Below are 60,948 nucleotides of genomic sequence, written 5' to 3'. Positions count from 1 at the left end.
CAGGCATGTGCCCTGACCTGGAATCAAATCATGACCTCCTGGTTCATAGGTCAACCACTGAGCCATGTCAGCTGGGCTCTAAATCATTCTTGTGTCCAACCCTGTGGGCCTCCTTAATGTAGATCTGCTCCATCCTGCAACTGCTGCTGATCTCCTGACCACTCTCCTGATTAAATTATTTCCTAGAAGTTGTAAAGAAAGACCTCAGCTATCCCTTCCATACACCATCCTAAGGCAAAGCATTCTCTACTGGTTGGTTCCCCTAAATAAAGCCAAGGCAGAAGGGCCCCCAAGAGAACAGCTCCAATAAATGTAGGGGCTCTGCACCAAGCAGACTGACCTCTCATTTCCTAATTGGTTATCAGCTGTTTCTGGGCTTGCTGAGTGGCCCTAGTGACCCTAAGCAGGGAAAAGAGCATTGGTGAGGAATAACAGGATGTTATGGGCAGATGAACAAGAGTGAGATGCCGTTTTCCAAAGGAATGGAAAACTGTACTCAGTTTTGGCCACCGGCCTAGGGTTGAGGTCATGAAATTGGGAATTGCAGGTAGAGGATGATTCTCCCAAGGATTGATCTTTGCCTAGAGTTGCTTGGAATTGAGGAGGCTCTGTATACCCACACTGAGCTGACAGACATAAAGCTTGGTAATGACTCTCAGCAAGGGTCACCTCACCAGCACTAAGACAAACAAAGAGGATACCAAACTCCCCAGGGAGCACAGTAACAGAGCAGGGAAGAGAGAAGGGTAGGTGAAAGAGAAGACCATCCTTACACTGCACACACATACATGCAAGCACATGCACGAACACACATGCTTGCTCCCTCCAAGCTATGAGAACAATGGAAGCCTGCATAGCGGTAGAGGGAAAACATTAAGAATATGAGAATGAGATTTGATATGGACAGGACCAAATCTTAAGTTAAACAACACAGCTGCAAAGTCATGGAATCAGGACTGAGATGTCATGAAGGGAGCCCCCTATTCAGGAAAAAGGAGAATTTAATATAGCATCGGGAGTGTCAATTAGTGGAAACTGAAAACGATTCCATGTTTATACTTCAAGGACTGAATAACAAGGCCTTTCAAAAGGAAATCCCTTCCCATGTTTGTGCCTCCTCTTCTACCACCACCTCTTCTCCATCTGCACCCCTCACCCTTGACTCTCCCACAAGTCTTTGTACCTTCTGGAATGTGCAGTGCTCCCTCAGGTTTCCATGACTTGGCTCATGCTATTCTCTCTGCCTAGGATAACTTCTCTCTCTCTGTTGCTAAACTTCTACGTGTACTTCAAAACCAAACTCGAGCACCTCTTCCATCTTAATTGCTCCCTCTCTGTGTTCCCATAAGCCCTGGAATATAAACTCTCAAAGCACCTTCTATGTCTCCTAGCACTAATCACAGTGGAATTGTATGTTGATTTGATGAAAAGGAGATAGGAACTGGGAAGATGAAAAGAGGGATGAACATGAGATTTTTCACATCTTATTATGACTGATAGATTTTTGAACCATGAATGCATTTCCTCTTTGAAGAAAATTAAAAATGTAATGCAATAAAAGAATTGTTCTCACTACTGTGCAGAGTACTACCCACAATAAAAAGTAATGAATTGTTGATACACAAAACAAATGGATTAGTCTCAAAACATAACGCGCATAAAAGAAGCCAGTCAGAAGGGCAGATGTACTGGATGGTTCCATTTGTATGAAGTTCTAGAGTGGGCAATATAAATGGTAACAGAAATGTATCAGTGGTTTTCTGGAATAGGAGGTGGGAAAGGACATTGGCATGTGAGAACTTCTTGGGATATTAAAATTTTTTTTATATTTCTTGATTATAACATGGTTACATGGGTGTAGACATGTGTCAAGACTCATTGAACTGTACACTTAAAATGTGTGCATTTTATTGAATGCAACTTATCCTATATAATAAAAGCCTAATATGCAAATCGACCAAATGGCAGAACAACAATGACTGGTCGCTATGACGTGCACTGACCACCAGGGGGCAGATGCTCAACGTAAGAGCTTCCCCCAGCCCACAGGCCCCAGGCCAGCCAAAGTGGGTGCCAGTGGGGGGCCCCGATTGCCCCACCAGTCGCCCCACAGAGGGAGGCGACTGGTGGTGGCGGCTGGGGGCAGGGCCGGCAAGTGGGTGGCACCAGGCCAGCCAAGGTGGGTGCCAGTGGGGGCACCCCAATCACCCCGCATATTGCCCCACAGATTGACCCTGATTGCCAGCCAGGTCTAGGGACCCTACCTGTACACGAATTTTGTGCACTGGGCCTCTAGTACCTTAATAAGTTGACTGAAGAACAATGTAGGCAAGAGAAAATCAAAAGTTTCTGGAGCCTGGAGTTTCAGAACCCATGTGTTGTATTTGCAGACTGAATTGAGCTGGCCTTGCCTGATATGAGTAGAGAACAGCAAACCCAGGGTGAAGGCTCAGCAGGCTGGGCAGTGGAAGTTCCCGTTGGAGAGGTGCATCGCAGCCAAGTTGTGGTGGCCTTCACTGCTAGGCGGGGTGTTTAGGTTTCAGCCTGCAGACAATGAGGAATGAACGGAGGGTGTCAGCTAGAGCCAGGTGTGGTGGGGAGGCTCCTTTGGCTCTCAGCAGTACTTGGAAGAGGAAGAAGCTGGAAATGAGAGCACCATTTTCGCTACTCTCAGGCCAAAATTAAACCACAACCTCTCCCCATCTCAAGTTGCTGAAATTTGGGCTGCCCCAAAGCCTTGACCCCTCCCTGCTCTCATTCCCAGCTGGCTCAGTTCCCCATCTGGCCCCTGGGTTTATAAGCACCTCAGCCTCTGCTGTCACCTTCAGTAAGAGAGGCTCCTACAAAGAGACTCTGACCAACCTCTGCCCAGGAAGAAGCTGAGGACAAGATGATGACCAGACCATACTGTGTGGTAGTGGCCCTACTGCTGCTAGCAGAGGTCTCCAGGCTTGGAGAAGGAGCTTCTAATCCTGGGTTTGTGGTCAGGATCACCAGAAAAGGCCTGGAATATGGTAAGTGGGTTTGATCATTCCTCTGGTGCTCACTGTTGCTCATCAAAGTGATGTAACCAGGATTTTTGAAATCTCAGGTTGTGCCCTGCCCGGCTTAGAAACCTTGGCTATGTCACCCTCTGGACTTCAGTTTCCTCATCTTGAATTATCAAAGGTTAAGGGTAGGACTAGATCAGCATTTTTTTCCTGGGTGGTCTGTGGAGCCCCCACATAGCATTGCTGAGACACAATTCTGGAGATTCACCCAAGATTGACTGATGTTGGGCCTAGGAATCTGCATTGTTGACATGTGGTCCAATCAATGGTGAAAAACCCTAAGGTTTGGCCAAACTGTGGAAAATGATTCCTCAAACGTCCTATTGTATTCCATCATTGCTTCCACGATCTGGTTGAATGAGTAAATAACAATGATTGCCATTTACCTAACACTTTGAGTTAATGATCTAATTTAATTCTCAGGCTCAGGTTGATATTATTATTATTATTATATGTGGGGAAACTGAGGTTCATGGAATTTAAGGGACTTTCTTGGGAATATACCAACAGTAAGTGGCAAATCTTGCATTAAATCCCAGTCCTTTTGTGATTCCAAAACCTAGCCACTCAACCATTATGCTTGGTACCTCCCACTGAAGGAGCTAACTCCCTCTATTTGCCCCCAGCCCGCCAATATGGAATGGCCACCCTGAAGAAGGAACTGTCCACCATCAACGTGCCTGATTTATCAGGAAGCTTCCAAGTCGGTTGGGTGGGAAGTGTGAGATACGAGTTTAAGAGGTGAGGTCTCCATTCTTTACCACAGGGGCAATGGAGGAGGAAAAATAGGGGCATAAGGTCAAGGGGAAGGGAGATAAACATGGGATCATCACTTGAACTAGAGGCAGAAGGACCATAGACAGCTCTTATTGGGCATCTGGAAAGTGCTGTGTTTCCTGAATCTTCAGGATGGGAGAGAAACCCTTTGAAATCTTTCACTAGCGCGGCAGGGACTGGCCCTGGATTTCCTCTCTACCAGGAATCCCTGGCACTCTCCTGATTGCCCAGATTAGGAACCTGCTTGAGACATACCATCCATCCCTCCAAAGCCTGGTGGAGGTCTGTAAGCAAGGACTTAGAGTCTTTCTGGAACCTATTCACATTTTATTTGCATACCATCTCTTGAAGACAGCATCCACACATATCCCCAGTGAGGAATAAAGCAGGGGGCCTCCTGGTCCCTGGTGAACAAGTTTTGATTCCTCATCTCTCTCCCCAAAAGACTTAACTGACCTTATTCTCCCTCCAACTTTCACATATTCAGTATTAGAGTCCTCACTTCTCTCTCTCTCTCTCTCTCTCTCTCTCTCTCTCTCTCTCAATGTGTTTTTATTGATCTCAGAGAGGAAGGGAGGGGGAAGGAGAGACAGAAACATCAATGATGAGAGAAAATCATTGATTGGCTGCCTCCTGCATGGGAGGGGGAGCGGGGAGGTGAGGGTGCGGTGGGATGGGGACCAAGCCCAAAACCCTGGGGTGTGCCCTGACCAGGAATTGAACCGTGGCCTCCTTGTTCATAGGTCAACCACTGAGCCATGCCATCTGGGCTCCTTTCTCTTTTTTTCATCCACTCTTTAGTTGCATGGATTTTTCTTCCTCAGCCTCCTCAGTGTCCAGAGTCAGCCCTTGGGGATACTGATAGAAAAGGCTCCTCTTGGAATCCTTCCTGGAGACAATTTCCTGAATACAGTGGGCAAAGGAGAGCTATTTGAAATTTGCACACACACACACACACACACACACACACACACACACGTCCAGGCCATGCCATTTAGAGGTCAATGCCCCTTCCCTATCCCTAAACCACCTCTTACATCTGGTTTCCACAGTAGGTTACTATGGTCTGTTAACACATCCAGATCTGCCACCAGTTATGAGCTTTTCGAGGGCAGGGACTGAGTTTTGAATCTCTGTGGCCTCTGTGCCTACAGCCACGTCAAACAGAGCAGGATCTCAATGAATGTTCCATGAGGGAACTCCTAAGTATCGATCTGGCAACAGTCATAAACTCCAGTGGCCACAGGGGAGTGGGTAATGTAGATGAGTATTCCAGGCAGAGTGACTATATGCAGTGGGGATCAGCGGGAAAGAGGGAAGGAACTTCAATGGAGGGAATTTAATAGAAGAGCTGAAAAGCCAAATAGGGAATGATGAAGCAACTCAGAAATTAGCAACAACAAAAAGTTATTAAACCCAGAGCAGGCAAGACAAAAAGAGGGAAGGTATCAACAGAACACAGTAGCTAGGGCTTCAAAGTAGGAGTTAAGAGCTTGTCAGAAGCCAATCCTAACTAGAAGTCAGTTGCAAAGGATCCTGGGAAATGTAGTTTTCAGAGGTCAGTCACATCCACTGTAAGTCAGAGCAAGAGAAAGAGAATGAACCTGAGAGCAAATAGGCAAATTATAAGTACAATGTTTGTCTGGAGGGCATCTGCCCCATTTAAAGGGGGCAGCTGCTATGCACTGTAGTTAATTGATGCTGTAAGGAAATAAGAACATTGCCTTTTAACTTTTTCTTTTCTTTAATTGATTTGAGAGAGAGGAAGAATGAGGAAGAGAGAGGGAGGCAGAGGGAGAGAGAAAGATGGAGAGAAACAGCAATGTGTGAGAGAAGCATCTATCTATTGCCTCCCACAGGCACCTCAACCGGGGATTGAATACACAACCCGGGTATGTGCCCTGACCAGGAATTGAAACCACAACCCTTCAGTGCACAGAACAATGCTCCAAAGGAGCTGCACTGGCCAGGGCTTTTGACTTTTTTCAAGAGAAACTAGAATTTTAGTTTAGTTTTGTTTTTCTTCATATGTTTACGAGGAAATGTCCTCATTTTAAAATGTTGGCAACTGATTCAAATTGTTAAGAACACTATAGGAAAAGCATAGCTGCAGCATATTGATCATATGTTTGGCCCACAGATCGCCAGGGCGTGATCTCAGACCTAAATTGTGAGCCCTTATTTGTATTTAAAGTGTGGGGAGCAGAGAGAGGAAGCTGCCTCCTGGAGACAGGACACATAATGCCAAGCCAGCTCACAGGTCCTCGCAGTGGTGACGGCCCAGTGAGCACGACAGAAGTTAAAGGGGAGGAGCCGCTATTGGAGGTGGTGTCACACACAAAGGAAGGTCTTTGGTCTCGAGGGAAATCTTCCTGGAGGAGGGAAAGCCCATGCAGACCTTGCAGGATGTGGATGCAATGGTTTGGTTGTCCTCTGTGGTTTAAGTCAATAACAGAAAGAGAGTGTGAGAGGCTGGAGAGGATTCTGGGGGTTCATTCAGAGGACGGATGTGGCCCTAGTTTTCCTGGATTTAATAGTCTGCCTTCCTTCCCTAGCCTGAGAATCCGTAGCTTCCAAATCCGAAACTCCGATCTGAGCCTACTCCCAGGGAGGGGTGTCAGAACCTCCCTGTCCAATAACTATGTGTCTATCAGAGGGAACTGGAAGGTGGAAAAGGCTTTCATGTAAGTAGTACTTGGGTTAGAATGTCTCTCAGCTCTGGGCAAGGGTTCTACTCTGGACTTCCATTTCTGGATTCTTAAACGTCCAAACTATAAAGGGCCCAGATCTGATTACCTCTAAGCCTCAGTTTCATTATCTGTAAAATAGGGTTAATTATAACCCAACCCAGATGCATTTGTGGATTAAATAAGATAGCAGATGTCAGTGTGCCTGGCGCATAGCAAATACTCAGTAAACACTGGCTGTCTTAGTTAATGGTAAGAAGTGGCTGTCAAAATAATATATATGGATCCACTTGAAAATAGAGCCGGAGCTGCCATGCCAGAGGAACTGCCTTGCATGTCTTATGTCTCAAACCTTTGGAATATTAAAACAGGGCAAAATAACCTTTGCACCGAGCCTAAAACAATCTTGTGCCCCAAAGAACTGTTTGCAAAGATAACAAGACAGTAAATGTATGACTACTGGACTGATGACTCCTGGAGTTAAAATTAAAAACAGCATTTAAATTAATATCACTATGTTATATCTTCAGTAATAGAAATGCCTTCCTTCTATCAAATCATTGTTCCCCTTCCCTTTCTCATAAATACCCATTGCCTTTGTCTCCTGATTGAAACATTACTTGGGCTTCTGCCTTACCAATGCTTCTTGAGTAGCTATTGTTATTGACCTCAAATAAATGCTTGTTGCCTCTCGCCTTGAAAGGCCTTTTGATTTTTAGGTCACCAGGGCTCTGGCAGGATGCGCAGCTGGTTAACGGGGAGCTAAGAGATAAGCCTGGGTCTGCATTCTTCTGGTGCCTCTTTCTGGAGGTGACTGATTATTCACTATTTGGTTCCCATTTCTCTGAACCAGCACCCTACAGGGTACTTTTGATCTGAGTGTGGATGGTGTTTCCATCTCGATTTATCTGAACTTGGGCAAGGACGGGTCTGGACGACCCACTGCCTCTGTGGCCCACTGCAGCAACTCCATTGGCCACGTCAGCATTCACATTTCTGGAAACCTAAGGTAAGTCACCCCATACACTTGCTGGAAGTTGTCAGAACTGCCTCAGCATCCAGCTTGCCCACAGGATGTCCCTGATGGAGCAGAAGAGCAAGATTTAAGATTCATCAAAATCAGAGGTAAGGCCAAAACCGGTTTGGCTCAGTGGATAGAGCATCAGCCTGCGGACTGAAAGGTCCCAGGTTCAATTCCGGTCAAGGGCATGTACCTTGGTTGAGGGCACATCCCCAGTAGGAGGTGTGCAGGAGGCAGCTGATGGATGTTTCTCTCTCATCGATATTTCTAACTCTCTCTCTCCCTTCCTCTTTGTAAAAAATCAATTAAAAAAAATCAGAGGTCAGCCCTGGCTAGTGTGCTCAGTGGTTAGAGCATCAGCCCACGGACTGAAGGGTCGTGGGTTCGATTCCCAGTCCCTGTCAGGGCACATGCGAGAGGCGACCAGTTGATGTGTTTCTCTCACATCAATGTTTCTCTCTCTCTCTCCCTTCCACTCTCTCTTTCTAAAGATCAATGGGAAAAATATCCTTGGGTGAGGATTAAAAAACAAAAGATCAGAGGTCAGTGAACTGTAGTCTGTGGGCCCAATCCAGCAGGCCACCTGTGTTTGTAGATGAAGTTTCATTGGAACAGAGCCACGCTCATTTGTTTGCCTTTGTTCTGCCTGCTTTAGCACTACGTTAGCAGAGTTGAGTAGTTGCCACAGAGACCATGCAGCATGCCATGCCAAAAATATTTACTATCTGGCCCTTTAAGAAAGTTTGCTCACCTCTTGGCAAGACTGCCTTTAGTAGGTTACCATTTGAATTTGCTTAAAAAATCCAGCATCTCAAAGCTATGTGCCTGGAGCACATGCTCAGTGAATATCGAATGAATGATGGTGACTGTCTCCCACTCTGTTTTGGTTGCACTGCATCACTCAGACCCTGGCAGGAAACAGAGGGCAACTCAAAAGGCTTAGCTGACAAGAATCTAATGAAGAGAATATTCACTGGAGACTAGCAGCAGCAGGGAGCTATTACCCCCTAGGGTTGAAGGTGAGAGGGAGGGAAGGGTGTTTCCAGAGCCTGGAAAGATCTGGAACCTTGCAGAAGAGCTCTGGGACAGCAGGCAGAGGGACCTAGTGTAAACATCCCAACTCCTCTCTCTTTCCTCCCTGTGTCCGCCTTTGGCCTAAACAACTAGAAGCCAGAGAGCAAGAAGGCTTGAGAGATGAATCTGTACATCAGCCCCCAGGATGCTACCTGCAGAACCCCAGGAAGCACTTGTGTCTGATGTTACCATATCAACTTACAATGCACATACATTCCTAATACATACCACTAATCATTCAATCAGCAAGCATCGAACCATCAAGAAAACTTTATGGGAGAAAATTTTTTACTGGAAGTAATTCCACTAACGCAGTTCACTTATTTCCCACAACCTCTCACCCTCACCCCCAGGAGAGAACAATGTGAGAAGCTCTGTTCGGGGCCATGATTCTCACAGAGTGGTGTCTGTGGTTGGGAGGGGCTCTCGGTGGGCAGCTTTACCCGAAGTGGGTTAGACTCACAGCCTGAGCACCATGAGGTTATTCAGCAATGTCCCTCAACACCTACCTGCGTAGGTAGAAGGGGCTCAGTGCACGTTTGCCAAATGAAGGAACGAGTGAACAACTAAGGGGCCAGATAAGTTGTGTGGTGGACTTTGCAGGGTACAAAGAATAGGTCTTACTCTCCTTATCATACCTTTAAAAATGTAAATGCGTCTGAGTTCATTTGCATAGTTCAAAATTCAAAAAGTGCAAAGGGTACAGAATGAAACCAACCAACTCTCTTTACCAGGGCAACCAATATTAAGTGTCTAATGTCTCATTCCTGAGAGTCTATGCCTGAACACGTAGATATTTTACCACTTTATGTTAACACATTTGGTAGCATGCTATAGAGAGTGCTATATCCCTAGCTCGCCTTACTTCACTATGTCTTTGTAAGCTCTTCCACACCTGAACATAAGAGCTTCCTTTTCAAAGTACTCCATTATATGAAGACACTAAAATGTAATAATTAGTCCTCTATTGATAGACTTCTCTTTTTAGTGTAAGGGGTTTTCTTCCAGTCTTTCGCTACTATACTACAAACAATGCTGCAAAGGATAACCTTGTGCATAATATCATTTGGCATCTGGACAAATAAGTTATAGGATAAATTTTTAAATGGTATGTGCATTTTGTCTTTTTAATATATACTAACAAATTGCCCTTGCCATAGTTTGCTAGTTAGTGGCTATTTCCCCCCATCACCGTCAACACAGCCTATTATCAAAGATTTAGCTTTTTGCCCATCTGAGAGGTGGGAGTATGTCAGTATCCAAGGGTCACCCTCCCTTGGATTAAATTCACTTGGCTGTGATCTTCTTGGGATAACATGGGGAAGGTCACATCTATGGGTAGCCCTCTTGTTGGAAATCTCAGTTCATCATAAAGTGGATCCTGACCCTCTTTCCTCTTTTCTTCAGCTGGCTCCTGAACCTCTTCCATGAAAGAATTGAAAACGAGTTAAAAGATATCTTGAAACAAGAGGTAAAGAAAGAATAAGTAGATTTTTCCATTAAAAATCATTGATAGGTGCATATTTGATATTTGGAAACAGTCTTGTCTTTTAAGTAGGTTATCATTTGAATTTACTTTAAAAAAAACCTTAACTCATTTGTGGTGCAAAGGCAAACCTCAAGGCTTTCCCCAGAGTGAATGATCACATATCTAAATTGGCATTTGAAACAGACAGTGTTTGATATCTAGTTGTAGATAATATTAGAGAGATATGGAGAAGTGGCTTTGGATCCCTGCCTCACACCATTCACAAAAATCAATTCCCAATGGTCTAAGGATTTAAATGCCAAAACAAATCTAAAACTTTTTAGAGGATAAACCTAGGATATCTATCTCATCTTGAGGACAGGAAAATGTTTCTTAAATAAGACTACCCACTCCAAAAAAAGGCATCATATTGAGAACCCTCAGTATTTCTCACCTCTGGAAAAGGCCTTGGCCTTGGAGGCAAAGAGGTACCTCTTACATTTACCCTTGTGTATATTTGGACAAATCAACACACATCCTGGAGCATCAGAGATGGAGTAGGAATAGCTGGAATTAGGAAATCACAAGACTAAGGGCTTCTGGGATCTCCCAAGCTGTAATTCATAGCTTACAGAGGAGTAAATTGGCCTACTGAGGACTACAATTCTGGAGCAGACCCTCCATCTGGCTTTACTTTGAAGCCCTCTGGTGGCCATAGTTAGTACTGCCTACAGACCAGGCACCATGCTCCTTGACAGATTCGCTGATGATAGAAACCCCATTAGGAAAAGGAGGCAAAGGGGCTGGAGAATGGGGTGGTGTAGCCTCTAATTCAAGAGTTGCCTCTTGTACCTAGAAGCTCTTCTACTTTGTCCCTCTGCTTTCTAATATAAGCATTTATGTACTGCATTGCTGGCCACTCAGCTGCCAGAAAACCATGAGAGTGGTAGACCCTAGGGCAGTGCTGACTTGACCACCATCCACTTGTAACAGGGTTCCAGGAACTAAAATTGGGCCCATCTGTCTGCGAGGCCAGCCCAAGTGGGACAGTGACCAGGTGTTGATGGGGGTAGTGGTCTCTTCTCCCTTTTCACCATACTCTCTTCCTCCCCTCACATATCTACCTACAAGGTGGGGATATAACACACGGTTCCTAGAGTGGAGGGGGCGGGAGGAGGGAGAAGGAAGGACTCGCCTGACTTTCTCACCCACTTTCTCGGCAGATCTGCAAAATCGTCAGGACATCAACATCCTCACACCTGGAGCCCTATCTCCGGACTCTGCCAGGTTAGGAGCCCCCTCACTTCTCGGGTGCCATCAGATGCCATGGCACCCAGTACCCCTGGAACCACCACCCCCTCAAGAGCCCTGGGAGAATTTTCCCCATTAGGCATCTCTCCATCTTACAGAGTTAGATATGGGATGACCACCTCTTGGGGGGTCTGTTCTCCAGGGGTGGGGGAGTAAGGTGACTAAGGGTGGTGACTCACAAACCTGCTGGGAGCACAAGGTGGACAGAAAATTAGAATATATGGGAGGATCATGTGTTTGCTTTTACAAAACAGGGGTGCTCTGACCTCCCTGTGCAGGGCTGGGACCCTCCTAGCCCTGACCCTCTGGCTGACACAGGTACCTTCTACAATCACACATCAGGTCAGGTCTCCCTCTCTTCTAGAAATCTATCAAAGACTTCTCCGACTCTCAGAATAATGGGCCAGCTGTGGGGGACAAGGCCTTGCATGGTCTGGCCCAGTCCACCACAGCACTGTCTCCAGCTTTACCTTGCTCCCCTCCCCAACTCAGCCAGCCACTTTGGTCCCTATTCATCCCGCTGCTGTATGGTGCTCCATAACACTGCGAGATCTCTGCACATATCATTCCCTCTGCCAGTGCCTTCCTCCACATTTACCCCCCTTCACCCAGTAAACACCTGCTGTTCCTTCAGATCTCAGCCAAAGCAACACCTCCTCTGGGAAGTTTTCCCTGACTCCCCGTGCAAGTCACTTTACCCCCAATTTAACTCCTGTTATATGGCTGGAATCATCCTATGGACTTCTACCTAACATCTAACATACTAGCAATTGAACATTTATTTCCTTGACTATTTGATTATTTCCTCCTCTGAACTTAGGCTCAGTAAATACTAAATTAATGAATTAATCAATAAATGAATGAATGAAGTACTCTCTCTGTGACTGAAGATACATGGATATGCCCCAGCCCATTTCCATTCATCAAAGGCTACAGTCCATGTGAAAGGAGCTCCCAGTATAGAATTTGCACAATTGTGTTTAGCCACTGTTCATAATGCTGCCTCTTTCCCACTCCATAGTCGCCTTGATGATTGACCAGGTTGCTGGCATTGACTACAGTTTAGTAGGAGCTCCCCAGGTGACCTCCCAAGGCCTGGACACGCCCTTCAAGGTAAGGGGTTGTGGGTAAAGGGTCTTGGAGCTGAGAACTGGCAGGAAATCAGCTGTACCTTTCAGTGTCAGCTCCTACCCTCCCTCTCCAGTCCACCTGCCTGTCACTCCACATCCTTGACCAGGGCCCACAGTGGGCAGATGTGATACTCAGCACTGCAGAGCAAAACCTAAAACAAGGTTTCTGAACCAACGTGGTGAATCTGTCTGTAGTCCAGAGAGAGCTGAGCTTGAATCCTGGCTCTATCACTTATGTGGTGGGGAACCTTGTAAGAATTAACCTCTCTATTAAATTGGAATAATAATAGTCTTCCCCATAAAGTTGCCATAGGAATTAAGTGAGATGTGTATAAAGTGCTTAGCAAGTGCCTGGCACCTAACACATATAGGGTAGCATTGTTATTACTATCTGCCCACGCCTATCGTAGACTGAAGAATGGCTCTCTAAAATGTCCATGTCCTGGAACAGAGTGCGGAATCTTGGAGGAAAGGCAGGGGAGGGTGGGTGGGTGGGAGGTAATCAACAAAAGACCATATATGCATATATGCATAACCCATGGACACAGACAATAGGATGGTGAAGGCCTGGGGTGTGGGGCAGGGGCAGGCTGGAGGGGGCCAATGGGCATGTCCTATACCTTGAAATCTGTAAATGCTACCTTACAGCCCTAGCCAGTTTGGCTCAGTGGATAGAGCATTGGCCTGAAGACCGAAGGGTCCCAGGTTCGATTCTGGTCAAGGGCACGTACCTCAGTTGCAGGCTCCTCCCTGGCCTGGGCTCTGGTCAGGGCACATGCAGAAGGCAACCAATCAATCTGTCTCTCTCACATTGATGTTTCTCTCTGTCTTTCTCTCTCTTCCACTCTCTCTAAAATCAATGGAAAAATATCTTTGGGTGAGCATTAAAAAAAAAAAAATGTTCCCTTACCTGGCAGAAGGGATTGTGTAGGTGTGATTAAATTAAGGGTGTTGATGACAAGATTATCCTGGCCTGTTGTAATCACTGGGATCCTTATAGAAGGGAGGTAGTAGATAAGGACAGAAGGCAATGTGACAATGAAAGTGAGAGTTGGAGTGAAGCAAGAGGTGATGCGATGGAGGGACCACAGCCCAAGGAATGCAGGTGGACTCTGGAAGGTAGAAAAGACAAGGAAGCAGATTCGCCCTTGAAGCCTCTAGAAGGAGCCCAGCCATAACATCTTGAGCTTAGGCTTCTGACCTCCAGAAATGCAAGGGAATAAATTTGTGCTGATGTAAGCTACTAAGATTAAGGTAATTTATTACAGCAGCCACAGGAAACTAGGACACCCCCTCTTCATAGTGGTCTCTTCCACAACTCCCCTGTAGCTGCCCTGGAGTGCCACGCCCTCCAATTTCATTTATTTAACTAACATGTATGTGCTTCTTACTGTCCCAGATACTGTTCAATATTAACTGCTTTAAATTTCATATTACCTCCATGAAGTAAAAACTTTTAGCATCATCCCCATTTTGTGATGAAGTTGAGGCACAGGCAGTTAGTGACTTGCCTAAAGTTGCAGAGCCAGTAAGTGGCAGACCAGGACTCAAACCCATACTGTTAAGCTCCAGAGTCCATGCTTTTCACCACCGCTGGGCCTCCTGTCCTGTGTCCTGAGCCCAAGTGAACACAGGACGTACCTCCCCACCAAAAGAGGGATTTCAGGCAGCTGTCAGAACCTAGATGTTGTGGGGCCAGAGGGAATCTTTCAGGACCCCTGACCCCACATTCTGGAGAGAAACTGCCCCCCTCCCCCAGCCACCTCCCAGGCACAGGAGGCCTCCCCCAGGCAGGCTTTGGATGTCTCTGCCTGACAGCCTCTCTGGAAGGAACCCTGGGTGACTGATATGTCCTTCTGTCTCCAGGGTGAATTCTTTAGCCGAAGCCAGCGCTCCCCAGTTTCCTTCGATGCTCCTCCCATTAGGCTGCCCCAGGAGCATGACCGTATGGCCTACTTTGCAGTTTCCCAATATGTCTTCAACACGGCCAGCCGGGTTTACCACCAGGCTGGGCACATGAACTTCACCATCCGAAATGAGGACGTGAGTAGGGGATGGAGGAGGCTGGGGGTCCAGGAGAGAGCACCAAGTGGGACTATAGACCCTCTCTGGATGTCCTAGGAAGCTAGGGGAAGAATGTGGAATTTGGAGCCTGCCCAACATGAGTGCCAAGCCAGGCTGTGCCTCAGTTTCCCTGTCTGTGCACATGGACTCCCAGGGGTTCTATGAGAGATTGTAAAGAGCTTGTGTCTGTCGCACAATACATGCTAGCTATTATTGGCAGGGATTTACAAAAATAAGACAGACTCTGGTGTGTCAGAACAGGTTCTCCGAGCAGTAGATGCCCAGATAGCATTAGACTTATAAGAGTCTTATTAGGGAAACGCCTGTGAGGGATCAAAGAGAGAAGGAGGAGGAGGTGGGAGAGCCCTCAGACTGCGATGTGATGTGGTACTCACACCTTGAACAGAGAGGGAAGGCAGCAGGGTCGACATGCTACTGCATAGCTCTGGAAAGTCGCAGCCAAGCTGGTGGGAGTGCAAGAGCAAAGCTTGCTGATTGGAGGAGGATCACACACATCATCAGAGTGTGAGGAGTGGGCTCCAGGCCAAAATCCTACCTGTGCTCTTTCACATCTGACCCCGATTACACAGGCCAGACCAGACCTGGGGCAGGGCCAGTGCTTGTCAGTCTCTAGAAGGAGCTCAAGCCCTGCCCCACTCCCACCCAAGACTGGCATATCAGCATTCCTACTCCAGACACTTCCGTTCAGAGGTCTCCTTATGGATGGGGGAGGAGGGGACACGTCAGCCAAGACACTGTTCATGTGCCTCCAATGAGACCCCTTCCCGGAGGTCTCGAAGACAGTTTTCTTCAGTCTCAGTACTTTCCTACTTCACCTCCTCCCTGTCTCCTCCACCTCTGCCCCCTGAGTCCACAGAACAGCAGGGGCCTTTTGTTCAGGGATCCCTTGGCAATAAGATGATCCCCTAGCCCAGCTGCATCGGTACATCTGACCCTCGAAGATGCCATGCCACAGGGGAAAATGGACAATGGGGGTGGGGGAGTGCCCTTTCCTGTTGGTCTCTTGCTTATACTACCACTTCGAATCCTGGCAGTGATCTGACAAAATTCTCCAGCTCTACCACTCCAGTCATGCTCCGCAAGGGCTGGGAGCTGCCTGGCAGAGCATGCCTCAGGTGTGAATGCTTTGGGGCCTGATTGTGAGGCAGTGGCAGCCAGCTCCCCTCCTCTCTGCTGACCCCCTTGAAGGTAGTTCTGAGCAGCACAGCTCCAGAGCCTATGCAGTGATAAGTGCCACAGGAGCTGTCCATGTAAAGAGTGGGGATCTTGAGGGAGGAGAGATGAAGGAAGGTTGGCTAAGAACAGGTGTAGGCAGGGTTCCCCATAACAAGCTGAAAGATCAGCAAGTCATGAGGTGGGTAGAGAAAGATGAGAGGTGGTGAGAAACAGATTTTGGGGGAAGCTATATCTGGAAGCTCACTAAATCCAGATTGTGGTGGTGATCAGTCCTCATTGGCCGTTTAGGGGATCATCCTGAAAAATAATAAATAACAATAACAGACATTTATTAAGTACTATTTAGTACGTTCCAGGTACTGCACTTCATGCTTTCTCTGCATACTATCTCATTTAATCCTTGCACAGCCTGTACAGCAAGTGTCATTATTATCACCCCATTTTACAGATACAGAACCTAACCGTGTTTCTCAGCAATCACTCAGCTAAAGAATGGTGGAACCCAAGCTGTCTGGCCTCTGAGGCCACACCCTTTACCACCATGATATCCTGCTTCTTAAGCAACTTCCTGCTTCTTCTGCTGCAGAGTCCTCTGGACTTTCCAATTCACTTGCACACCAAATCACTAGGGGCTGTGATTCCTCAGGTAAGACCGCTGCCTACTCATCATAGAGGACAAGGCAAGCCCCTTGACCTAGGCCAAAGTGGAGTTTGTATTTGAGCTATGCATAGACTTTCTCCAAACAGCTTACCTATTAGAACACTGGGTAAAGATAAAAATTGTTCATTTCTTTTGTATAAAATTCCCATCATTCTGATTCCTTATGGCATAAATATGGAGGATCTGGATTCAGACTGCCTGTGTTTTAATCCTGAGTCTGCTATTTTCTATCTTTGGAACTCACTCTTGTTGGGTCTTAGTTTCCTCATTTGTCAAAGAGGGACAGCAATAGTACCTGCCCCACTGAATTGTATCAATGGGAGACAACAGCACTCAACCATTACAATGTACAGAATCCTTCCAAGGCACAAATGGGGCATGTTGAGCAGGCTAATAATTGATATTTGCTTGATGTTTATGTAGAGCATAGCTGAAAGGAGGCAGGAGCAGAGTAAAGAAGAGCACTCAGCCTTCCCTCTCTTGAATCAGGCAATTCAGCTCAGCCCCAAACTTGCACACTAGTTAAAACAAGTTGGCCAGCATAGAAGGAAGTATAGTGACAATCATTCTTTTTTTTTAAAAAAAATATGTTCATTGATTTCAGAGAGGAAGGGAGAGGGAGAGAGAGAGATAGAAACATCAATGATAAGAGAGAATCATTGATCAGCTGCCTCCTGCATGCCCCACACTGGAGATCGAGTTCATGACCCGGGCATGTGCCCTGGCCAGGAATTGAACCGTGATCTCTTAGTCCATAAGTTGAGAGTCAACTACTGAGCCACAACAGCTAGGCAACCATCTATTATTATTGGAACATGCCCATTGGGGTGTCTCACCCATCTCACACTCTTTATCAGAGTGCCCTTTCCAACCACAATAGCCATCTATTGAAAAGGAGTTCTGGAAAATACAAGTTTCTCCATCCTGTGATATTTCCACTGCTGATATCAGGCCATTAGAGATTGAACCAGAGTCCCTCCATTTGTGTTCTGCTCTCTCTTGAGTCTCTGCCCTCTTTCTACAGCTGGCCAGGTTGTACCCCAATACAGAGCTAGAACTTGAGATATCACCTGAATCAGCTCCATTCTTGATGTTCACCCCTGAAAATGTTACCTTCATGCCAGTGATGAACATCCAGGCATTTGCCCTGCTGCCCAATTCTTCTAACCGCAAGCCACTCTTCCAACTCAGGGCGGTAAGTCTGATTCTGGCTGGGGCAGCAAAGGGTTATGTTTGCCATGGGTGTAAGCCCCTCCCTCAGCTGAAAGACTAGGAGACTGCACAGCTGATAGATGCTAGAGGCTATTTATTTCCACTGGAGGTATAAGTGGGCCTTGCAATTCTGATCTGAATGGCCAGGCTTCCCAAGGGCATCTATATCTATATATATAATAGCTTAAGTGACCGTTATGGTGGAACAACCAGAACGACCAGTTGCTATGATATGCACTAATCACCAGGAGACAGACACTCAATGCAGGAGCTGGCCCCTGGTGGTCAGTGCATGCCTACAGGGGGAGTGCTGCTCAGCCAGAAGCTGGGCTCACGGCTGGCAAGCGCAGTGGTGGTGGTGGGAGCCTCCCCCACCTCCGTAGCAGTGCTAAGGAGCTGCAAGCTGAGCAGTAAGGAGTGAGGGATCCTGGATTGCGAGAGGGATGTCCAACTGCCAGCTTAGGCCCGATCCCCAGGAATCGGGCCTAAGCCGGCAGTCAGACATCCCCTGAGGGGTACTGGACTGCAAGAGGGTGCAGGCCGGGATGAGGGACACCTCCCCACCCGAGTGCATGAATTTTGTGCACTGGGCCTCTAGTAGTTAATATTATCAGAGTTTCAAGAAACTTTAAAAGTCATTCACTCCAGCTGAGTTGAAAATTTTAGCTTTCTCGCTGCTGTTGGTTATAAAAAAAATTGTTTAAAGCATAACCCTATTTAAATTGTTATAAATGAAAGTCATCAAATTATCTTTTTAAAGAAGATATAAAATTTAAAGAACTCTTAAAATAGCAATACTCTTGCTATTGATTTATAGACTCAACATAACCCCTATCAAAATCCCAGCTGGCATTTTTGCCAGATAACATGCTGATTCCAAAATTCATATGTAAATTCAAGGGGCCCAGAATAGCCAAAACAATCTTGAAAAAGAAAAATAAAGTTGCATAACTCATACTTTCCTATTTCAAAATGTGCCATAAAGCTATATTAATCAAGATAGTATGGTACTGGTGCAAGGATAGATATAAATATCAATAGAATAGAATTAAGAATCCAGAATTAATTCCCCATATTTATAGTCTATTGATTTTCAACAAGGGAACAAACACAATTAAATGTGGAAGAACAAACTTGCAGGAAAGGGTGCTGGGGCAACTGTACATCCACATGCAAAAGAATGAAGTCAGACCATCATAATAAAAAATGAACTCCAAAGGATCATAGACCTAACTGTGAGAGCTGAAACTATAAAACTCTCAGAAAAAAAATATAGCAATAAATTTTCATGACCTTGGGTTAGGCGGAGCCTTCTCAGATCAACTCAAAAGCACAAGCAACAAAATAAAAAATAGGTAAATTGGAGTTCATCAGAATTAAAAGCTTGTAGTTCAAAGGACACCGCCATTCTAGAAAGTGAAAAGACAGCCCACGTAAACAGAGAAAACATTTGCAAATCTTATATCTGACAAGGGCTCAGGACCTGACAAGTGCTCAGATATTCTCTGAACTTCCCTTGATAGTCTGCTCCAAAGTCATGCTTATAGGGGCAGACAGTCTCCCAATTTGAATACTCTGAGTCTAGTTTGGGCTTATTCCTCATTTTTTTTCTCTCTCTTTTTTGTGAGTATGTGTGTGTGTGTGTTAATCCTCACCTGAGGATATTTTTTCCCCACAGCTTTTCAAAGAGAGTTAGGGAGAGAGAGAGAGAGAGAGAGAGAAAGAGAGAGACTCACACACCGACTGGTTGCTTTCCACACATGCACTGACCAGGGGCAGTGAGCAAACCCACCATCTAGGTACATGCCCTTGACTGGGATTCAAACCCAAGACCCTTGGATTCAAGGGGCAACACTCTAACCATGGAGCCACACCAGACAGTGCTTATTCGCCCCCTTCTTGATGCTTCCATCAAGATTGAAACCTCAGCCCTAGCCGGTTTGGCTCAGTAGATAGAGCATCAGCCTGTGGACTGAAGGGTCCCAGGTTTGAGTCCAGCCAAGGGCACGTACCTTGGTTGCAGGCTCAACCCCCAGCAGCATGCGGGAAACAATCAGTTGATGTGTTTTTCTCATGTCGATGTTTCTCCCCTCCTATTCACGCTCTACAAAAAAAATCAATGGACACATGTCCTCGGGTGAGGATTAACGCAAAAACACACACAAATGAATGTCTCTTTCTATCTCTCCCCCACCTCAAATAAACAAATAAAATAATAATAATAATTTTTTTAAAAGATGGAAACCTCAGAAATCTTAGCTCACCTTTCTTAAAGTTAGCTGTGGAGCCACCAACATCCTGCATCCTCAGTTCATAATCCTTGAGTAGCTGCCTTTTCCTCCTAAGTCCCACATCTGGCCGTGGTTTCTATTTCCAGAGATTTGTCTTCTGGACTGGGAGCCAACACAATGCCTACATAGCCTGAGAATCTGGGTGGTGTCCTTTTGCTTTCAGAGAACTAACATCTCCGCCACTGTCAGTGTGAGCTCCGGCAGGGTCCTTGGCTCATTGACCCCAGGAAGGTAAGAGGCCATGGGTGTGGGTGTGAGCAGAGGGTGTGGAATGGGTGGTCAGAGCATCAAGACTGGTTCACTGATAGGGCTGGAGCTACCCCTTGGGAACAGGAGTCTCCACTGGGGCTGTCTCATTCTCTAATCTGGCCCCTCTGAAAAATGCACATTGGCAATGCCTCAGGGGAAAAGCCAGAAGCCGAGAAAAGCTGTCAGGTACCAGAGGTCACCTTCAGGTTCCCCATCACTATGGGCTCCTCACTTCCCCTCATAGGCATCAGTGAAGGAGCTGAAACTTCTGCAAAGAGAGTACTTAGGAACAATAGTCCAGTTGGAGAGGGTGGGGCTTGGAGCTGTATTTGCAAGGACTTTACATACAAAATTGAGAAAAACTGTCAATATTACACACCAGAAAGTGCAGATTTTGGATGGAGGATTAAAGGTGCCCCAAGCCACTGCTTACTGCTCCATTGTTCAGGTACCCAATCAATAGGCAAGTATTTATTTAATCATGGAGTTCAGGTTTTGGACAGCAGAAACTATACTGCCCCCCAGTGGTTGGCACTGGCCCTGGTGGTACTCTCTGTCCAGAGCTCTCACCTGTGCCCCATGTCTTAGCTGCTCTGGCTGCTGCTCCCTGCTGAGGTACAGGTGCAATGGATTCATCAGAACAAATTCCTGGCCTCAGGTTTAGGTGTCTGTTGGTTGATAGAATGCCAACCCCATTCAAATGAACATCTCCGTAAGAGGTCTTTAAAAAGAAAAGCTAGTCCAGCCAGTGTGGCTCAATTGGTAGAGTGTTCCATGCACAAGTAGGTTGCAGGTTGGATTCCCCATCAGGGCACATGCCCGGGTTGAGGGCTTGATCCCCAGTAAGGGGTATGCAGGAGGCAGCCAATCAATGTTTCTCTCATCAATGTTTTTCCCTTTCTCTGAAATCAATTAAAAATATCATTTTTTAAAAAAGAGAAATAAGTTAATGGTGAGCTTTTAGAGGTCCCTGAATTTGAGTGTATGCATAGACCTGGCTTGGGGGGTCTCTGCAGTATCAGGGAGGCCAGCCAAGAGCTTAGTCTGAGGAGATAGCAAAGTGAGCAGAGGATCTCACCCAATAATTTACTCTGGAATTATTAAAATTACTCTGCCTCATGAGCAGAAAGCAGAGATCTGTTGAGGGTAATTAGAATTCCTGAACAAGGGAACCAGGTCAGCAGCCAAAGGGAGCAATGGGGAAATTGGTGTTCAGCTTTTATAGTGACAGCAATCCAGGTGCTGAGTCCTTCTGCCTTCCTTAACTCCAGTGGCTGCCAGCTGCCTGCCATTACCATTTGTGGTGCCTCTCTTTTCTGTTTTTTTTTTTTTTTTTTTAAATATATATATATTTTAATTGAACTCCAGAGAAAGGGGGAGAAAGAAACATCAATGTGAGAGCAAAATATCGATTGGCTGCCTCCTGTATGTGCCCCACAAAAATCGAGCTGGCAACCTTTCAGTGCATGGGACAATGCCCAACCAACTGAGCCACACCAGCCAGGGCCTCTTTTCCATTTTTATTGTCTATTCCCATATTATACAAATAATCCATGCTCATGGCAAGATAAAAAAAGAGAATTAAAAAAGTTTAAACAAAAATCACTCATAATCTTGCTCCATAGAGACTATTACTCTTAATAGTTTCATGTTTCATTCCAGTCTTTTTTTATACATTTATATATAACTGGAAACATACAGTGCATTATTTTTTATACTCCACTTTCTCCAGTTAATATTTATGTCATCATAATTTCTTCCAAGTTATCAAAAGTGCTCAGATAACACTATTTTTTTAATGCCACTTCTTAAATCACAGTGCATGCTTAAAGCCTTAAATTGCAGAGGAACTGTTGGGTGCCCAGCTCTGAAATGCCCTTGCCCATAGGGACTGCACACCCCACAGCATAAGTGTGAAAAAGTATTAGCCAAGGCCTGGAGTGACCATGCTTCTCTCTTCTCCACACAGTAAGCTGAAATTGGAGCTGAAACACTCCAACATCGATTTCTTCAATGTGAGTTGTTTTCTCTTCAGTATTTCTTGACTGTCTTGTCCAAGCAGGGCATCATGGGGTTCAAGAAGTAACAAGGTCCCAGAAGAAGACGCACTGCAGTCTTGCTGGAAATGAGACACCTCATCTGAAAGTTAACCAGACGAGAGAGGCATTGCCTGAGGGCTCAAGGGGCGACAGGACAGGGACATTGAGAGTATGATGTTTTAAGGGAGATAGATCTACGCTCTTAGATCAGCTCTGCCATTTCCTAGCTGTGTGACCTTAGCAAATCACTCACCCTTTCTAAGCCTCAGTTTCCCTGACTATAAAATGGGAATAATAGCATTTACCTCAAATGGGGGCTGTAATATAAAATGGGGCAATGAATTCAGTAAGACACTTTGACAAAATGTCTCACATAATAAGCTCTCAACATATGTTCATTATTTTAATAATGGTGGCCCAGGCACACAATCCCTGATGGGTTTCAAAATTGAGACTTTTTGAGATAATATGGGGCATGCACCACATTATATAACAATTCCAGCAGGATCTGGGGCAGCACTCTATAATCAAACACATTACTATTTCTGCCACCAAATTTTAAAATATTCACACAAAGTAGATAGCCCTATGACTGCTGTGGTCATTTTGCTTTAAAATGAGCTTGCATACAGTTATGAAGAATGAAGTTCAGAGATTTTGGAGTTTGGGGGGACTGCGAACAGGGAGTTGTTTATCTGTGGTAGTGATAGGACAGTCAACCTTTATTTTGTAAATGGAATGACATGTCGATGTGTCCAGAGGTGGGGACAGATGTTCTTTTTTTGGACTCATTTGATCCTTTTGCTCCGGCCCCTCCTGTTCCAGGTGGGGTTGCTGGAATCCATCTTCAATTACTATGCATCCTACATCATATTTCCCTCTCTCAATGGTAAGAATAGCTGCTACTGACTGTCACGTGTGAAGGCTGAATTCTACCCTTTCTGTAGCATTTATGGTTCATTCATTTAAGACATTGAGCCTGTATTCTGTGCTGGCTGGGGTACTATCCCTCAGAGGTCATACTTTCTGGGGAAGGCATACGTGTAAGTTGATAAATGCCACAACAGGAGGAAGCACTGGGGGCTGCAGGAGCTAGGAGGAGGCACTAAACATGACTTAGAGGTCACCCCAGGAGGTGAGGGCTAAGTTGAGTCCAAAGCACAAGGAGTTAGACCCAAGAAGAGGAAGCATTCCAGGTAGCACATGGAGAATACCTGGAGTTGACACCCATGGGTCCTGAGCCAGGTTAGGACTGTGGTCCTTGGGGATGAGTCCCTGGATAGAAACTGCACGGCCCAGCCCTGGCCATTTTGGGTGATGATTGAGGAAAGGCTCTTGAAGGGATAGAAGCCCAGGAGGCTGTAGACTTCTAGAGGCTACATTTCCCAAGTATTTGCCTGTGTGTACCCACTCCCCTATCCCCCCCTCCCCGAAAAAACACACAGCCCTGAATCCAATAGTCTCCATTTCAGTGGCCCACTCTCATTGGTCAGCTGCAAATGCAATGTCTGTGTCTCCACACCTCCCAGTGTTTTCTGTCCAGCCCACTCTCTGCTGTTTATCTCCCAGCAAAGCTTGAGAAGGGCTTCCCACTACCTCTGCCCAGGGACACCTACCTCAACAGCTTGGAGCTCCAAATCCACAAGGTCAGTGAGAAGTGGGGCCTGGTGGGGAGCCCTAAGAACGCCTGGGAGGGCTGCTTTCGGGTTGATGGATATTAAGGGGAGTCCTTAACTCCCACTTACATCCTAGACCTAATTTTCATAGAAAAAAAAAGTTTTGAATTTTGGTGTATAAATGGCCGGTTTTGATGATCTGAAATCTGGGCATCATGTACAATAGCTCAGTTCTCAATAATTCAGGTCCAACGGTAATTGAACATCTACAATGTGCAAGGTCCTTAGCCATGTATGGCAGAATGTGCAAAGGCGTCAGGTTAGATGCAATACTTTGGGGTTGGGGAGAGGCCACCTGAAGAAGCCCTGGATGTCCTTGGTGGAGTGAGTCCCCACTGGGCCACTGACCAGCCCTCCTACCCACAGCAGCAAGGGATGGTCCTGGAGAAAAACTGACCATGCCTTCTAGTGGTAGGAATGTATCAGGGCAGGGGACAGGGACAATCACAGTACAATTGGATATAAATCCAGAAGTACTAGTTTGCAATGTCTTCACCGTTCATGGTCTTTTTAAAAAGATGTATTGATCATATTTTTTACTCTAAGGTAATCCAGGACTACATTCTCAGAAATTATGTGAGGGGAGTAAACTCAAGCAACACCTGAGTATACATTATTCTCCTGGGAGAAAACATTTTGGAGGAGAGTGGTTATGGATGTCTTCCAGAAACCAGAAGCTTAGGATATGCAAATAATTTATTGGGGGCCAACAGCTGATAAGGACAGTTTTATTTTTATTTTAAAAAATATTTTTATTGATTTCAGAGACAGGGAAGGAGATAGAAACATCAATGATGAGAGAAAATAATTGATCAGCTGCCTCCTGCATGCCCCACACTGGGGCTCGAGCCTGCAACCTGGGCATGTGCCCATGACCAGAATCGAACCCGGGACCCTTCAGTCCACAGGCTGATGCTCTATCCACTGAGCCAAACCAGCTAGGACAAGGACAATTTTATAAAGACCTCCTTTTTTAAAAGCCTAAGGTCTTGGTTTCTGCACTGACTGGGTTTTTGATAACTTGCTGCTCCCTATGAAAGTTTCCCTTCCAGAAAGCTCCTATGCAACTCAGATAATGGCTTTTCTTGTCTGCCCTTTTGCCTTCTCTCCAGAACTTCTTGTTTGTAGGGGCCAACATTGACTAGATTGAAGACTGAGGAGCACCTGTGGCTGGAGGAGTGGACACACCACAGCTGGACTCGCCCTGCCTGCCCTGTGGAGTCCCAGTGGCTGTGACCATTCCGTTTCCTCTCCCATGAGTGTCCCTGTCCCCATGGGCACCAATCACCAGAGAGCCTATGGCACCTGAGGACTGCCTTCCCCAGCTCCCTCCTCCTCCTCCCCATGCCTAAATGTTCTTTACAGCTGTCCTCAGCTTTACTCTGGGGAGCTAAGCCCCATCTCCTTACCTGTCTGGTGCTAAAATAAACCTTGGTGAAGAAAAAGAAGCATGAGCTGTGTCCAGTCACCACGCAGCCCAAAGCATCCTACCCAAGGTTAACATGTGGAACACCTTAGTTGTACCTGTCATATGATGTCATGGTTAAGGGAGCAAGTGTCAGACACAGTGAGCTCAAAGCCTTGCTTTTGCTACTCCCGTGGTGTGTATTTATTGAGATGGGACAAACAAAAGGTGAGGGAATTTACAAGACCTACATTATAAGAAGTATTGAAAGGAGTTCTACCTGAAACAAAAAGACCATCCTATCTAATAAAAGAGTAATATGCAAAGTGACTGTCACTCCAACACACAGGATGGCCGCCCCCATGTGGTCAAAGATGGCTGCCAGAAGATGGCCTACAGGGGAGGGCAGTTGTGGGCGATCAGGCCAGCAGGGGAGAGCAGTTGGGGGTGCCCAGGCCTGCAAGGGAGGGCATTGGGGGTGATCAGGCCAGCAGAGGAGGGCAGTTAGGGGTGACTGGGCTGGCAGGGGAGGGCAGTTGGGGGGAAACCAGGCCTGTAGGGGAGGGCAGTTGGGGGGGGACCAGGCCTGCAGGGGAGAGCAGTTAGGGGTGACCGGGCTGGCCGGGGAGGGCAGTTGGGGGCGACCAGGCCAGCAAGGGAGGGCATTGGGGGTGATCAGGCCAGCAGGGGAGGGCAGTTAGGGGTGACTGGGCTGGCAGGGGAGGGCAGTTGGGGGAAAACCAGGCCTGCAGGGGAGGGCAGTTGGGGGGGGGGGGACCAGGCCTGCAGGGGAGGGCAGTTGGGGGCGACCAGGCCAGCAGGGGAGGGCAGTTAGGGGTGACCAGGCCTGCAGGGGAGGACGGTTAGGGGTGACCATGCCAGTGAGGGAGGGAAGTTAGGGGCAATTGGGCCGGCAGGGGAGCAGTTAGGTGTCGATCAGGCTGTCAGGGAGTGGTTAGGGCAAGGGTCCTCAAACTTTTTAAACAGGGGGCCAGTTCACTGTCCCTCAGACTGTTGGAGGGCCGGACTATAGTTTAAAAAAAAAACTATGAACGAATTCCTATGCGCACTGCAGGCCCGGGATGAGTCGGCTGCTAAGCAGGACAGGCAGCGGCACCCGGCGGGCCGCATGTGGCCCGCGGGCCGTAGTTTGAGGACCCCTGGGTTAGGGGGTGATCAGGCTGGCAGGCAGAAGTGGATAGGGGCAATCAGGGAGGCAGGCAGGCGAGCAGTTGGGATCCAGCAGTCCTGGATTGTGAGAGGGATGCCCGAGATTGGAGAGGGTGCAGGCTGGGCTGAGGGACACACCCCCCCATGCACGAATTTTGTGCACCGGGCCTCTAGTGTATATAAAAGTGAGCAACATGACAAACATACTTATCAGTGATTCCCTTGAAGGCACAAACTGTCTTTATTCACCATCACACCATTTCTAACATGGTCTCTGGCTCATTAATTGCTTTTTTAAAATGAACTTTCAATCTGTCAATCTCTCCATACTCCTGGCTCTCGAGTCTGCTCTGGAACCTCCCACCAGCTGCTGCACCAGGCCTCTAGTACCCTGCAATTCCCAGGCGGTGACTGTACCTCCTCAACATTCCGCCTGGTTCCTGGGTCCCCTTTGGTTGTAATGCTCTCCTGCTTCGTAGGAATATGACCTGGTATCTGACGGGACATGCCTGTCATAGCAGCAGACATTACCAACCAGTCGCAACTTTTAAGTGGACCCAGATTCCTTCTCTTGGCATCTTTTCAGGCAGCTACAACCAGTGACTAAAATGGGTCAAAGGATAGTCCTTGGGTAGGTCTTTTTGGTTATCCTCACCTGAGGATAATTTTTCCATTATTTTTAGAGTGGAGGGGGTAGGTAGAGTAGAAACACCAATGTGAGACACAATGATTGGTTGCCTCCCACACGTGACTGGAACAGGGCCAGGGATAGAACCTGCAATCCAGGTATATGCCCTTGACTGGGAATCAGACCCTTAACCCTTTGGTGCGTGGGCCTATACTCTAACCCAGCCATGGGCAAACTACAGCCTGCGGGCTGGATCCGGCTATTCTATCCGGTTCTCTTGCTCTCCCCTCCGCTCCTTTACTTTGAATTTATATTAGTTCACACAAACACTCCATCCATGTTTTTGTTCCGGCCCTCCGGTCCAGTTTAAGAACCCATTGTGGCCCTTGAGTCAAAAAGTTTGCCCACCCCTGCTCTAACCACTGAGTAACACAGGCCCAGCCAGGGCCTTGGGTAGGTGTTAAAGAGAAGGGGAAGGCAGAAAAAGCAGGTTGGGGACAGAGTGGAACATGTCAGCCATGAAGAATGCCTGCCCCTGCAGTAGAGGCCATCAAGGTGCCAAACTCAGGCAGGCTAGACAGCCTGAATTCTGCCTCAGCCCAGCCAATGTGGTTTCCATTTCAAATGCAGAAAGTGGACAATTAACTCAAGCCTTTCATCATGGCCTTTGGGACATCCTCATGTACAGAACCCTCCATCTGTAAAAGGGATTAAAAAATTCATGCATGCACATCCTTACATTGTGGCAGTTTTTGATTTTAAACCAAAAATCTCCAAAAAGCCCAACCCCAAGGACACCAGGGTCCAACAGCAGCTGCTCCACCTTCACACAGTGACCTGTCCTCTCAAGTTGACACCATGTATTTTACACCCCAGATAAGTCGACTAACTCGTCCCAGTTTGCCTGAGACCTACCTGGTTTTAACAATTCAAGTCCCTCTAAATCCCAGGCAAACTTGGACAGTTGGTCACACAGCAGGCCATTTTTTATGAGCCAAGCCCCAGAACTCCTAGACACCCCACTTTCTCTGACATCAGCTTCTGTCTCTCTAGTCTACTCTGTCACCAGCCACCCTTCCAAAGCCTTGGCCTGACTGCTCCTCAACACCTCAACTGTCATGGGTCCTAAATCTGAACCAACTACCATCCTTTGTTCACCTCCTAGTCCTAATTGAACACTTTAAACAACCCCCGTGCCAAGCCTCAGGAGAGTGAGAACACTCCAGGACTGAAAACGAGATCTAGGCCCTAACCGGTTTGGCTCAGTGGATAGAGTGTCAGCCTGCAGACTGAAAGGTTCCAGGTTCGATTCCGGTCAAGGGCATGTACCTTGGTTGCGGGCACATCCCCAGTAGGAGTGCAGGAGGCAGCTGATTGATGTTTCTCTCCCATCAATATTTCTAACTCTCTATCCCTCTCCCTTCCTCTCTGTAAAAAAATCAATAAAATATATATTAAAAAAAAAGAAAAGAAAAAGAAAATGAGATCTGGCCCGTGACCCACTTTCCCCAGGCCCAGTCTTGCTGGCACATGGCTTGATGCTGATTTAAAAGGCAGACAAAGCACATTGGTAAGGTTTATTAAATGGGTGGTGGAGGAAAGTGATGAGCAGCTACAAATTCAAGAGAAAAATTCTTGGTTACTAAAGTCATTCGGGCATGGGCGAGGGACACGGGCTGGCCCTCTAAGGGTGCTGCTGTCAAAACGCAGAGCTGGTTGAAGTGGACCCCAAGCTTCCCTCTGTGCAGAGTGAAGTTGCCCGTGATGTTCTGAGCTGGCAGGGGGGAGAGCTGTGGTGAGGCTTCATGTGGGGACCTCCCTCTCAATTCTCTGCCCCTCTGGTCTCCACAAACACCACCAACAGAATCTAAAAGAAAGGAAAGGTGAGTCCAGTGGTTTGGAGCTCGCATCTGCATAAAGACACAACAGCTTACCCTCTAGCTTTTGGTTCCCAGCCCTTGGCATTAACTCACTTTGGTGAGAAATACCAGGAAACACAGCTCCCAAATCATCCTGAGGGTCACCGATTCATGGCCTTGGGACTTTCTTCAACAGTCTCTGATCTAAGGTTGGCCTAGGACAGGAAGCATACAAGCATTTAGTCTCCAGTGCCCTCTTCTCCCCAAGCGACATCACCAAGAGGGTCCCGATCAACCAGGCCCAAGCTCCCAGTTAATGCACACCAAACGAGGTATCACCCGAATGGAAAGGGCAATAAAGGAAACCATCTTAAAAGCCCACTTTTTATAGGAAATGATTTTCTCTCAACTGGTTCATGATCAGGACAACTGACCCAGATAAGAGTAACCCTCAAGAGGACAGCTCAGCCCTCACTGTCAGGGGCTCTGACACATCGTATTGTCATTATTTATCTGCCTAGCCCAGTGGTCGGCAAACCACGGCTCGCGAGCCACATGCGGCTCTTTGGCCCTTTGAGTGTGGCTCTTTCACAAAATACCATGTGCAGGCGCGCACGTACAATGCGATTGAAACTTCGTGGCCAACGCACAGAAGTTGGTTTTCCGCCTGGGCAAGTCTATTTTGAAGAAGTGGGGGTGTCGGTCGGTCGGGCAACGGGAGACGCGGCGCAGGTGGGCCACGGGATACGCAGCGTGGGGGAGGCGCATGTGATTCATGCACGAGTTGAGTGAGCGAGCCAGTCAGTCAGCAGTCTCATTGTGTAGTGGTTAGTGCTAGTCGTGTCCGCAAAACGCGTGCGGGTGACAAAAGTACCTACTTGAAGCATAAAGTTACCTGTATTTTTCCACCCAGCTGCAAATCCCTACAGGTATTTTTGTCATCAATTTAAGAATTGTAATTATTTTTTGTTGGTGGCTTTATTATTATAAAATGAAACTTTTTTTTAGGTATCCTGTTTGACATGGCTACAAAGAAGAAGCAAAGAAAAACGGAAGACGAAAACAGTGAATTTAAAGTTGAATGGACCGAGACTTTAGCATTTATTCAAAACTTAAATGGCCTTCCGACCTGTCTTAATTGTCAGGAAAAATTGGCGCATAACAAGAAATCAAATTTGGAGAGACACTTTACAACTAAACACGTGTCATTTAGTACTAAATATCCTGTCAGTGATGCAAGGAAGAAAGCAGTTGAGGAACTTCAGAAGAGTCAAGAAAAATCAAGTTCTGTATTTAATTACTGGATGCAATCTTCCAACAATGTTAATATTGCAAGTTTTGTGGTTAGTCAAGAGATTGCTAAGAGAGGAAAACCATATACAGACGGTGAATACATAAAAAGTTGTTTTATAAATGCATCCAAGAGCTATTTCAGGATTTTAAGAACAAAGCAAATATTCTAAAAAAAATTAAAGAGTTACCATTGTCTGCTAAAACAGTGAAAGATCGAACAGTCAAAATGTCTTCGAATATAACCGACCAGCAAGTCAAAGTTCTTAAATTGGTTTCAGCTTTATCAATAGCAGTTGACGAGTCAGCTCAAGTTTCACTTTTTGTACGATTTATTTCATCTACAGGTCCTAAAGAAGAACTTTTAGGATTATTGCCACTCAAAGGTCAAACACATGGAGAGGATATAGCAAGTGCTATAATTGAGTGCATTGAAAAACATCATATTCCACTTGACAAAACTGTCTCAATTTCAACAGACAGGGCAAAAAGTATGACCGGCCAAAGAAATGGGTTTGTTGCTATTTTGAAAGAAAAAATTAATCACGAGATACTTACTATTGCATCATTCATCAAGAAGCACTTTGTGCGCAGACATTTCCAGAAGAAATTTGCAAAGTTATGGAATTGGTGATTAACATTATCAACTCCATTATAGCTAAAGCTCTTAATCATTGCCAATTTAAAGAATTTTTAGTTGAAATGGAGAGTACACAGATCTTCTGCTGCATAACAAGGTACGTTGGTTATCAAGAGGAAACATTTTGCTTCCTTAAGAGAAATTAAAGCATTTCTCCTTGAGAAGGGTGTTCACTATCCAGAACTAACGAACGATCGGTGGATCCAAAAATTTTATTTCATGATAGACGTTATGTCTCATCTAAATCAGCTTAATCATAAACTACAGGGGAAAGGAAACACAATTTTTTCAATGTTAGAAGAAGTTATTTCATTCGAAAACAAATAATCTCTTTTTGCTCAAGATTTTGAAAGAGAAACTTTGATTCACTTTCCAAGCCTGTTGAAACATCGCCAAGAAAATAATTCTGATATTGACATTTGCTATTTCAAAACAACACTTTTAAATATGAGGGAAGCTTTTCTCAACAGGTTTCAGGAATTCAGAAACAGCAAAGCGACGTTAGCATTTGTTAAAAAACCTCTTAATGCTACTGTAACAAAATTAAATTTTTCTCCCTTTAATATTGACATTGGCAACTTTGAAATGCAATTGCTGGATTTAAAAAACAAAGAATTGTGGAGCTTGAAATTTGAACATCTTTGTGCTGATATAGAAATATTAAAGAAAAACAAATGTGAACTTAGTTCACAGCACAAGTGGTCTGCTTTGAAAGACCTGGAGAAGGAAGTTATGTTGATTTTTAACACCTGGAATAGTATTCCTGACTCATATAATCAACTGAAAAAACTAGCGTTTGCTGATCTTTCCTTATTCAGGTCTATATATTTATGCGAAAAATCATTTTCAAGCATGAACCTTATCAAGAGTAAATTGAGAAGTCGTCTTATTGATGAGAACCTGGAATCGTGCCTAAAATTAAAAACAACATACAAACTTGACTTACCCAAACTTTCCAAGGAGATGCAAGGCCATTGTTCACATTAGTGTTTGTCAGCCATTGTCATGATTTAATTTTATGGATATTGTAAGGTAAATTGTAAGGAATTTAATTTTATCAATAAATAATATCGTTATTAAGTATGATATCAAGTTTTATTCAACGTACCTATAGTTTAACTAAGACTTAAAACTTTAAGTAAAGTTTATTAAGTTAATTTTAGGGAAACGTTGTGGAGTGAAGGATGTAGTGTTGAGGATTGAGAAAGGTATGTTGAGATGGTTTGGACATATAGAGAGGATGAACGAAAGGAGATAGACGAAACAAGTATACAAGACGAGTATGGATGGGAGAGTTGGAAGGGGTCGACCTCAGCGAACGTACCTCAATCAGATTGAGGACGTTTTTAGCAGAGGCCAGCTTAGGAGTACCCTAATTAAGTTAATAAGAGTGTACCTACCTATATAATTTAAGTTTAAAAAACTTGGCTCTCAAAAGAAATTTCAATCGTTGTACTGTTGATATTTGGCTCTGTTGACTAATGAGTTTGCCGACCACTGGCCTAGCCTGTCACAGGCCCAACAGTAGTCATCCTATTCTGCAAAGACCCACTTTATACGACCCAGCCAAAAAAGGCAAATAAAAGATAAACCTCCAGCAAGACTTGTTAGGTGCCCAGATCTTTGAAGATCAAGACTGCCAGGCCCTGCCCTGGCCAGTGTGGCTCAATTGTGAGCATCGTCCCATGCACTGTCACCAGTCCAGTGTGTGTGGCAACCGATGGAGGTTTCTCTCTCAAATAAATATAAACCAATAAAAACATTAAAAGAAAAGACTGCCAGACCCACTGAAAGCTAAATGAGAAAATAGCATCAAAACCTGAACACATTATACATAAGCGAGCCCCAACTCAATCGACAGGTTGCTACACCCACAGGTATGAATTACCAGGTGGGGGTGATGGTGGTGATAAACTGTCTTTTCAAAATGGTCACCACTGTCCCCTAAATCCTCCAACATGACTGAGCAGCCCCAGGCCTGGTAACCAGGCTGTGCGACAAGACAAGCCTCTGATGCAAAAGGGGCAGAGGGCAGGTTTGGAAATCTCACGTTTATCAGATGGCTGCCTGTACCAGGTGGCTCACATGTATTATTCTCACTACCTTCACAGCATCATGAAACATAGGGCAAAATGCATGGCAAACTGCATCCCATCCTCAAAGACTAGACATGAATGTCAACGGAAGAGCACCTGGGAACTAGACAGGAGTCCTCAGACCAAAAGTGGGGACCAATGAGAAGAATACCTTGACCTCACCTCCAACTCACCTCAGCTAGAACATGCCTTTCAGGGGCACCATGCTGCATCTTCTGAGTCTACAGAGTGAAGTCAGCGCCACAGGTTTCTGCCTCCTACAGAACACACCTGCACGGACAAAAGGCAGAAGAATGGCTGATTCCATGTCTGGGTGTCCAGTCAGCAACACACCATTTGAACATGAACCGGAATGCAAGCCACGGTTCGAGTCTACAAATACAGATTCCAAAGATCCACAGGCCTGAAAATGTCTTCTCTAGTAAAACCCAGGATCACCCTTTTCAAGAGAAACCACAAAAGCACAGGTTAAATGTCAGCGAAAGGAGAATAACAGTCAATGTGCTCGACTCTCCTCTGTGACCAACAAGAAAACCCCTCAATTTTCTGGTATACTGTGACAATACAAACTGATTCAGAATTGATAGAACCCCTCTTTGCCACTACACTTGGCCCCCAACTTAACTTTTTTCTTCCATTAATTTGATATTACCGATGGCTCCTGGAGAAGCAATATAGTTGTGCTCAAGAGTCAAGGAGCAAAAACACACAAACACCACTGGCTGTCTTGAATAATATATTATTATGGACTAGAGGCCTGGTGCACAAAATTCGTGCATGGGAGGGAGGGGGTTGTCCCTCAGCCCAGCCTGCACCCTCTCCAATCTGGAACCCCTTGAGGGTTGTTCAACCGCCTGTTTAAGCCCACTCCCACTAGGATTGGGCCTAAACAAGCGGTTGGACATCCGTCTCACAATCCAGGACTGCTGGCTCCAAACTGCTCACCTGCCTCTGCCTGACTGCCATAACTGCTTCTGCCTGCCAGCCTGATCACCTCCTAATCACCCCCCTGCCAGCCTGATTGACGCCTAACTGCTCCCCGGCCAGCCCAATTGCCCCTAACTGCCCCCCCTGCTGGCCTGGTCACCCCTAATTGCCCTCCCCTGCAAGCCTGGCCCCCCTCAATTGTCCTCCCCTGCGGGCCTGGTCCCCCCCAACTGCCCTCCCCTGAGGGCCTGGCTCCCGGCCCCAACTGTCCTCCCCTGCTGGTCTGGTCTCCCCCAACTGCCTTCCCCTGCAGGCCTGGTTCCCCCCCCCCCCCCCCCAATTGCCCTCCTCTGTTGGCCCAGTCACCCCTAACTGCCCTCCCTGCTGGCCTGATTGCCCACAACTGCCCTTCCCTGCAGGCCTGGTTCCCCCCCCCCCCCAACTGCCTACCCTGATGTCCTGGTCCCCCCCAATTGCCCTCCGCTGCAGGCCTGGTCTCCCCCAACTGCCCTCCTCTATTGGCCCAGTCACCCCAACTGCCCTCCTCTGCAGGCCTGGTCCCCCCAACTGCCCTCCTCTGCCGGCCTGGTCCCCAACTGCCCTCCTCTGCCAGCCTGGCCCCCCCCAACTGCCCTCCTCTGCCAGCCTGGTCACCCCCAACTGCCCTCCCCTGTAGGCCATCTTGTGTCTTGGAGTGACAGTCAATTTGCATATTACTCTTTTATTAGATAGGATTATCATACACTCCTATAAATTTATAAAGGAGAACCCATGAATTATGTATGCCCTTCAGCACTATCTGAATTTACTCCACTGTGAGGTACAAATGTAAACACATGGACTGGTTTCTGAGAAGTGGATCCTTAACTTGAAAGACAGAGTGAAGCCCACAAGTCAGGGGGTCTCCCAGTCACTATATCACATGGGGCCAGTGAAGCTCTGAAGAGAATGGCAGGAGGAAACAGCTAGTGTGTGCAAGTTCCAGGGTTCGGGACAGCTGGGCCCTTCAAACATGGAAAACTCCTTTCAGCAATCCTCTTCCGCACTATCCATGACCAGGGCACAGCGCCCACGATCACTTTCAAATGCAGGAGCAGAAAAGGACGGTAAGGGCGGGAGGCTGGTGCCAGGGGCATGGCTGAGACAGGCGAGCAGCCCAGCTGAGCAGAACCCCAACAGCTTCTGCTGCATCCTGCAAAGACCCTCTGAAATCTCTGCCAGAGTCTGGACACTACCAGCATAAAAAATTAGAAATGCTTGTGGGTTGGGAAAGATCAGGATCATGTGGTCATGACACCACCATGTAAAAAAGTTAAAAACCTTCTCTGCTACCCCAGCTTTGATTTTTCAGATGAAGAAGTAGAGAGGAAACTAGGTCACAGCTGGATAGGTTCAGAGGTGGGACCAGAGTCTCTGGTGTCTAAACCTACATGCTTTCCGTCACAGCAGCCTGCTGACACTCTAGCACTTGGAAGGGTGATGCCCCAGGGAGCCTCTTACCCAAGCAGGTTCTTAGAGGCCCCTCTCCTGTAGGCATGTGAGGGACTGCCCAGATCAGAAACACAACTGTGAACTCACGGATGCTCCCTTTACCTCCCTTCCCCTCACATTTTCACCCAAGTCACAGGGAATATGCATGTGACTTTACAGATGTAAAGTAACAAAATTCCAGAAAGTGGTCTAAAAAACTTACCTTAGGACCCCATGGTCTAGCGCTCGGCTGATAAGGAGACTGACATGAAGATGAATGCCATCTCCCATGGCACCTCTGCACCCGCAGACCCATCTGTAAGAGACAAGCCATGAATGGGCACTCGTAGCAGGCCCCGGGGGCACAGAGAACACGGCACAGTAGCTGGCAGATTAGAGCACCCACAAATGTGGGCTGTTACTATGAGAACCTGAACGGCCACACTGCCGTCCCAGAAACAAGAACAACTTAACTCTAGGAAGGGGTCTGCAGATCGTCTGTGATCAGGAGTAACATCCGTGTTATCCTATGTGCCAACTGTGATGAATTTGTTGCTAACAAGTCTATGTTGAAAGGATGCTGAGCCCAAGTTTTAGGGAGGGTGCCATGGCTGACAGGCAGTGACTAGCAGGAACTGGAAGGGTACCGGGTAGGGGAAGGCCCCATGTCTACCATCTAGTTTAAGAGCTGCTTACATACATATCCTCAACTGTATTGTGCTTGGCCCAGCTCTATTACTACTCAAGTCCCTGCCCTGTAATCTAAGGGAAGAGGGAAAACCACCCCTGATGGGTCAGGGGCCATGGGCCCTGTCCATGGCAAGACGAAAGGTAGACCACAAGAAGTCTATCTTTCAATAGAGAAACAACACTTTTCCAGTGGGTGGGCGGGAATATCTCAGTCCAGGGCATTGTTCAACAGTACGCCCACAATGGCATGAGCCTCGTTTTGTTATTTTGCTTTGTTTCTGTCCAGGTGCTATATGTCAGCCCCTGAGCACAATGCAAAACAAGACTGAGGCACTGTCCTCAAGATCGCAGCATGGGGACATGATAAACAAGCCAACACTTTCCAGGTGTGATTGGCACTAGAGGTGGGACTGAGGGTGTGGGAAGGGGTGCATGTGATGCAGAGGCACAGAAAGGTTCCAGGAGGGGAGCCCTAGGAGGAGAGTGATTGTCCCTCAACCATAAACTCGCTGCGGCAGGGCAAAAAGGACTCTCAAAGAGCCGCAAAGCACCAGGTACCAGGAAGTAACACAAACTGGTGGGAAGACATGTCCGAAAGCGCCAGGGTTTGGAAGGGACATGGGTGGACCCTCCAAACACGGGGAAAAGCTTTCGCAGTTCCTCTCCCTGCACTATCAATGACCAGGGCACAGGCAGCCCACGATCACTTTCGAATGCAGGGGCAGAAAAGGGCAGTGAGTGAGGCCAGAAAGGAGGACACTGCCAGCAGCCTGAGAAATGGCTGAAGTGAGAACGGACCAGCACACAGGTCAATGACCAGATTACAACTGAAGATTACAGAAGCCACATCTCATTTTCAGAGATTACTTACCAAGTCCCTGCCAAGAGCTGAGAGTTAAAGAGAAGACTAACAGTAGGTATATTGAGAATCCTTGAGTTCCAAAAGACTGGGTGTGAGTGGCACCAACACTGAACATTTGACAGCATTCCCACTCAGGCTCACAGAGAGCACCGCTGGTCATGACATAAACCCAGGCTTGGCTCTAAAACGCAGCCCTCTGTTCATTCCAACACTGTTTCCTCTCAACATCACCAGAGCCTTCACCAGCGGCTCTCAGAAGAGGGCTGGGACCTGTGCCTGCTGGCCCCAGGGGTCAAACCTGGGAACACTGGGAAGCAGCCTTCACCTGCGTTCTCACCCCTCACACCTCTCACCTACACACCTGGCCTATTAGCCTGCATAGAACTTGAGCTCTAGAGAACCAGACAGAACATCACTTACCTGGAATCTCATAATCCAGGATCTCCCTGAGGACATTTCTCATTCATGGGACAGCAGTCACATGACACTCCTGCAGGGGACAAGAAGCCAGCATGTGATAGGCCACTTGGCACTGCTTATATGTCCAGAAAACCATTATGCTCAACAGAAAGCCACTTGGGGAACCCAAGTGTTAGGATATGAATGCAATGACAGCCTGTCTCCCTTGAACGTCCGTCTACTTCATGCTCCGTCACTGCCACTCACCTAAGGCTGTCCCCTCTGGAAGGGGCAAGAGTGGGTCCTTTGAATATGAGGAAAACCTTACAACTTTTCCTTTGCCTGCATTACAGGACATGGGCACTCTTACTCGCTTCAAACTCAGGCAGAGAAGAGGACACAGAGCTGGTGAAACTGCAGACCAGAGCCAGAAGACCACAGCTATGGCTCCACAAGCAACCCATGCATCGCCTGAGGCAGCACCCCCTCTCATTCTCCTCTGTTAAGGCCTCACAGACACCAGCTCTGAGCCAACACTCAATAAACCAGACACCAGGGGCCTGGAGGCCTCTAAAAGGTGGTGGGAGGGTGGTGGTGTGTGAAAGCTCCAGGGTTTGCAAGGGATGGGGTGGACCCTCCAAACACGGGGAAATGCTTCCAGCAACTGCTCTCCCTGCTCTATCAATGACCAGGGCACCGGCAGCCCACAATCACTTTCGAATGCAGGGGCAGAAAAGGCAGAATGTGAGCCAGAAAGAGGAGCCCATGTAAACAGCCAAGCCCAGGATCCTGAGCACTATCATCACTCCATATAGAGTCCATCTCCCCCCATCATAAGGGTCCATAGGACCAGGCTTGGCTCAGTGACTGAACATCGGTCACGCAAATCCGGGTCAAGCACATGCCCACGGTTCAGGCTCCATGCCCAGGTTGCAGGCTCCATCCCCAGTGGGGAGTGTGCAGGAGGCAGCCAATTATCATTGATGTGTCTCTCTCTCTCTCTCTCTCTCTCTCTCTCTCTCTCTCTCTCTCTCTCTCTCTCTCTCTCTCCTTTCCTCTCTGAAATCAGTAAGATTTAAAATAAAATAAAAAGAAGAAACTTAACCAAAGTTTCACAGGTAAGGAGGGGCTGAGTCAGGATCTGAACCTTTCTGGCCCCCAAACCCAGCCCCATCTACACCATCAGGCCCCTTTGGCACAAGTGCTTTGCAAGACAGTTCCCGGAGCCCAGGTGAACTCCAGGACCACCCCCTCGGCGGTGGGGCCGGCGGTGGGGCCGGAAGGCAGCAAGCCCGAGTTCCAGGGGCCAAGGGCCAGCAGCACTTACCCGGGGCCTCACCCTCTGGCCACAGTGCGGGCGCATCAGGCAGTGTCATCAGGGCCCTGGAGAGAAGGGGCGCTGGCTGGTGCAGAGCCCCAAAGGCCGTACGAAGGAGAGCTGTCATCTGCCTCCAAGAGCCGGAGTCCCGCGGCCTGTGCCGGGAAGAGCAAGGGGAAGCTTTAGTGCAGAGCAGAGGGAGGGGCTCCAGACTCCGGGGCCCTGGGGGCATCCCTGAATTTAACGCTCAGCCAACAGGTCGGTAAATGGAGGTTCAACACTTCCCTTTAGGGTTATTAAAGGGAAAGAATTACGGTCATAAGTACACCGTGTAGGTAACAGACGAGTGGCTCTGGGAGATTAAATGCCGGGGCAGAGAAAATCTGGGGCTTTGTCGCCCCTCAGGCCCGGGGTCACACGCGGCTCCGGCCCTGTTTCTGGCCGTCAGCGTTGAGGACGGGGATCGGACGCCCGGCCGGCTCCGAGGCAGCGTCGGCAGAGGGCGCCGCCGACCTGACGCCCTTTTCTCCAGGGCACGAACCCGGAGAGATCCACACCCCGCGGAAGAAACGGGCAACGAAGTGGGAGCAGGGCCCAGACTCCGAGCTGACCTCCGGCCTCAGTTTCCCGATACTGGAAGGCGCAGACCACGCGCCCATCGCTCTCCGCAGTGGACTCACCTGGGTGCCGCGACCAACGGCTCGGGACAGCGGCGGAGAGAGAGCCGACACTGCGGGACGGCGTGGATGTCTGAGGATATCGGGAGATGGCGTGGGTCGACTGCCGTCAGGAGCCAAGCGACTAGGACCTTCCTCCGGACGCTCGGCGCCGGCCGAAACGAGGCTGCGGCGCGGGCTGCTGCCCGGAGCGGCGCCTCCCCGGGCAGAGCCCGCGAAAGCGGTTCCAGCGCCCCCTGGTGGAGCGGAGTTCAAATTCTGACTCTGGAGGGTTTGGGATAATTTTCCCAAAGCAGTCTGGAATTAGAGAAATAACATTCTATTTGTTCTGAAGGTGTTCCTTGGTCACTGATTTGTCATTAATATGTAGAAATGATCACTCTTCCACGTGAGGAACTTTTATTAGCAGGATCTCGTTGTTCACTGTGTTTAATTTGGGCAATAGGAATTTGTCTGAGTGACCACTGTATTCATAGCTCCTGATTTAGTGGCTGGCACAGTTGAACAAATGAGTGAATTCTGTCCATGTATTTATTTGGCCATCACCAGTCTAAAATATTGTCTGAGATTGGAATGTGAGGGAGCCTAGAGGGGTATGCAGGTGCTTTACTGAATCTCGTCCTAAAATTAAATGGGAAAAGAGTCCTTGAAGCAGAAGGGACTTGATCAGATTTGCATGTGAGGAACCTGATCAGATATGCATAGTGGCAGAGAAGGCAGAGGTCCTGTGCTCCCAACATCACACTAGACACTGGCCTGGGCGGGGACTCATGGCTCCCAAATCTCACAAGCGCTAGCACTGCCTGTATCCCAAGCCAGGTGTACCTCTCAGACCCGGGGCAACCCTGCCACTAACTCAGCCCACATTCTGAAGTGTAAAACAGCGCACCCTTGGCCCACAGTCAGTTTCCTGGCGCTCACTACGTCCACACAATCTAAATGTATGCAACCAAGAGAAAATGGGGGTCTCTGAGCATGCGAACACTCCACATTCAGTGTTCTGGGAGAAGTTGCTGGGATTCTAAGACTGTGAGAAAATTGGGGGGGGGGGTCTCTGTGATGGGGAGGGACATGGGCTGCTGTGGCTGTGAGAACACTGGACAAAAGGGTCAGGTATACACACTTGTGGCCACTCAGCCTGCTGCCCTCTCCTGCCTCCTGCTCTTGCTCTTACTCTCCGTGCGACCTTGGCTAAGTGACCTAACTTCTCTGCCTAGCCTTAGTTTTCCTTTTCTGAAAGATGGGCAGAATCAGAGCTCCCCCCTCATAGTGTTGCTGTGAAAATTAAGTGAAACGACTCATATCAAGAGCATACCACAGAGAACATGGCGAAGGCATGGTAGTTGCAATACTTTAGTACTTCTGAGAAAGCTGAGGGCTTCTGTCACTGTGAGGGCCCTGTGGGATTATTTATGGGGCAGAGCAAGTGTGCTGAGTTTGAAAAGTCTAGTGGGTCAGACTTGACATTTAAAATAATTGAATGGAAACTATTTTCCTTATTTTTAGTGATTATAAGACTTACTACCTAAGAATGGTCAGAAAAGCTATGAGACCTGCCTGATATTTCTCTAGGGACAGGAGAAAGATACTTCTACTTAGAAAGTCTAAAGAGGCTGGCAAAAACAAAAACAAAAACAAAAACAAAAAAACACAAAACACACACACACACACAAAACACACAAATAAAATTATAATTACATACAAAGAGTCCAGTTTTCAACATACTGGTTGCATTAATAATGGATTGGGCTGTAACTCTGAGGCCAATATTCCACCAATCTAGAATTTGTGACCTCACAATAGCTGAGAGAGCCCCTTTCCTTGGAGGAAAATGAAACCGTTGGCTGGGCAGATTGTTCCTAGGAGTTGATGCCCAGGGTCAAGGCTGGAAGTCAGCAACTGGCCCTGTGAGGCCTGCAGGAGTTCCAGGCTCCACCCCCACGCTAAGAATGATCACCATGCTGGAGACCTTGCTGTACCTGTCCATCCTCCTCCTTGCCTTCTTACTGCTCCTCTGTTACTGCATCTTTCGGAGGAAATAGGCTCAGGCTCCTGCAGGTTGGAGCTGAGGCCTACTAGAAGCCTTGACCATTCCAGCCCCCTGGGGCTTCTCAGGCAGGTCGGGCTCTCCCTGAGCTGCCTCATGCCCTGGATCTTGGCCTGTTTTGGAGTCTCCAACAGCGCCAAGCCCTCTCTGGATGCTCTGAAAGACTGAAATGAGACAGAGGGTCTTTCTACCAGGGTCAGCTCCCACCAGGGTCTCAGCACCTCCTTCTCCCTGAGTCCCCTACATGGGTCCTCTGACCCACACAACCTCTCTCTCTCTAGTTTTGCTTCTGGTTCATTAAAGGCCACTGGTTTTGAAGAGGGGACCAATGTGGGCCAATAATGAAATAAATGACTCAGGCAGCCTCTGCCATGTGGACATGCATGAGAAGTTGTGGTCCTCTTCCTTCAAAAACTGGCAGGGATGTGCCCTGGGGAATGGAGTCCTAGATAAAGACTGATAACCTCAGCAGTGAGATTGGAATTTCCTTCTATCCATGGTGGATGACCCTTGAAAACAACCTTCTTAACTAATGAATCTGGATGATTAATTAACTTGGGCTTCCCTGAACAATGACTTTGTACCTTCCTTGCTAACTAAATAACTGAGATATTTGTGGCTAATTACTTACACTTTCCTGGCTTGAGAATTGTCAACTTTCTTGCCTGAATACTTGGGTATTCCAGGACAATGATACACGACTTTGGCTCATTATCTTTCACCATGCTAGCTGACCACATCAGCTCTTCACTGTGAAGACCTTGGGTTTCTGCCCTGGCTGGGTGACTCAGTTGCCTGAAACATTGGCCTGTATACCACAATGTTGTAGGTTCATTTCCCGGTCAGAGTACATACTTAGGTTGTGGGTTAGATCCCCAGTCAGACTCGTACAAAAGGCAACTGATTGATGTTTCTCTCTCCCCCTCTCCCTTCCTTTCTCTAGTGAGGATTAAAAAAAAAGAAAAATACCTTGGAATTTCTTAGCCAAGGATATTAAACATTTTTATCCTGGAAGCCAAGGGACTTCCAGGATAAAAATAGAAGACTGCTTCTATGATTTTACCATTATGTGTGATATTGGCTAATGTTTACACTGTATATTCTATTTCTAAAATTTAAAATTTTTTAAAAAGTTATGAATGGATATTAGTTTTTATAAAGTGATAATGATGATGATAACTAAAACTAATTAAACTAGCTTACTATAAACAACTATTAAAAACACTTAGGATACTGCATTTCAATGTATTATTCTACCTATTTTTAAATTGTGAAAAAATCCACATAAATATAAAACTTACCATCTTGACCATTTTAAATACTCAGTTCAGAAATGTCAAGTATATTCACATTGTTGTGCAACCATCACCACCATCCATCTCCAGAACTCTCTTCATCTTGCAAAACTGAAACCTGTTCCCATTAAACAAAGAAGACAGAAGTGGTCTCTGACTTTGTTGGTTGTAGTCTAGGGGGGATAATAAACAAATGAGCCAGCAAATGTAGTAATTAAAAATCGTGACAAGTTCTATAGAAAAAGCTGGGGCACTGATGTAAAATAAATGAAATAAGAGCAGAAACTAAAATAGATTAAAATGAGTATAACCATATTTAGAGCAACCCTCCCCATACTCAATAATAAAAGGATGTTTGAACTTTGGCACATCCTTTTGCCATTGTAAAGGGATGGCCCTTGAAAGAATGATAATTAACTTTGGGTCTTCAGCAGGACATTTTGAGCTGGGAGTGGAGGTTCAAGGGAAGTACCCTTATTATTTCTCACCCTTGGGGCCTCTTTCCCATACATATAATTAAAGCAAGTTTAAAACCAGTGTAGTCTCCCCAACATCTCTCATTTTCAGTTAGGAAGAAAAGAGAAGGTGTGAAATAGGGGAAGAAAAAAGGCAACAAAAGGTGAAATAAAGACTGATAACATCACTATTTTGAATTAATAGATCCTGGTTAGGTGACTCTTTTCATGGATTAGTAGAAGCTTTAAATTCCTACCTGGACTAGTTACTGTCAGGCCTCCACTTAGCCATGTCCACAAAGGGAGCCCCCAAGCATGAAAGGTGAGTAGGATAAAGAGATAAGAGTTGAGGAGTAGAGTGGAGAATCTATCAGGATGACTGGGAGGCTAGGGATTCTCTAATGCCCAGTGGGGATAGATGGGGAGCTCACCTTTGAGTCATTTCTGTGGAGTCCTGGGTTGTAAATCTAGGACCTGGATCCCTAGTAGCCCATAGATATTTCACAGTATTCTCTATGACCCACAGTCTCAGATTCAAATCAAGTCCAAACTCTTAGCATTAACTGTGTATCAGTAGCCTCTCTGGCTATTGGAAGGCCTCACTTGCCAATAATGACCCAAACCAGGGCTTTGGTTCAATAATTTGTACAGTATCTTGCCAATGACCACATGTCCTGACTTCCAGTAAGAAGGGGGAAGGGTTGCCCAGCCAGCGTGGCTCAGAGGTTGAGTGTCAACCTATGAACCAGGAGGTCACAGTTCGATTCCTGGTCAGTGGGTTGTGGGCTTGGTCCACAGTGTGGGGCGTGCACAGGCAGCCAATCAATGGTTCTCTCTCATCATTGATGTTTCTATCTCTCCCTCTCTCTTCCAATCTGAAATCAATAAAAATATAAAATAAAAAAAGGGGGGGGGTTTAAGAGCTTTTAATGTTGGCAGAGTTTAAATAAAGGGTGAAATTAGAGATAAGGAAGGGGTTTCCCCAAAGGTATTGACTTAATTAAAATTGAGTAACAATGGGTTCTACTGATACTAGGTTATAAACAATCAGAAATAATCATACTTTCAGTAAAGCAGTATCCACCCTACCAGGAAGAGAGGCAATAAATGGTGATTAACTGATTCTTATCACACATCTTTCCTGATGATCCTGGTTCCTGAATCTGGGAGTGGAGAGAACTGTGTATTAGACCAGGCTGGGCAAACAATGACCCACGGGTTGAATCTAGCCTGCTGCTTGTTTTTGGACAGTACTCAAGCTAATAATGATTTTACATTTTTAAATGGTTGTATAAAATTTAAAAGATGAATAGCCCTGGCAGGAAGACTCTGTTGGCTGGTGCATTGTACCCTATACCAAAAGGTTGCAGGTTCAATCCCCTGTGGGGGTGTGTGTGGGAGGCAACTGATCGATGTTTCTCTCTCACATCAATCACATGTGTTTTTTTTCCTCTTTCTCTTTCTCTAAAAAATCAATAAACATATCCTGGGTGAGGATTAAAGACTAATAATAATAAAATATGAATAATATTTAATGACACCAAAATTAAGTACAATCTATATCAGCATTACTAAACTAAGCATTCATCACAATATTTCCAACTCACAAGGAAGTGACAATTAGAAAAAAATTTTAAATCATCACAGTGGAATTTCTTGACAAAAATAAACAGTGAAAATGAGGTTGAAGCCACAGTAAGTTTGAGTGGCTTATTTGTTAGCCAAATAAGGAAAACCGATAGTGGGTTAATTAAATAGTGATTGATTGCCATTACTGAAGGAATGTGTCCAGAGAAAATAAACTTGTTTAAGACTATTATTCTTGAGAGAGAAACCAAGATGGCAGCATAGGTAAACACCTAAACTGCTGCCTTGAACAACAATTTCAAAACTACAACTAAAAGACAAAACAGACATCATCCAGAACTACAGGAAGGCTGGCTGAGTAGAAATTCTACAACTAGAAGGAAGAAAAAAGCACACTGAGACTCAGAGGAGCTGCAGGAGGCAGAGGTACTGAGACACTGTGCAGAGAGGACTGGCAACTGAGTGCGCTGCTGGCTTTCTCAAGCGGGTGGGAGACAAAAGCTCCCGACTGTGCTGAACTCCAGTTCTGGGCGAGACTCTGGGGACCCAGACTCATTTGGGGAGAAACTGGACAGTCTGGCAGTGGGCGAAACTCGAAGGCGGCTTTCTCTCAGAGGTGCTTGTAGCAATTACTGCAGGACACTGAGACACAGGGGCCTATTAGGGCAGGGCTGATGGGAAACCAATGCTGTCTGCTCTGCCCTGAGACTCTGCCCCATTCAAGCTGAGCACAAAGGCTTTTGTAAGTATTCTCCCATAAGGGTGTCTCCAGCACAGAAGTTCTCCCAGTGTAGACACATCTGATCCTCACAGCCAATTAGCCTGGAGGTCAATTCCTCCCAGTGATACCAACAACAATCAAGACTTAACTACAACAAGACTGTTCACACAGCCCAAAAAGAATCCAAAAAGTTGAAGATAGTGTAAGAAGCCTCTGGGACAACTTCAAGCATACCAACATCAGAATTATGGGGTGCCAGAAGAAGAGAGAGAGCAAGATACTGAAAACCTATTGGAAGAAATAATGACAGAAAACTTCCCCCACCTGGTGAAAGAAATAGACTTACAAGTCCAGGAAGCGCACAGAACCCCAAACAAAAGGAACCCAAAGAGGACCACACCAAGACACATCATAATTAAAATGCCAAGGGCAAAAGACAAAGAGAGAATATTAAAAGCAGCAAGAGAAAAACAGTTAGTTACCTACAAGGGCGTACCTATATGATTGTCAGCTGATTTCTCAACAGAAACTATGCAGGCCAGATGGGAGTGGCAAGGAATATTCAAAGTGATGAATAGCAAGAACCTACAACCAAGACTACTCTACCCAGCAAAGCTATCACTCAGAATTGAAGGTCAGGTAAAGAGCTTCACAGATAAGAAAAAGCTGAAGGAGTTCATCACCACCAAACCAGTATTATATGAAATGCTGAAAGGTATCCTTTAAGAAGAGGAAGAAGAAGAAAAAGGTAAAGAGAAAAATTATGAACAACAAATACATATCTATCAACAAGTGAACCTAAAAATCAAGTGAATTAAAAATCTGAGGAACAGAATAAACAGGTGAATATAATAGAATCAGTGGCATAGAAAGGGAGTGGACTGATAATTCTCAAGGGGAAAGGGGTATGGGGGTGCAGGAAGAGACTGGACAAAAATCGTGCACCTATGGATGAGAACAGTGTGGGGGGAGGTAAGGGCAGAGGGTGGGGTGGGAACCGGGTGGAGGGGAGCTATGGGGGAAAAAGGAGAAACAATTGTAATAATCTGAACAATAAAGATTTATTAAATTAAAAAAAAGACTATTATTCTTTTTTTTAAATTTAATAAATCTTTATTGTTCAGATTAGCTCCCCTTCACCCGGTTCCCACCCCACCCTCTGCCCTTACCTCCCCCCACACTGTCCTCATCCATAGGTGTATGATTTTTGTCCAGTCTCTTCCTGCACCCCCATACCCCTTTCTCCCCGAGAATTGTCAGACCACTCCCTTTCTATGCCCCTGATTCTATTATATTCACCAGTTTATTCTGTTCCTCAGATTTTTAATTCACTTGATTTTTAGGTTCACTTGTTGATAGATATGTATTTGTTGTTCATAATTTTTCTCTTTACCTTTTTCTTCTTCTTCCTCTTCTTAAAGGATACCTTTCAGCATTTCATATAATACTGGTTTGGTGGTGATGAACTCCTTTAGCTTTTTCCTATCTGTGAAGCTCTTTATCTGACCTTCAATTCTGAATGATAGCTTTGCTGGGTAGAGTAGTCTTGGTTGTAGGTTCTTGCTATTCATCACTTTGAATATTCCTTGCTACTCCCGTCTGGCCTGCATAGTTTCTGTTGAGAAATCAGCTGACAATCGTATGGGTGCTCCCTTGTAGGTAATTAACTGTTTTTCTCTTGCTGCTTTTAATATTCTCTCTTTGTCTTTTGCCCTTGGCATTTTAATTATGACGTGTCTTGGTGTGGTCCTCTTTGGGTTCCTTTTGTTTGGGGTTCTGTGCGCTTCCTGGACTTGTAAGTCTATTGCTTTCACCAGGTGGGGGAAGTTTTCTGTCATTATTTCTTCCAATAGGTTTTCAGTATCTTGCTCTCTCTCTTCCTCTGGCACCCCATAATTCTGATGTTGGTATGCTTGAAGTTGTCCCAGAGGCTTCTTACACTATCTTCAACTTTTTGGATTCTTTTTTCTTTTTTTTGCTTTTCCGGTTGAGTGTTTTTTGCTTCTTTGTATTTCAAATCTTTTACTTGATTCTTGAGTTCCTCTAGTCTGCTGTTGGGTCTCTGTGTAATATTTTTTATTTCAGTCAGTGTATGTTTAATTTCTAGTTGGTCCTTTTTCATATCTTTGAGGGTCTCGTTATATTTATTGGCCTTTTCTAGGATATTCTTGAAGAGCCTTATAACCGTGGTTTTGAATTCTATATCCAGTCATTTGTTTTCCTCTATTTCTTTTGTTTGTGATCTGTTTCTTCGTCTCCCCATTTTTCACTGCTTCCCTGAGTTGGTAGAGTAGCTTTGTGTAATAGGTTTCCTATATGGCTCAGTGGGTCGGCCTCCCCAGTTAACCTGAGGTGGACACTCCTGGTGCACCCCTTTGTGGGCTGTGTGTACAGCCTTGTTGTAGTTAAGTCTTGATTGTTGTTGGTATCACTGGGAGGAATTGACCTGCAGGCCAGTTGGCTGTGAGGATCAGCTGTGTCTACATTCTATTATTCTTTTTGGGAGAATAGTTGACCAAAGAATTGATGACATGGGGAACAACATTAATAGTCAATTAAAAATCAGGGTGAATAATTTTTCAATTTTTGTTTTACTCTTGATGAATCCAAAAGATGTTACTGATACTTCTAACTTGTTTTTTATTCTAAAAGTCAATGCTGACTTTGAAGTGAAAAAAGATTGGTCTCTATGAATAGTCTGTGTTATAACTAAAGGGGAAATACTACAACTTCTTTGTGCTAAGATGTATTAAACTTAAAGTTATAAAAATATGTGTGAAGCAGAAAAGAGCTTACTTCACAAATTTACAAAGCTTGTGAAAATGTAATGTTTAAGGCTTATTCATTAGCAGGTATTTTGTGGAAAATATTTGACTGTATCATGTGTTGCTGAAACAGTAGTGTGAACGGTGAACTTCATTTGCTTTTGTGGACTTAACCATCAGTTCTGTCAATTTTTGTCAGGAATCTTCCCTCGTGGCTTGGCAGTAGCAAAATTTCACTGTGGAATTTTAAAAATCTTATCTAATATTGAATTTTTTTCTTAAAGAAAAGAACCAGCCCCAACTATAATGGAACACTGAATGGCTTGGGAAATTAGCTTTTGAGGCAGACATAATGTTTCCTAATGAATTGAACCTAAAATTTTTTGGAAGGCAAAATATCAATGATATGCAAATCTTAAACTGTAGTAGTCATTTTGATAACAACCAATGTTGCTTGAATCTTTTTTAAAATTTATTTTTATCGTTAAGGGTATTGCAGATGTCCCCCCTTTCCCTCTCCTTTGCACCCCCTCTGTCTGGCACCTGCCCCATCCCAGGCCTTTACTATTTTCTGTGTCCATGGCTATGCATATATGCATATAAGTTCTTTGGTTAATCTCTTCCAAGCCCCTTTTCCACCCTCCCTCTGAGATCTATTAGTCTGTTCCCTGCTTCCATGTCTCTGGACCTATTTGTTCATTAGTTTATTTTGTTCATTAGATTCCACATATAAGTGAGATCATGTGATATTTGTCTTTCTCTGAGTGGCTTTTTTTGCTTAGCATAATAATCTCCAGGTCCATCTACACAGTCTCAGGATAAGAGATCCTTCTTTTTTACAGGTGCATAGTATTCCATTGTGTAAATATACCACAGCTTTTTTATCCACTCATCTACTGATGGGCACTTGTGCTATTTCCAGATTTTAGATATTGTAAATAATGCTGCTATGAACATAGGGGTGCATATATTTTTTCTGATTGGTGTTTCAGGATTCTTAGGGTATATTTTACTTCCTCCTTTTCATTTTGGATGCCTTTTATTTTTTCTTCTTATCTAATCCCTGTGGATAGGACTTCTATGTTGAATAAGAGTAGTGAATGTGGACAACCCTGTCTTGTTTTTGTTTTTAAGGGCAGTGCTTTTAGTCTTTGCCCATTGAGTATGATGTTAGCTGTGGGTTTCTCATATATGGCCTTTATTATGTTGAGGTATATTCCCTCTATTCCCACTTTGCTGAGAGTTTTTGTCAAAAATGGGTGTTGGATTTTGTCAAATGCCTTTTCTGCATCTATTTATATGATCATGTGATTTTCATCCTTCTTTTTGTTTATATGATGAATCACATTTATTGGTTTGTGAGTATTATATCAGCCTGCATCCCTGGAATGAATCCCACTTGGTCATGATGTATAATCTTTTTGATGTATTGTTGGATCTGATTTCCTAATATTTTGTAGATTATTTTAGCATCTTTGTTCTTCAGGAATATTGGCTTGTAATTTTCTTTCTTTGTAATGTCTTTATCACGTTTTGAAATTAGGATAATGCTGGCCTTGCAAAAAGAACTTGGAAGTCTTCTCAAATTCAAGTCTTCTTGAATTTTTTGTAATAGTTTGAAGAGGATAACTGTTAGTTCTTTTTTGAATGTTTGGTAAAAGTTGCCTGTAAATCCATCTGGTCCAGGGATTTTGTTTGTTGGGAGTTTAAAAAAAATTTTTTTTAAAAATTATTATTTCTTCAATATCATTAGTTATTGGCTTCTTCAGGTTTTCCGACTCCTCCTGATTGAGTTTTGGAAGATTGTGTATTTCTAGGGATTTGTCCATTTCGCCCAGGTTGTCTACTTTGTTGGCAAATAGATGCTTATCATTTTTTCTTACAATCCTTTATGTTTCTGTGGTGTCAGTTGTTACTGTGCTTCTTTCTTTTCTGATTTTATTTATTTGATTCCTCTCTTTTTGTTTCTTGATGAGTCTGGCTAAAGGTTCATTAGTCTTGTTTTTTTTTTTTCAAAGAACCAGCTCTTGGTTTCATTGGTCTTTTGTATTTTTTTTAAAATCTCTATGTCATTGATTTCTGCTCTGATCCTTATTATTTCCTTCCTTCTACTTCTTTTTTTTTTCTTGTTGTTTTCTTTCTAATTATTTTAGTTGTAGGGTTAGATTGTTTAATTGAGCTTTTTCTTGTTGCTTATGGTAGGCCTATAAAGCTGTGAACTTCCCTCTCAGGACTTCTTTCACTGTGCACTGCTGTGGGCTCATTTTCATTTGTTTCCAGGAAGTGTTTTATTTTTTTCTTCATCTCATTGGTAACCCATTCATTGTTTAATAACATACTATTTTGCCTCCATGTGTTTGAATGTTCTTAAATTATAGTTGATTTCTATCTTCAAGGCATTGTGATCTAAGAAGATGCTTGATACAATTCAATCTTCTTGAGTTTGTAGACTTGTTTTACGTCCTAACACGTGGTTTATCTTTGAGAATGTTCTATGTGCACTTGAGAAGAATGTATATTCTTCAGTGAAGTTTGTCACAGCAGATCTTAGTGCCTGCTAGGATTTCCCTTTGGGTCCTGCTCTTATGCCATCTGAGGCTAACCATTTTGTATGCTGATTTCAGGCCTCCCGGGAAGTATTTTGTGCCAGCCAATGTCAGAAGCTGTCCAAGCTTGGCTGTCAGCATCCTGTTTAAAGTGTTATGTGACCCGCAGCTTGCGGCTGCTTTCCCTGGGCTTGTCTGCCCACAGGAGGAGCCACGTTGAGCTCCCAGGTCGGTTTTTTAGCAGCATGGGGCCCTACTAAGGCAGGTGGAGGATGTGTGCCCAGACTATTTCCCTGTCCTCAGCCAGGCTAAGACCCTCTTGGGCAGGCCGTTGAGTCTGCTGGAAGCCAGGAGTTTCTATCCGCTCTCTCGTGAGAGTGGGCTGCTTGAATCTTAAGTAATGTCAATCACTTTCCATGCTTTCAAACGTTAAAGCAAGAATCCAGGTCTCCACTCCTACACAGACTTGCAGTGGACATATTTTCTAAGCTCAGACTACTTCCAGGAGATATCCAAATTTAAAAATCCATTTGATGGTGCAACTCAATAACTTTCCACTTACCTTACATTGGAGGTGATTAACACAATGATGTGTTTAAAAAAGCAAATATCAAGAAAAGAATCTAATAGAATTCTATAAATGCTTTCCAAATGATGATTATACTCAACTAAAATAATATGCTTGTGGAATGGTTCCCATATTTGCCAGTAACTGTCTGTGTGAGAAGACTTTTTCAAAGTTGAAATGTATAAAACAACATAAGGATGAACATTAACAGTTGAACATTTATAATTGGTTTTGATGAGGAGCACTAACTTTGAAACCCAGTTAACCAAAATGTTACCTGGCCCACAATAATTTAATTTTTTTTCTATGTAAGTTTTTATTACAAAAAATAATTACACTTATTGTTTTGAATTTTATGAAAACATTTGTGGAAATGTATTTTCTCTCTTGATATAGAAGTACATATGTAATAATATATTTGCTTTTGCTTCTTGGTCCACAAAGCCTAAAATATTTACTATCTGGTTCTTTACAGGAAGATTTGATTGACCCCTTGCTCGCGAGGAATGTTCTTGGAACATAGGATTGAGGAGTAACCCTCTAACTACATGGCAGAAACATACAGTGAATACCTATAGGCCTGTAGAGACTCAATTGCGGCCCGAGGCTGGAAGTTTTCTACATATTTAAATTGTTATTGATAGACTCTTTTTCCCAGAGACTTCTGAACAAGGATAGAAACACCAGCAACAACAAATGATTACATTGTAAACATATACAATTTAAAATCTAACTTTTCCAAGTATTTAAATAATTGCAAACTAAGTTTCTTGAAGTAATTTAAACTGCATTTTCAAACTAGAATATCTGATTCTTTTGACATCAAATAGATAAAATGCATATACATACAATGATTTAAAATGTATTTCTAGAGTTATGGTTAAACCATAAAACATCAACACTATTATTTAATTATTTCAGTCTTAGGTCCTGTGCTTTCCAAGGGTTACTGTTGTACTTCCTTAGATAGCTTCCTAGGGTTTTAATATTTTGATTCTTGCAGGAACTCAGTATCAACAGTTAATTATTGGTTGAGATATTGGACCTATTTATAGGATCATTAGATAGAGTAGTTTTGTTTTTTACAATTACATCATGAATTTTACCTTTTATATCATGAGACCTTAAATACTTACCTTTCTTACAGATTTCAACTTTTGAAACTTGGCATTTTCCCCAGAAATAATTTAACCTTTAAATTTACCATGGCCAACAGTGCCTGAGCTATTGCTATTATTATATTTTGTTGACTAGTGTGTTGGCATTTTTAAGACACATGCATTCTTCAAAGAATTTTATCAGAATTAGTAGGACCATCTAGAAGTTTTTTTCTCCTAGGAGATAAGGATTGATTCTATAATGATCTTTTCTCTTTAGAAATTTAGCTAATCCATCCCTTTGGGACACACAGATCCTTGTTTAGTTGGCAATTGTGTCTAACCACAGGTGCTGATTAACTGTTGAGCTCATCTTCCCACAGTTATTGTGTATGACCTTTGGTCCTTCCTGGTGTGGGTACAGTAACTGCTTCCCGCAGGATTACTCAGCTCACTCACTGTTCTTTCCTGTGTTCACTGTGGTATCTACATAAAAATCAGTATCCTATTTAATAAAAGGGTAATATGCAAATTGACCCTAATGGCGGAACGACTGGGAACGACCGGTCGCTATGATATGCACTGACCACCGGGGGCAGATGCTCAATGCAGGAGCTGAACCCTGGTGGTTAGTGCACTCACACAGGGGGAGCTCTGCTCAGCCATAAGCTGGGCTGACAGCTGCGAGTGCAGCAGGGGTGACAGGAGCCTTTCCCGCCTCCTCAGCAGCACTAAGGATGTCTGACTGCAGCTCCCGAGCTGCCAGAGGGATGTCTGACTGCCAGTGTAGGCCTGATCCCCCGGGGAGCGGGCCTAAGCTGGCAGATGGACATCCCCCGAGGGGTCCCGAACTGCGAGAGGGTACAGGGTGGGCTGAGGGACACCCCTAACCCCCAAGTGCACGAATTTTCATGTACTGGGCCTCTAGTATATCTATAATGAATAAAAACATATATCATTAGTAGAAGAAATAAAGTCTTTATATATTAATACTCTTCTACCTATTAAAATATAGAATATATTCTATTTATCCTTTTATGTTACAACTACCTTTATCAACTCTTTTTATTACCTTCTATCCTTTGAGTATCATTATGAACTTAGAGTCTTTTGCAACTTCAATATATCCCAGTTAACCACAATAAAACTATTATTTGAAGCTCAAATGATCACATTCTGGTTTGTGGGGGGCCTTTGAAAGCCTCACGGGTGTTGACATTCTTGAAGCATCTTTGCTTCCTGGAAACAACAGGATGTTCTAAACCCTCCTGGTTTTTTCCTGCCATAAAACATAATCATAATCTCCTTCCAGGCAACCAGGAGATCTTGTTCTCATAGCAGAGGGTTGTGTTAGAGACCAAGTCCAGACACTAGAGAAGCACATGAGAGTGTGGATGGAGGGCAAAAGTATAGCTATGGCAGGTGTTGCTTTTAGTAGTGACAGAGCTATAAATGTCGACACAAATTCACATTGCTATTTCTTATTTAGCTCATCATGTTGCTATACCATAACTTAAAAAAACACCCATTTCTGTATATAATCTCATCAACCACTTAGATTTTCTTCTATTTAACAGCATTCTAGAAAGGGTAAGATAAAGGGAGGCTGTTGGAAGCCGGATGCATAAATCAGTAGTTGGCAATGGTTTGGGGGGAGGGATGTGGTCATATTGAACGTAAAGGTTATGTAATGTAAATAATTTATTTATTTCAGCCTATGAAGTTCTAGGCCTTATGCTATGCTTTAATGACGATGCCTCTGCTCCATGTAGTCTAGATCTGGCAGTGGAGGCATTCATGTAGCAATGAACTGAAATGAGGACTTCAAAGGAAACATATAGGGTGTCCTGAGAATGTATTATAGGACAACCTGATTTGGAAGTGTTAGAGCATTTAGATAGATGGAAGCAAGAACATGGCACTTGGCAGGTGGATGAGAAAGAGCAGGGAACCAGGTTCAGAAGGAAGTTGCTCTACTTGGAGACATTAAAGGGCCCATACACACAAAAGGTGAAATTATGGCTATTGTTGTTCTTAAAGAAATAACTTATTATTTTTTCTTCCAAAGTTTTGTGAATGTAAAATAAAGTCTCACAGGCTCAAAGTTTACAAACTATTGGTTTACACTAAGAATGCAAAAGAGGTGAGAATGTGCCATCGTGGTGACTGCAGTCATAATGTCAGTGTTTGTCAGCAAATACCCAGTGATGTTGTTTACAATGAGTTCCCCCAAATGTGTATGACTCACATGGCATACACAGTCATTAGTCAGCAAGGCATTGGGACAGTACCGAGGTTTTGGGGGTATGTTTATGTTTTCCTCAGATCAGTTGCTAAGAAAATGGAAAACTTCCATTTATTTACTAAGGGTAGGAGTCATAGTTTATGTTTTCCAGGATTCTTCTTGGCAAACTCTCTTAATTTTATTCAAAGGATAGATCTTAACACCCCTCTGGAGTGGCCCAACAGCAGATAGACTGGGTCAAGACTTGAAGGAAGAATGATGTGGAAGTCACGCCAGGAGTGTGAGAAATCTAGATGTATATTTATTTCTCTCTGAAGGGGAAAGACCAACAATTGCTAATCCCTTCAATGTTATGGTGAGTTTAAAAGTTTTCTAAAGCATTTTTTCCCTATATATATTTAAAAATATATTTTTATTGATTTCAGAGAGGAAGGAAGAGGGAGAGATAGAAACACCAATGATGATGAGAGAATCATTGATTAGCTTGCCACCTGCATGCCCCACATTGGGGATTGAGCCCACAATATGGGCATATGCCCTGACCAGGAATCAAACTGTGACCTCCTAGTTCATAGGTTGATGCTCAATCATTGAGCCATGCTGGCCGGGCTTTTCCTGTATCTTTTTATTTTTTATTTTTTTAAAATAAATTGTTATTGTTCAGATTATTACAATTGTTCCTCTTTTTTTCCCCCCATAGCTCCCCTCCATCTGGTTCCCACCCCACCCTCTGCCCTTACCCCCCCCCAACTGTCCTCATCCATACGTGTATGATTTTTGTCCAGTCTCTTCCCACACCCCCCACACCCCTTTCCCCATGAGTATTGTCAGACCACTCCCTTTCTATGCCCCTGATTCTAATATATTCACCAGTTTATTCTGTTCATCAGATTTTTTATTCACTTGATTTTTAGGTTCACTTGTTGGTAGATATGTATTTGTTGTTCATAATTTTTATCTTTACCTTTTTCTTCTTCTTCCTCTTCTTAAAGAATACCTTGGCGGTGATGAACTCCTTTAGCTTTTTCTTATCTGTGAAGCTCTTTATCTGACCTTCAATTCTGAATGATAGTTTTTCTGGGTAGAGTAATCTTGGTTGTAGGTTCTTGCTATTCATCACTTTGAATATTTCTTGCCACTCCCTTATGGCCTGCATAATTTCTGTTGAGAAATCCGCTGACAGTCCCAAGGGTGCTCTCTTGTAGGTAACTATTTTTCTCTTGCTGCTTTTAATATTCTCTCTTTGTCTTTTGCTCTTGGCATTTTAATTATGATGTGTCTTGGTGTGGTCCTCTTTGGATTCCTTTTGTTTGGGGTTCTGTGCGCTTCCTGGACTTGTAAGTCTATTTCTTTCACCAGGTGGGGGAAGTTTTTGGTCATTATTTCTTCAAATAGGTTTTCAGTATCTTGCTCTCTCTCTTCTTCTGGCACCCCCATAATTCTGATGTTGGTATGCTTGAAGTTGTCCCAGAGGCTCCTTACACTATCTTCATATTTTTGGATTCTTTTTTCTTTTTTCTTTTCTGGTTGGGTGTTTTGTGCTTCTTTGTATTTCAAATCTTTTACTTGATTCTTGTGATCCTCTAGTCTGCTGTTAGATCTCTTTGTAATATTTTTCATTTCAGTCAGTGTATGCTTAATTTCTGGTGGTCCTTTTTCATATCCTCGAGGGTCTCGCTAAATTTATCGGCCTTTTCTAGGAAATTCTTGAAAAACCTTATAACAGTGGTTTTGAACTCTATATCCAGTTGTTTGCTTTCCTCCATTTCTGTCATTTGTGACCTGTTTCTTTGTCTCTGCATTTTGGCTGCTTCCCTGAGTTGACAGAGTGGCTTTGTGTGCTAGGTGTCCTATAGGGCCCAGTGGCTCAGCCTCCCCAGTTACCTTTGTGGGCTGTGTGAACAGTCTTTGTGTGCTAGGTGTCCTATAGGGCTCAGTGGCTCAGCCTCTCCAGTTACCTTTGTGGGCTGTGTGAACAGTCTTGTTGTAGTTAAGCCTTGATTGTTGTTGGTATCACTGGGGGGAATTGACCTCCAGGCTAACTGGCTGTGAGGATCAGCTGTGTCTATGCTGGGAGAACTTCTGTGCTGGAGACACCCTTATGAGGCAAGACTTGCTTCAGTGGGACTTTGGTGCTCACTGAGTCTGCCCCCTGAGTGTCCCTTATGGATCTGAGGAGTTGTAATCTAGATGGTCCCACTCTGACCCCTGGGTACACTGGCTCTTGGATCTCCAAGGAGGTGCTAATTTAGCCTCTGCCTGAGGCCACCCAGCAGGAGCTATGGAGAGATCTGCAGATTCCTCTTCTTTTTTGGGGTTTTGGAGGTGCCCAGATGAGGCCCAACTGTGAAGCAATGCAAGCTGCTGTGGGGCCTTGGGCCTTCTTTTGGATGTTTTGGGTCTCACTGACTCAGCTGTAGGCAAGTTTAAAATTCAAAGTACCAGGCCATTCATATGCAAAAGCCTCAGTGCTCAGCTTGGATGGGGCGGAGTCTCATGGCGGAGCAAACAGCTATGGCCTTGTGGGGTGGGATCATAGGGTGGGGCAAACAATGATGGCTTTCCGTCAGCCCTGCCCTAAGAGGCCCCTGGGTCTCAGTGTCCCATGGTAATCGCTGCAAGCACCTCTGAGAGAAAGCCACCCTCAAGTTCTGCCTGCTGCCAGACAGTCCAGTTTCTCCCCGAATGAGTCTGGGTCCCCAGAGTCTTGCTCGGAACTGAAGTTCAGAGCTGTTGGGAGCTTTTGTCTTCCTCTTGATTAAGAAAGCCCAAAGTGTATTCAGTTGCCAGCCCTCTCCGTGTGCGCGCTTCTGTACCTCTGCCTTCCACAGCTCCTGTAAGTCTCAGTGTGCTTTTCTCTTTCCTTCTAGTTGTAGAATTTCCACTCAGCCAGCCTTTCTGTGGTTCTGGATGGTGTCCGTTTTGTCTTTTAGTTGTAGTTTTGAAACTGTTGTGCGAGGTGGCAGTTTAGGTGTTTACCTATGCCGCCATCTTGGTTTCTTCCCTGTATCTTTTAAAACTTTTACCACACCTTCCGAGGTGGATTGTTGGAAAGGCCTTATGACTTTACCCATTTACCTGAAGAGTAAGTAAGACACGAAGAATTTATATTCCTCGCCTACAGGCACATAGCTAGTCATCAGTAAAGCTGAAACTAGCATAAAACTCCATTTTCTAGGAAATTTTACCAAACTCCAGACAAGGCCTAGCCTGATCACCTTATTAAAATTGCTCTCTCCTGTGCCACATACTCCTACCTTCCCTGCTTATGTTTTTCCCCCAGAGCACATTACTTTCTAATTTAGTATTTAAGTTACCACTTTTTATTTATTTGTTTGTTTGTTCTGACTCTTCTGCTAAAGTGTAAGCTGCTCTGTTGGATTTATTGATGTATCCCAAGCGCCTAGAACAGTGCCTGGCACATAATGAGCATTCATTCAATTTGTTGAATGAATGCATGTGAACAATAGGAGAAATTTTCTGCAGTTGGCCTCAGCTGAATTGTTGTTCATATCATCATTCGGTGGCCTTCTCTGATAGTATGCTATAAATTACATATGAAGCACTTATTTTGGGGAACAAATACTCAGAATGTTAAATATCTTGAATTATGTCAATGGACTCTTGAAAAACTGGGAGTGTTGGGAAGCTAGAAGTTGAATGTCATTTTTCAAAATAACTATATCCCCAAATCAAGTGGGTCATTTAATCTAGCTTTAATTTTATACACACAAGGAAACTGATTTAGCAAGTAAAGGCACTAGTCCAAGATCATATTGCTAGGTAGAACTGGATGAATAGACATTTCCCTTTTCTTAACTTCACAGGTTCAGAGCCTCTTCCCAGTGTTTTCTGATGCTTACTGTAGAAGCCCATACTCACATAACACTGGTAATGTTAGAGCTCTTCCTGAGAATATTCTGGAATGGAAAATGGTGGGGTGTGGGAGTAGTGGGAATATTTATTGAGCCTTTGCCCACAAAGATCTGGAATTTAAATGTATGGCATTGACTTGGAAGTAATACATATTTAAAAATAATTGTTTAAATTTTATCTGTGGGGTCAGTAAGGTGATTTCCCCATCTTGTTATCCGGGTACCATAAAACAATGTTTTCCTGTTTAGTTTTCCTCATGCATTTGTTAACTGGAATGAATCATTATACTGTAAAGTCTGTGAGGTAAGAGTCTATGAATTCCATGATTTCGCTAACCCTATCCAGTGCCTGGTCTATAGCACATTGTCATATATCTGTGATGTCCAGTGGTCATCTGAAAGTTGAGCAATAGATAAGAAACATTTGTGTAATGAGAACATTGGTCCGTCTTGTTACTGGTAGACATTTAAAAGGAAGTGATCAGAAAGAATTGCCCAACATTATCTTACCAGCCTTTCCCCCTGAATGATTATAGGAGGCACACAACTTGGAGATGGGGGAGGCTGGAGAAATATTCTTACTGGAACATAGAAGCACCACTTTCTCTCCCCTACCAACGTGGCAAGGAGAAAGGACCTATTTGGCTCAGTTTTTCTAAGGAAAGCACTATCCTTTTGTGATTGGCTGTGTTCCAGGAAAATAAACTCAAGTCATTTAATGGAGAGTTATGTCTTAATATATATTCAGTTTATTCCTTTAATAGATATTACAACCAGCAGCTCTTAGCACTTGCCAAATTTATTATTAGTATATGCCTAGCCCTTGTGTTGATAAACATGTCAAAGAATAAACCTGGCAGCATACCTCAGTGAAAATAATGGCTAGAGAGGGTATAAATATGTTTGTTTTAGTTTGTGGTAAAGATAGCCCAAGTGTAAGTAAAATGGTGCAATACAACAGAACTTTGTTACTTGTTTAAGCAAGAATTTGAGATGGGTGTTTTTGGTTGGCAGATGGGCTTCCTCCACACAGTGACTTGGGAACTGAGGTTCCTTCCCTCTGGTGCAGAAACTTGAAAATCTGCATTAGGGGAAGGTAAAGGAACTTGATAAGGACAGTTTAGAAGGATATCAGTAGGATCAGAGGGTTGTCCTAATTCAGTATCCTGTGCTCTGGGGTGGGCTGTTGGTAACATACCCAGCAATTGGGTTTAGGTATTTGTGATAATATTCTTTGGGTTGTCAGGAAGAGAGAATTATTCTTCCAGATGATAGCTAGAGATGGACAGCAGTAAGCAACAATTAGTAAAAGCATGTACATGTTAACTTGTCCCACCTTTAAACCCATTGGAGACAGAAATGTTCCTTCCCTGGCATGTGGGAGTATTTGCAAGGCAGTTTAAAAATTATTAAAATCCCCCCACAGAAATCGGCTATAGTGAATCCTATTCACCACATTACTTATCTTGCTTGGTGGTTCTGTTTTCCTTTTTAAAAAGAAACTTAAGGTTCTCCAAGGGCTCACTGGTCCATTCAGTTTCTTCTTCGTTTCCCTTTTCGTTTGGCTCTGAGTGACAGCAGGGTTTTATGCTGGAATGATGTATCCAGCTGGCAATTTTGGGCACTTGGATTACTGTAAGGGGTAGACAACAAGACAGGGTCTGTTCCCTACCTTAAGAGTGCGAGCTGCAAACCAGGAGATCCACCTCTCCAGGTCTTAGTAAGGACCTGCGAGCAGGGCTCATATAAAAGAGGAGTATGAGCAGCTGTGAGGTCTATTTGGTGACATATTCTCGTAAGGCTTGTTGAAATTTGGCTAGTGATATGAAATAAATGGTGGCTTTAGCTATTTCTTCTTCAAACAGTAGGTCAGAATAAAGGAAGGGTCTCTTATACAGGGCCTCAAAGGGACTTCATTGGAGTTGAGTAGTGGAGCTGGCTCAGGTCCTTAAAAAAGCATTTCTGGTCTAATAGAAAACATTCCATTTCTGAGGCCTTTGGCGGGGGGGTGGGGGGGGGGGTCTCTGGGCTGCACCATGGAGTTACATTCACGTGCCCTAAAATTATTTTGATAATTATCCTTCTTTTAGTTGTTCTGCTTCAACTCACTTTGCCCTATTTCAGTGATTTCTTTTCTTTCTTAAAAAAAATTTTTTTTATTGATTTCAGAGAGGAAGGCTGCCTTCTACACGCTTCCCACTGGGGATTGAGCCCACAACCCTGGCATGTGCTCTGATCGAACTGTGACCTCCTGGTTCATAGGTCGATGCTCAACCACTGAGCCACGCCTGCCAGACTATTTCAGTGATTTTCAACAGTGTGCTGCAAGAATTTTTAAAAGATGCAATACCTGACTATGTAGTCAGAGGCACTGACCTCTTTTCCCTTAGGTTGTCAAATAAAATAAAT

At 44.8% G+C, this 60,948-nt stretch overlaps 1 protein-coding gene and 1 long non-coding RNA gene across 2 annotated transcripts; one reads left to right on the top strand and one right to left on the bottom strand.

The window, feature by feature from the left end:
- Positions 1-2,890: 2,890 nt before the first annotated feature.
- On the top strand, positions 2,891-23,952 carry LOC308256554 (lipopolysaccharide-binding protein-like; the record flags this gene model as incomplete). Its single annotated transcript, XM_080684891.1, has 14 exons — positions 2,891-3,014; positions 3,677-3,791; positions 6,383-6,511; positions 7,368-7,523; positions 10,017-10,080; positions 11,301-11,364; positions 12,410-12,501; positions 14,385-14,561; positions 16,366-16,425; positions 17,465-17,635; positions 20,107-20,174; positions 22,162-22,207; positions 23,057-23,120; positions 23,801-23,952. 14 exons carry the CDS (start codon positions 2,891-2,893, stop codon positions 23,950-23,952), a joined length of 1,482 nt encoding a protein of 493 aa, XP_080541017.1.
- A 4,662-nt stretch (positions 23,953-28,614) lies between these two features.
- Positions 28,615-39,552, bottom strand: LOC308255962. The gene is made up of 7 exons (XR_013961393.1): positions 39,342-39,552; positions 38,671-38,816; positions 37,365-37,434; positions 35,616-35,708; positions 33,169-33,265; positions 29,084-29,184; positions 28,615-28,977 (listed from the first exon to the last, which is right to left on the bottom strand). It is a non-coding gene; the product is annotated as an uncharacterized lncRNA (long non-coding RNA).
- Positions 39,553-60,948: the final 21,396 nt, after the last annotated feature.

Source organism: Plecotus auritus, assembly GCF_963455305.1.
Source record: "Plecotus auritus genome assembly, chromosome: 8".
Taxonomy (NCBI): domain Eukaryota; kingdom Metazoa; phylum Chordata; class Mammalia; order Chiroptera; family Vespertilionidae; genus Plecotus; species Plecotus auritus.
This window is presented reverse-complemented; position numbering and strand designations above follow the sequence as displayed.